General features: G+C 34.1%; 2 protein-coding genes and 2 long non-coding RNA genes across 6 annotated transcripts; 2 read left to right on the top strand and 2 right to left on the bottom strand.

The window, feature by feature from the left end:
• Positions 1-6,929: 6,929 nt before the first annotated feature.
• On the top strand, positions 6,930-13,737 carry LOC123534507 (zinc finger protein OZF-like). Its single transcript, XM_045316792.2, has 2 exons — positions 6,930-8,100; positions 12,240-13,737. Exons 1-2 carry the CDS (start codon positions 7,098-7,100, stop codon positions 12,866-12,868), a joined length of 1,632 nt encoding a protein of 543 aa, XP_045172727.2. The 5' UTR covers positions 6,930-7,097; the 3' UTR covers positions 12,869-13,737.
• An 11,554-nt stretch (positions 13,738-25,291) lies between these two features.
• On the bottom strand, positions 25,292-29,978 carry LOC123534908 (uncharacterized). The gene is made up of 2 exons (XR_008366525.1): positions 27,328-29,978; positions 25,292-26,843 (listed from the first exon to the last, which is right to left on the bottom strand). It is a non-coding gene; the product is annotated as an uncharacterized LOC123534908 (long non-coding RNA).
• A 3,263-nt stretch (positions 29,979-33,241) lies between these two features.
• Positions 33,242-37,013, bottom strand: LOC128547418 (uncharacterized). The gene is made up of 2 exons (XR_008366524.1): positions 36,767-37,013; positions 33,242-34,935 (listed from the first exon to the last, which is right to left on the bottom strand). It is a non-coding gene; the product is annotated as an uncharacterized LOC128547418 (long non-coding RNA).
• A 56-nt stretch (positions 37,014-37,069) lies between these two features.
• On the top strand, positions 37,070-45,812 carry LOC123534906 (core histone macro-H2A.1-like). Of its 3 annotated transcripts, none has more exons than XM_045317374.2 (13): positions 37,070-37,386; positions 37,924-38,437; positions 39,147-39,302; positions 39,709-39,891; positions 41,532-41,645; positions 41,764-41,877; positions 42,508-42,615; positions 43,000-43,059; positions 43,249-43,344; positions 43,523-43,613; positions 43,872-43,961; positions 44,429-44,603; positions 45,194-45,812. In XM_045317374.2, the coding sequence occupies exons 1-13, from the start codon at positions 37,373-37,375 to the stop codon at positions 45,354-45,356; spliced, it is 1,878 nt and encodes a 625-aa protein (XP_045173309.2). In that variant the 5' UTR covers positions 37,070-37,372; the 3' UTR covers positions 45,357-45,812. The 3 variants fall into 3 exon arrangements, with proteins under 3 accessions (XP_045173309.2, XP_045173312.2, XP_045173313.2); XM_045317377.2 differs by having other exon boundaries at positions 37,074-37,386; positions 38,372-38,437; positions 45,194-45,811; XM_045317378.2 differs by lacking the exon at positions 37,924-38,437 and having other exon boundaries at positions 37,074-37,386; positions 45,194-45,811.
• Positions 45,813-72,089: the final 26,277 nt, after the last annotated feature.

Genomic DNA, 72,089 nt, shown 5'->3' with positions numbered 1-72,089 from the left:
TTGCAACCTCTGACCATGATATAGTATTTCATGAGGTCAAAATAAACAGAGGGCGACCCATCCAGCCAAAGAGACTAATAAAACAATATCGGAAAACTAACTGGGAGGCGATCAGATCCGAGATGCGCTCATTTAGTAGTAGTTTTATTAGTAAGGCCCATACAAACCCTGATAAGGCTTGGAACTCATTTAAGGACAGCTTAAATGAATCTTGTATCAAGCATATCCCTACTAATATATCCAAATCCCGTGCCGACTTTCCTTGGTTAACTCCCAGAATTATCAGGCTTATCCACAAGCGTGATAAACTCTATCACAAACTCAACAAATCCCCAAATCAAGCTAAGAACCAGAAAATGAAGTCCCTAAAATCCTATATACAAAGGCAAATAAGAGCCTCATACTGGTCATACACGGAAAACGTCATCTTTAGCCATGATTCCCAACCTGGTAGAAATAAGAAATTCTATAGCTACATCAAACATAACAAAAAAGAAAATGTCGGCATAGCCCCTCTCAGATCAGATGGTTTCACCCATACTGATCCAGTCACTAAAGCAAACATCCTTAATAAGCAATTTGAATCAGTTTTCTCCCCACCTAAGCCCCTAAGCCTTAAACATTTGTGCTCCAAACTGTTAACATCCCCTTCCTCCCTAATGGACCAAATAAATGTAACTCCAGAGGGTGTTGACAAACTCCTTCTTGGCCTATCCCCACATAAAGCGTCGGGGCCAGATGAATTATCCCCCCGTGTTCTCAAGGAAATTCATCAAGAAATCGCCCCCGTCCTTTGCCACATATTCAATTTATCCCTAAATACAGGCATTGTCCCTCAAGACTGGAAAAAGGCAACAGTTGCACCAGTCTTTAAAAAAGGTCTCAAATCAAAACCCAGCAACTATCGACCAATTTCTCTGACCTGTATTGCGTCCAAACTCCTTGAGCACATCGTGGTTTCAAATCTTATGTCCTTCTTTGACAATCACAATATTATCAGCCAGTTCCAGCATGGTTTTAGGTCGGGTCATAGTTGCGGAACTCAGCTTATTAATTTTACCCAGGAACTTTATAGTAATTTAGAACAAGGCCAACAAACTGACGTCATCGTAATGGATTTTTCTAAGGCATTTGACAAAGTCGACCATTTGAGGCTAATTTACAAGTTACAATCCCTAGGTGTTAGTCCCCAAATAACTAATTGGGTCAAATCCTTCCTCTCTAATCGTACTCAGAAGGTCGCAGTTGAAGGTCACCTGTCCAGCGAACTTCCGGTCCTGTCTGGAGTTCCACAGGGGTCTGTCCTTGGGCCTTGCCTTTTTCTTGTATACATTAACGACCTGCCTGACTCAGTCAAATGTAAAACCCGTATGTTTGCAGATGACACCATCGTATACCTCACTGTCAAATCAAATAATTATAGCATTGCCCTTCAAGAAGATCTCCATAAATTAGAAACATGGGAAAGAGTCTGGCAAATGGAATTTAACCCCGACAAATGTGAAGTCCTTAGAGTAAGTAGGAAGAGAAATCCCTTTATATATCCCTACAGGTTACACAATACAGAGTTAAAGTCCACCTCATCAGCTAAATACCTAGGAATAACTATCTCCAATGATCTGAACTGGTCACAACACATAGAAAACATAACTTCTAAGGCAACCTCTTCCCTTCGATTTATTCAGAGAAATGTCAAGACAGATAACATAAAGGTCAAAGAAGCTGCATACACCACCTATATCCGCCCCAGCTAGAATACTGTTCAACTGTGTGGCATCCCTGGCAGAAAACCCTCATCCATAAACTTGAACGAGTCCAAAGGTCAGCAGTATGAATGATTACAACTATACAAGCAGTGTAACTGAAATGTTGAAATCCTTAGAATGGAAAACTCTCCAGTACCGTAGGTTAAACTGTTCATTACTTTTGTTTTACAAAGTAAGGACCCAGACCGTTGCTATTGACCAAGGTTACTTGACCCCCATTAGAAATCTGAACTACTTGATCCCTTATTCCAGCACTCAATACTTTGCTAACTCTTATTTCCCTAGAACCATCCGTCTCTGGAACTCCCTCCCCACATCAGTCAAAGCTAGCCCCAGCCTCAGTATCTTTACAGAGAGGCTGGCGGTGGTCACTATGTAATTCTTCCATTCTGTCCTATTTTAACTGTAGCATACTGTCCTTTTATCTTTTACTTTTAATACTGTAATATACTAAATTTCTTTAACAACTGTTTCTCTGACAGCGCCGACCAGTCATAATCGGAAATCGATTGTTGGTTGTACCGATGTAGATGTAGATGTAGATGTACTCTGAAATGCGCGCTGATGAAGATTAGCATTAGATCTAGTTTAAATAAGTAGCTTTACATAAATTAGACGTATGTGTCCGCCCGCACCAATGGCTGAATACCATAAAGAAATACAAAATTATCAGTTATTCTAACATATTGGCTCGATTTGATTGCCAGTTAAACAAAGAAGTAGTTCAAACTCTGTATATTCTACGATAAACAATCGTTGACGCGCGGACCGGTAAGAGAGCATTATGACGTCAATTATGACATCAAATTGCCGCATGACGTCTGGTTCATTACTTCTCGAATAAGAGAAGCCCGGCATAATTTTTACCAAAATATTTCAATGACCATCCAAGAATTAAAACAATCAATGCCTTCTTGTGGTTTGTGAGCTAATTTACCACATTAATATCCTTAGATGTTAAACCGCTTAGGCTAACGCTCTCGTGGTTCAATTCCGGCGCATCTGAACAGAATAACTGTACGATTTATACTCAAGAGAGATGACTGGAAAGTATTTGTGGTGTTTTCGTGTTAGTGGGACGAAGTCACGACAACACGACATGGCGCCAGCACGACATATTCATACCCGTCAACACGAAAACTCGACAGATAAAATTTGTCGTGCTGTAAACGTTGAGTTTTCGCGTAAATGTGCCGTGTTTTCACCCCGCCAACACGCCGCCACGAAATGGCAGAAATCAGCCACCATAGAGTGGATCTATATTTTATTAGAGGGCGAATATGCATATTTCATATATCTAGTCTAACTTCGGAGCAGAACGCTAGATCAAAGAGCTAGTATTTTATACTTCTTTGGCTCAAAGAGCTATAAAAATGTATTTTATACTTCTTTGTTTGGCTAGATCTAGATCTAATTACTTTACTGTAGTTTGAATAGACGTCTAGACTCCAAGCTCGTCATGTTCTATAAGATATACCATGGCCTTGTAGCTATCTCCCTCCCCAATTACTTAGAAGCCACTACCAGGTTAAATAGACCAAAGAGCTATAAAGATAAAATGTATTTTATACTTCTTTGACTAGACACATGCATCTAAACACATGCACCCCTTAAGTCTTCGTCAAGTCCATGTCAGTTCAGGTTACTTGAAATATTCCTTTTCCCCCATACCACAGTCTTGTGGAATAGGTTACCCCCAAATATTGCAACCCTGCCTGACCTTGAGTCCTTCAAGCAGGTGGCCCAGCTCAGTTACTAAGTAAACTGCAATTGTTTTTATCTTTTTACTCCATCCTTTTTAACATTTTAACAACATTCGTCACCTTCACATTCTTACTATTGCTGAAAGAACTGCCTTTCAGTTTTTATTCTTTTATTCTGTACTAATCACCGACGCGCACCCTGTCCATAATACTCTCGCGCGGCGTGAGGCAGTATAAAGAAGTAGATAGATAGATACTTTGATGACAAGTTACGGAGGATATTCTTTGTTACTTAGAACCCTTTGTTACTTAGAACGCCATATATATGATTAACGCATTACTGCATCGAGTGCTGAACCTTATAGCTAACTTCATAAACCAAAGTAGGTATACTTTCAATTCGACCATATTCAATTCGACGATATTTTTATTTTGTTTATTGTCGCGTCAAGATTCGTAAAAATTAAAATCATATATACGCATTTCTGACGAATTGCCATTTGGTAGCAACCACAGGGATCCGTCACGTGCTATGATAGAGGGGTAAAAATTCTTTTAAATGTTTTTAAATGAAATTCATCTACATCTACGGGGATACTCCCAACAATCAATTTCTGATCATAACTGGGAGGTCGGGGCAGTTATTAAAAACATGTTGCTATGTTACATGATACATGATATGCATGTGTTAAGAGAGTAAGAGCAGTAATATGTACAGCTTTGTTAAAAATAAAAACAGGATGATGACATTAGTACATATGCGAGTCTAGGTCAGATGTGAAGCACTGAAGGTTCACACTGTCCTTGATGTTATAAGGCAAGGCGTTCCAGTATCTGATCGTGCGGGGGAAAAAGGAGTTCATATGATATTGTGTTCTTGAAGATGGAATGATAAAGTTTAAATTTCTAGAGGCTGTCAGGTGGTTATGATCTACAGAGACGAGGTTGTTTATTTATTTTGTTTTGTTGGGTTTAATGTCGCACCGACACAATTTTAGGTCATATGGCGACTTTCCAGCTTTAATGGTGGAGGAAGACCCCAGGTGCCCCTCCGTGCACTATTTCATCACGAGCGGGCACCTGGGTAGAACCACCGACCTTCCGTAAGCCAGCTGGATGGCTTCCTCACGTGAAGAATTCTACGCCCCAAATGAGGTTTCGAACCCACATCGATGAGGGGCAAATGGTTTGAAGTCAACGACTCTAACCACTCGGCCACGGAGGCCCCCCAGAGACGAGGTTGTGTGATATTTTATACAACATAATTAAAGATGCATGTATTCTTCTCTGTTCTAATGTCTGCCATTTAAGAATTTCAAGCATTGATGTTACGCTGCTGTAATTCAAGAAAAAAAATACATATAAACCATATAAAGAAACAAGAGGGATAACATGGTGAATTTCAATTTTTTCCCTACGTTATTATATGCTGTCGCGCAACATTTTGTAATGGAAGTGTCTAGGGGTACGGATCCGTACCTCTAGAATCTGATTCTAGAGGTACGGATCCGTACCTCTAGACAAGCCTGTTAGGGGTTTTCTAGGGGTACGGACATCCTTTTTCTAGAGATTTAGGGTTATTTATATCTTAAATTTTGTTGAAAATGAAATAACAACTAATTCTTGCCTACCTAGCGGGGAAAGTATACATTTATCCGATCACGCGCCGGGGATAGATATTCCTGTCTTTCCCTAGGGAAAAACCTTGTCTAAAATAGCGTGCACCAAGTTGACGTCACATAGTATTGGTACCATTGTGACGTCATAAACTTTATAAACAATGTCAGGAAATACCAAAAACCTATTTGTCTCCACGATCTATTTTGAACATGATAGGCAAGAAAAATGATCTAACATGTCTGCCTGTGTAAGACAGCTGTTTTCCCTTCCCTCGGGACAGCATGATAAAAAACCTCGCTAACGCTCGGTTTTCCATTCCACACTGTCCCTCGAATAGGGAAAACCCCGTCTTACACAGACAGGCATGTAAGATCCTTATAGTCTTAACCAGTCTTCACTTAAAACTTGGATCTTATTGGTTTACAGATACCAGCGTTCATCCGATTGTTTACCTTCTCTTTCAAAACCTAAATAGCCGAGGAACTCCAAATGAATACACTGTTTTGTGCCGATAGGAATTAGTTTGTTGTCAAATAAACTGTTAACAGTTAGATTAATGAATGAATCTATCACTTAAATGGGTTCTATTTGAAATTCAGCAAATAAATTAGGCATAATAATATGCACCAATTTATTTTGTTATTTATCAAGGTACATTGTTGTATAATGATAATCGGCATGGAACTGATTGTTTAATAATCAATTAAGCGACATTAAGTAAAAGAAACTGTTTGTGAAAACGTCCCATGTATCTCGTAACGGCTACCAAATGTGTGAAAAACATAAATACACTAAGGGCTAATTATCAATTAAAATAGTTTTTTCCCCAACATACTTAAAATTATTTTGTTTAATCTTTATATCTTTTTTTCTGCCAGTTCGAAACTTCATGATTTAGTTGGTGTTCCTCGGTTATTCACGTTCCGAAAGAAAATGTAACAAATCGGATGAATGTTGTTATCTGTAAACCATTTAGATCCAAGATTAAGGTGAATTCCGATGAAATGTTTTTTGTTATTTCATTTTCAACAAAATATGAAATGTAAATGACCCTTAATCTCTAGAAAAATGGAGGTCCGTACCCCTAGAAAACCCCTAACAGGCTTGTCTAGAGGTATGGATCCGTACCCCTAGACACTTCCTTTTGTAATAGCCGACTCATAACTACTGAACTACATGAGCAAAGGATGATACTAACAGAAAATGTATACCTTTCCCATCGTAAAATGTGCCAGAAAGTCGTTAATCATAATTTTCTATATGCTGACACAGCCGTGTTTACAACTTGGACACGATCACGTAAAGCATTGACACGGTCATGTCCAGGTGTAAACCGCAATAAATAGCGGTAGAACTTGGTGGAACAAGTTATGATTCATAAGAATGTTAATGAATATACTAACTGCAAACATTTACACACCTCGGAAATTTCTGTCGGGGAAGAATACGTGTATTTTGTCTTTCTCGCTCTACGTTCATGGATTTCTCTCCATGTTGACAGCCGTCTGAGTGTTGATGAAACCTGTTTTCTGATTGGATGACCGATACAAATAATGATCATATGACTTTTCTTGCGTCATAACTAGAAAACAAGACAATGTTTGTCAGTTATGATAAAAATACGCGTATTCTTCCCCGACAGAAATTTCCTAGGTGTGAAAATGTTTGCAGTTAGTATATTCATTTTTTTTTTATTTCACCAGGCATATCATCTATAGGAAAAATGTATTTTACAACAAAGCTGCCTTATGGCTTTTTGATATTGAAAGTTAAATTGTATTTCAGAAAACTATACTAAAAATGTATATCAAAATGAAATTAATTGTTTTTTCAGAGAGGATTTCAGATATACAGACACTGTAGATCTGCAATGGAGTTCATTTATGAATGACGCCTTGTGCTCAGATTTGAAAAGAGAGAGAGAGAAATGAAATTGAACTAAATATTGAATAAAAGAAATATTCCTGTCACAGTTTAAAGCAAAAAGGGTTACATTAATAAAGGAGAAATGGAAATATCAACTGTAAAGTGCGGAAATTCTTGTGATAACAGCAGCCTTGACATTTCTCAGCAAGGAATAGCTTGCAATTACAGTGAGGAGCAGCATGGAAAGAATATGCTTATCAAACATAAACATGTTTCTAATGGTGTAAAACCAAAATACAACCAGTTTAGATACCGCTGCACATTATGTGGAAACTGTTATGGAATGATGTCTCTACTTGTCCGCCATACTTCTATGCAAGGACACAAGATCTTTCCTTGTCCCAAGTGTAATCAAAGATTTAGCAATCCTTCCTCTGTACATGTCCATTTGAGAAGTGTACACTCAGTGGAAGAATACAAGTGTGCAGATTGTGGTAAAATTTGTAATTCAAAACAACGATTGGAACAACATCTTGTTACGCATGCGCAGAAAGACTTTCCTTGCCCAGTGTGTGGAAAGAAATTTCAACATTTGTATAGAGTTAATACTCACTTAAAGCGACATTATATTGATAACAGATCTTATAAATGCAAAATGTGTGAAAAGCTGTTCAGGACCAAAGAGGATCTCTTTGGTCACCATAAAACACACAGCTTACAGAGAAACCATGAGTGTAGAACTTGCGGAAAGAAGTTCAAAACTGTCTTCCATTTAAGGGATCACGTGAAATACGTACATACAGGAAAAATAGCATTTAGATGTAGTGTTTGTGACAAAGGATTTAAGTACAAGGTCACTTACCAGAATCATGTGAGAACAGTCCACTCTGAAGAAAGACCTTATGCATGTAACACATGCAGTAAACGTTTCAAATGTAAGATGTCCCTTAAAAGTCATGTTGTAGTCCACCTTGATAGAGAGAGAAAATATGCATGTGACCAGTGTGAATCAGCATTTTTCACGAAAGTCAGGCTTGCATTGCATAAATCAATTCATACAGGGGAGCGTATTTGCACTTGTGTAATATGTGGGCGTTCATGTTCGACTCCAGGAAATCTGAAAAGGCATTTACGGATTCACACAGGTAATTTTACAGTTGCCTAATTTTTAGCTCACCTAAGCACGAAGTGCTCAATGTGAGCTATTGTGACCAGTCATTGTCCGGAGTCTGTTGGCGTGCATCATTCATCGTCCAGTGTCCTTCGTGCGTCGTCTGTCAACATTTTGCCTTGTGAACACTCTAGAGGCCGCAGTTATTACCCAATCTTTATGAAACTTGGTCAGAATGTTTGTCTTGATGAAATTAGGTTAAGTTTGAAACTGGGTCATGTGGTGTCAAAAACAAGGTCAGTAGGCTAGATCAAAGAAAAAGCTTGTGAACACTCTAGAGGCCACAATTTCTGACTCAATCTTTATGAAACATGGTCAGAATGTTTGTCTTGATGATTTCTAGGTCAAGGTTGAATCTGGGTTATGTAGGATCAAAAACTAGGTCACCCGGTCAAATCAAAGGAAAAGCTTGTGAACACTCTAGAGGTCACAGTTGTGACTTAATCTTTATGAAACTTGGTCAAAATGTTTGGTTTGATGATCTCTAGGTCAGGTTTGAAACTGGGTCATGTGGGTTCAAAAACTAATTTTACTAGGCCAGATCAAAGAAATATTTTGTTAACACTCTAGAGACCACAATTTAAGTTTAAAACTCACGAGAATAGAATATTTGTCTTAATGACCTCTAGGAGAAGTTCAGATCTTGGTCATATGCAGTCAAAAACTAGGTCACCCGGTCAAATCAAAGGAAAAGCTTGTTAACACTGTAAAGGCCACAGTTGTGACTCAATCTTTATGAAATTTGGTCAGAATGTTTGTTTTGATGATCTCTAGGTTAGGTTTGAAACTGGGTTATGTGGGGTCAAAAACTAGGTCACTAGGCCAGATCAAAGGAAAACCTTGTTAACACTCTAGATCTAGAGTCCACAGTTTAAGTTTGGAACTCATGAGAATTGTTCAAAATGTATATCTTGGTGACCTCAAGGTCAAATTTGAATCTGGGTCATGTGGGGTCAAAAACTGGGTCATCCAGTCAAATCAAAGGAAAAGCTTGATAACACCCCAAAGGCCACATTTATGACTCTATCTTTATGAAACTTGGTCAAAATGATTACTTTGAAGATCTTTAGCCCAGATTCGAATCTGGATCATCTGGGGTCAAATACGTCACCTGTTTAAATTAAAGAATAAGCTTGTTTACAATCTAGGGGGCACATTTTTGATTCTATCTTCATAAAACTTGGACAGAATGTTTATTATCATGAAGTCTTTGTCCAATCTTAATGAAAGTTGGTCAGAATATTTGTTTCCATGAAATGACTAGGTAAAACATGTTTACACTATTATGGTGTGTCACTCAGGTGAGCGACCTAAGACCATCTTGGCCCTCTTGCTTTATTCAGCATGCTTTTGATCAATTTAATAATGTTTTTGTATTGGGGAGTGAGTGGGGGAGGGCTTCAGCTAATGAGAGCCATGCGAATTTTTGAGAATCTGTAATGCATTGTTAGAATGTATAGAGCTCCCAACACATAAAACTCCACAAATAATTTTTAGAATGCATTGCACCAAAATTTTTATAGGGGCGATCTATGTGGCGAGAGTACATCACTTTTAAAATGGGTCTGACACATTTACGCGTATAGAGTTCCCATTTCGCTGATGTCAGTACCCAGAAGTTGTAATCAGTACAACCCTTAGGGAGAGTCATAGGACTGTTTTTACCTTTAATGGAATGAGAGGATATGAGCCGCACCATGAGAAAACCAACATAGTGCATTTGCGAACAGCATGGATCCAGACCAGCCTGCGCATCCGCGCAGTCTGGTCAGGATCCATGCTGTTCCGACGCGCAGGCTGGTCTGGATCCATGCTGTTCCCTAATGGTTTCTCTCATTGCAAAGGGCTTTGAAAGCAAACAGCATGGATCCTGACCAGACTGCGCAGATGCACAGGCTGGTCTGGATCCATGCTGGTCGCAAACACACTATGTTGGTTTTCCCATAGCGCGGCTCATATATGGCTTTGAATTTGTTAGAAATCAAGTCCATCCATCGCATAGACTACTTTCTGGCCAATATTTTGAATAATCATTGATCCTGGGTATTCACAGGATGGTTGACCAATACTAGTTAACCCCTCCGTTTTGGTGTTCACTGGATCAAAAGTCAAGGACCCCTTGGTCTCATGGCTGAAATCTGTGTCCGCTTTATAATATCACAGGAACCGTTCGACTTAGAAGCTTTGAAGTTTACAAAGATGTTTGGGTCTAGATGACTCTTTTGCTTCCAGTGTCACAAGGTCAAAGGTCAAGTTTACCGTGTCCTCTGCAGTGAAAACTGTTTCAATTCGGTGTATCAAGAACACATTCTTCCAACTTCGTAGAATGATTCGCCTCCTTTACTATAGATGAACAGTACATGTATTGCTTTTCAGACTGCTGAGTCTAAATTCAAAGAAATGAAGGGCGCCTACCCATTTCACAAATAATCTTGATTGTGTTCAGTACTCGATTCCTGGTACGCATTACTTGTTTAAATTAATGAACTACTTGTAATGAGTATTCTGGACACATTATTTTAATAGAAAACTTACCATTCCGTGTTATTCTTGGAAAGGTATATAATTAGTTTTCTTTTTAAACATATAATGACCTTCAACTTGTGATATGTGCTCTTTCCTTGTGTTCACAAAACATTTTCAGTCTTAGTTGAGTTTGATAATGAAACTTTATTTCTCATTTATATATCTAAGTTGCATGGTTAATACAATGTAGCTGTTTTCAAACAACTATTCATGCCAAAAATGGCCCTTGCTATACCAAAAATTGCTTATACATCATCACAAATGATGACTTCTTTGAAGAGAGGAAGACTTTAGTGTTACGGTTGCTTACGCATAGCCTTCACGTTTAAAGGCAATCTCTGACAAATGCGTCAGGGAGTTGATTCTGGCTCAGTGGTTAGAACATTTGACAAGCACCTGAGTGACCCAGGTTGGGATTGGGATTTTTCATCATATAAAATTTCTTTGCTCTTTGATTTAATACGGTTAAAAGTTATAAGTTGGGGGGTTGTCTGGGATACAGATTTCGCACTTTCGGATTCTTTGAAGAGGGAAAGTGTTATGTTTGCTTACACATAGCCTGCACGTTTGAAGCCAATATTTGACAACTGTGTCAGGTAGTCGACTCTGGCTCAGTGGTTAGAGCATTTGACTAGCATCCGAGTGACCCAGGTTCGATTCCCGCCACAGGCAGTTGTGATTTTTCGTCATAACATGCGATGCTCTTTGTTTTGTTACCTCTTAAAGTTGTAACAAAATATTTTTATCAAAGTTTCACTCTCAAACTTAGCTGAGACCAAAAAATGTTTTTGATCATGGGGCCTGGCCAATATCTTGAGTTAAAATGAATATGTCACGGGACTCAAGGTTACGTGGTATTTTCTCTCAGTACTCTGGTAAAATCATTGTGCTTGTAATTATTATTCTTACGGATAGTGTTGAAATACAGACATAAAGCTGAAACTGTGTTCCATAATGGTAAATAGATATTTCAAATCAAACTGCCCAATTTTTATTTGAAATTGACCATAATAAGCAAACTTGCACCCAACTGTATTCCAAATAACTTCAGTAACCAATCTAATTTTGACACTGTTTGCTCGTAGGGAAAGCGCAGATATATTGGACGTTGTGTCGTAAATTCCATCCTATGGCAAGGTGTCTATTCTCTTTGACGATTTGGTGTAAAGGAGTGTGTCTTAAATCATTTCACTTCTCCTCTAATCTTTTGTAGAGAAATTGACACTTATTTGTGAAGAACAAACCAGATCTGGTATAAATACAGGAACACTGATATTATATGTCTGACCTTAAATAAACGAAACACTGTTGGAAAAGGGTGCTAAATCTAGAACACATAAGCCTTAAGTATTATTATATACAAAAGTATTATTATATACAAATAGTTAGCCTGTCGCTCAACCATAAATTTATGTTCTAAATTTTACATTCCAACTCACTTTCTCATAAGAAGCTGGTAATACTTAATAAGGAGGAAGATTTAAAATTATTTTTTAGATTTCTTCTTAGTACAGTTAAAATGAATATTAAGTATAAAAGTTGAAGTATATGCTATATAAAATAGTATTTTTCTATTATTTTTTTCAGGCGAGGGAGCAGCTACATGTGAAATGTGTGACAAAAGTTTTACAGAAAAGTCCTCCCTACAAACGCATATCAACAAAATTCATATTTATAACTTCCAATATGCTTGTACAACATGTGAAGAAAGGTTTGTATGTCGCAGAGATCAAAAGCAGCATGCAAAACACTGTAAAGGTACATATAGGTGTCCAGTGTGCCATGAAGAATTCAAAAGTCGTTCTAAAATGAATGAACACAAGGATGCACACAGAAGTGGGCGTGGCTTCAAATGTGACATTTGTGGCATCATAATTAAAAAGCCAGATGGCCTGAGAAATCATATCAAAGTACAGCACGAGCAACAGCTTTTTACATGTGATCTATGCGGCCATCAGGTTAAATCCGAATTTAAATTAGAAGTGCATATACGAGCTCATTTCAGACGAGAGTTGTTGAAATGTAGTCATTGTGAGAATGTTTTTGTGTCAGAATATGCACTGAACAAACATAAAAAGTCTGCGGAATGTTTACAGGCGAAACCTAACTGCACTGTGTGTAATGTAGTTTTAGAAAGCGATCAAAGGTTAAACGACCATATGCTAAGTCACATTAAGCCATGTCATGTGAGTTTAGAACGAATGTTAACAAGATAAGAAGAATCCTTCATCTTAGCATGTCTTTGGAGATTAGAGGTAGTTGTTTTGTTGTTGTTGTGTTTTTAAATGATGCAGGTATCATATCTGATACGACTACACGAAATATATCTCGTTATGCTTAAAATCAGTTATTTTGACCACTTGTAAAGTTTAAACTTTATGTTTGGAAAGTTCTCATTCTCTTGGAACAAACTAGAATTTAGTCTGAATTACACAAATGAAAAAGGAGTTTCTGTATATCGTTTGTTTTTAGCTCATCTGTCCATAATGACAAGGTGAGCTTTTGTGATGGCATTTTGTCCGTCGGCCATCCATTCACAATTTCTTGTGAACAGGATAGAGGCCACATTTTGCAATCAGTTTTAATCAGACTTGTTTAACAGAGACCTGTCAGTTTAAAGTTTTTAGTTAGATAATTATACGGAAATATATATATATGTTATCGTAATATGGATACCGACAAATCTTATTCAGATACATTTAGTGAGACTTTATGCTTATTAAGAAAAATATATCAACAAAACAGTGATTTGTCCTTGAATAAAATGATCATTATTTAGAGCCCAGTTTGGAAGGAATTACATTTTTGTATATCAGGAGGGCACAGTACGACTGATTTAAAATAGTACGCATCTACAAGACAAACATGATTTTATTCAAGTGAAGATCACTGTTTGAGATGTATTATTGTGCCCCTCCCCCTCCCATGAGTGGTGCGGGCATATTTGGTCTTGTCCATGCATCCGTCTGTCTGTGTGTCCGTCCGAAATTTGAGACGCACCTAGCTCAAAAAGTATTTGATATAAATTGATGAAACTTTACTTTTATACATGTTTGATATGTTTCCATTACTTGAAGATGTTGAACTTGCATGCAGTATTTTTTTAGCTCTAATGTCACATAGTGACAAGGTGAGCTTTTGTGATCACGCAGCGTCCGTCGTCCGTCGTCCGTGCGTGCGTGCGTCCGTCCGTCCGTGCGTAAACTTTTCCTTGTGACATCTCTAGAGGTCACATTTTTTGTGGGATCTTTATGAAAGTTGGTCAGAATGTTCATCATGATGATCTAGGTCAATTTCGAAACTGGGTCACGTGCCATCAAAAACTAGGTCAGTAGGTCTAAAAATAGAAAAACCTTGTGACCTCTCTAGAGGCCATATATTTCACAAAATCTTCATGAAAATTGGTCAGAATGTTCACCTTGATGATATCTAGGTCAAGTTGGAAACTAGGTCATTAGGTCAAAAAATAGAAAAACCTTGTGACCTCTCTAGAGGCCATATTTTTCATGAGATCTTCATGAATTTTGGTCAGAATGTTTATCTTGATGATATCTAGATCAATTTGAAACTGGGTCACCTGGGGTCAAAAACTAGGTCATTAGTTCTAAAAATAGAAAAACCTTGTGACCTGTATAGAGGCCATATTTCTCAATGGATTTTCATGAAAATTGGTCAGAATGTTCATCTTGATGATATCTAGGTCAAGTTTGAAACTGGGTCACGTAGGGTTAAAAACTAGGTCAGTAGATCTAAAAATAGAAAAACCTTGTGACCTCTCTAGAGGCCATATTTTTCATGAGATCTTCATGAATATTGGTCAGAATGTTCACCTTGATGATATCTAGGTCATGTTCGAAACTGGGTCATGTGGGTTCAAAAACTAGATCAGTACGTCTAAAAATAGAAAAACCTTGTGACCTCTGTAGAGGCCATATTTCTCAATGGATCTTCATGAAAATTAGTCAGAATGTTCATCTTAAAGATATCTAAGTTAAGTTCGAAACTGGGTCATGTGCGGTCAAAAACTAGGTCAGTAGGTTTAAAAATAGAAAAACCTTCTGACCTCTATAGAGGCCATATTTTTCAATGGATCTTCATGAAAATTGGTCAGAATGTTTACCTTGATGATATGTAGGTCAGGTTTGAAACTGGGTCACGTGGGTTTAATAACTAGGTCAGTAGATCTAAAAATAGAAAAACCTTGTGACCTCTCTAGAGGCCATATTTTTCATGAGATCTTCATGAATATTGGTCAGAATCTTCACCTTGATGATATCTAGCTTAAATTCGAAACTGGGTCACGTGGGGTCAAAAACTAGGTCAGTAGGTCTAAAAATAGAAAAACCTTGTGACCTCTCTAGAGGCCATATTTCTCAATGGATCTTCATGAAAATTGGTGAGAATGTTCAGCTTGATGATATCTAGGTCAGATTTGTAACTGGGTCATTTTGTGATCAAAAAACTAGGTCAGTAGGTCGAAAATAGAAAAACCTTGTGACCTCTCTAGAAGGGCCATATTTTCACGAGATCTTCATGAAAATTGGTGAGAATGTTCACCTTGATGATATCTAGGTCAAGTTTAAAAGGGGTCACGTGCCTTCAAAAACTAGGTCATTAGGTCAAATAATAGAAAAACCTTGTGCCCTCTCTAGAGGCCATATTTTTCAATGGATCTTCATGAAAATTGGTCAGAATTTTTTATCTTGATGATATATAGGTCACATATGCTCAAAAACTAGGTCACTATGTCAAATAATAGAAATAACGACGCCATACTCAGTTAAACACTGGGTCATGTGGGGATAGGTGAGCGATCCAGGACCATCATGGTCCTCTTGTTTGAAAATTGTTCCTAGGTTGGGAACGTTGGTAACATATTCTTGTTATTTGATTGATTTGATTCAAACTTCTTGCAATTTAGTTTTTTTGCGCATCCTTCACCCAAACCTGTGGCTCAACCATGACTTTCTCATTAATGTTTCGCAGATCGTGCTCTCTCTTAACTTAGGAGTTCAGGTTGAAGCGCTGATGCTTTTTCACTTGAACTGTGTTATGGCTTTTTTTTGTTGGATTTAACGTCGCACCGACACATGATATGTCATATGGCGACTTTCCAGCTTTAATGGTGGAGGAAGACCCCAGGTGCCCCTCCATGCATTTTTATGTCCCCCAGTTGCCCAATAATAATGACTGAACCCAGGTTCATGATCGAAAAACTAGAATTAGTAATCGATAAAGTAGGTTTTTCGAATACTTACCCATATTTTCGAGTGAAACGTAAGATAACGGGCGTTGACCATAGTTTACACCAGTGAATCCACGTTTCGACTAGTTTTTTTTTTTCAACTGAACTACGAATTTTGGTCTTTAATCTAAGTTCTAAGTGTGAACATATAATGTTAACGATCGAGAACTTATGTTTACGACCTTGAAAATGGGTTGACGACCGTAAACATGAATATAGGATTACGACCAAAATTCACAGTTTTGTTCTAGAAACCAATTTTACTGAACGTAAAACTTAGGTTCACATTCGTAAACTATGGTCATCTCCTAAACCCAAGTTCATGGTCTTAAACATAGGTTCATGGTTCGTGGCAATCCAATAATTACATTCTTGTTCGAAAAGCTAGGATTATTGAATACTAACATATATTTTCGAGCGAAAACATAGGACAACGAGCGTAAACCATAGTTTACACTTTTGAACCCATGTTTACATTCGATGAACTAGGTTTCTGGATTGAACTTTAACTTGGGCTTACAAACGTGGACCTATGTTTACGAGTGTGAACTATGGTTTACGATGTTATCCTTTGTTTTCGCTCGAAAGAATAGGTTTACATGCTTTTAAGTTTGAAAAACCTAGTTTATCCATCTTTAATCCTAGATTTTCGACTGTGAACCTGGGTTCATGTAATTATTGGACGATTGCCTTACATGTCACGTCTGTAAACTATGGTTCAAGATCATAGACCTAGGCTCACGTTCTTATATAGGGGTTCGAGATTCGTAAACACAAGTTCACACCTGAAATTCATGGTTGATTTTTTAATCCTAAACCATGGTTTACATTTGATAAACTACGTTTCTCAAATAAACTATGAATTTCGTTCATCATCCTATGTGGTGTGATTGGATTACGTTCTCAGAACCTGACTTTTTTGTAAGATATTAATTTATGTGGTTTCAGATTCCCAAGTGAGCATTATGTGTCGTTTGTCTCACTAATTATGTTATCCCCAATGAAGCAAACACAATAATTTTTTTCACCATCTGTAGTCTGTAATATCCTTACACTACCTTCACAAGTTTATCAAATGGTTCATCACATCAATACCCTATGCTTGTTTTAGTTTGATATAGAAAACTTATATATAGGGGCCTCCGTGGCCGAGTGGTTAAGGTCGCTGACTTCAAATCACTTGCCCCTCATCGATGTGGGTTCGAGCCTCACTCGGGGCGTTGAATTCTTCATGTGAGGAAGCCATCCAGCTGGCTTACGGAAGGTCGGTGGTTCTACCCAGGTGCCCGCTCGTGATGAAATAATGCACGGAGGGGCACCTGGGGTCTTCCTCCACCATTAAAAACTGGAAAGTCGCCATATGACATATCATGTGTCGGTGCGACGTTAAATCCAAAAAAAAAAAAAATGGAAAACCTATAATATCTAAGATTTTGCAAACATCTTTCCTGCACAGATTTCATTCGTTGTTAGCTCACCTGAGCACGAAGTGCTCAAAGTTGAGCTTTTGTGATCGCCCTGTGTCAGTCGTCAGCCGTCCGTCGTCAACAATTTGACTGTTAACACTCTAGAGGTCACAACTTTGACCCAATCTTAATGAAACTTGGTCAGAATGTTACCCTCAATAAAATCTTGGACGAGATTGATGTAAGGTCATCTAGGGTCAAAAACTAGGTCACCAGGTCAAATCAAAGGGAAAGCTTGTTAACACTCTAGAGGTCACAATTTGGGCCCAATCTTATTGAAACTTGGTCAGAATGTTACTCCCAATAAAAATTTTGACGGGTTTGATATTGGGTCAACTGGGTCAAAAACTAGGTCACCAGGTCAAATCAAAGGAAAAGCTTGTTAACACTGTAGAGGCAAGATTTATGACTTTATCTTCATGAAACTTTATCAGAATGTTAATCTTGATGATTTTTAGGTCAGGTGGGGTCAAAAATTAGGTCACCAGGTCAAATCAAAGGAAAAGCTTGTTAACACTGTAGAGGCCACATTTATGACTGTATCTTCATGAAACTTTGTCAGAATGTTAATCTTGATAATCTTTAGGTCAAGTTCTAATCTGGGTCATGTGGGATCAAAAACTAGGTTACTAGTTCAAATCAAAGGAAAACATTGTTAACACTCTAGAGGCCACATTTATAACTGTATCTTTATGAAACTTGGTCAGAATGTTAATCTTAATGATTTCAAGGTCAAGTTTGAATCTGGGTCATGTAGAATCAAAACTAGGTCACCTGTTCAAATCAAAGGAAAAGCTAGTTTAGACTGTAGAGGCCACATTAATGACCATATCTTAGTGAAACTTGGTCAGAATGTTAATCTTGGTTATTTATAGGTTAAGTTCAAATTTGGAACATGTGGGATCAAAAACTAGGTCACTAGGTCAAATCAAAGGAAAAGCTTGTTAACACTCTAAAGGCCACATTAATGACTGTATCTTCATGAAACTTAGTCAGAATGTTAATCTTGGTGATCTTTAGGTCCAGTTCGAATCTGGGTCATGTAGGGTCAGAAACTAGGTCACCGGGTCAAATCAAAGGAAAAGCTATTCAACACTTTAGTGGCCACATTTATAACTATATCTTAATGAAACTTGGTCAGAATGTTAATCTTGATGATCTCTAGGTCAATAGGTCAGGTGAGCGATACAGGGCCTTCATGGCCCTCTTGTTTTTCGGTAGCCAGCCTTTCTGTACTTTCAGTACTTTGATTTATTAATGACACAAATGGTATATTGGCTTTTGTCTTCCAACTTTTTTAATGATTTTTTGTTATTTATCTGTTTGTGTATGTATGTATGTATGTATGTATTTATGTTCAGGTCAAATTGTGATATTTTAACAAGCAAATATTTACTATTATTGCACAACAATGTATGTAATATAAATAAAAAGACCGATTCTAATACCCGTACTCTACGGTTCTTTCCTCTCAGCGCCTATATTCAATTGATATAAACATGACGAGCACATGTACAATGCAGTTGTTTTAATTTAAAAGTATTTTAAGCGGTACAGTAGTGTAGAATGGGAAGAAGCACAGACATTTGGGGTTCGGACCCCCATCCACCCGCTCTCATCCGCCCCTGGTTAAATTTAGACAGTAATTTTTAGCATTTCACCATGTATTGAGCATAGGCGATAATCATAAAACGCATTTTATATCATTTCAGCGTGTTTTAAAAAAACGTATTTTTACCATCAATGCTCTCAATATCACAAGATTTGAAACATCGCACAAACAATGGGAACACTAGCTTGCGCTGGACCCTCGCTTTGTGTAGCGCATGTCATAAATCGGGTACCAAAATTAATACGCTTCGATAAAGATATCTGTAAAGGTGCAAACATACAGTTCCACTATGTAAACAAACCTCAAATAACACTTGCTGAAGCGATAATTCGGTAAAATGTAATCGTAACGGTATTAATTTTGGTACCCGGCAACGATATGCGCAGTACAAAGCAGGGATCAATTCGCAAGGAAGTGTTCCATAAAAATTTAGATTTACTGATTTATAATATTTATTGATTTACCGTCGGTATACAAATGGCAGTTGTCAAGACCTGTGTCATTTGACAAAATAGTAACAGACATGTCGATTGATACCAGTGATTTATTGGTAGGGGTTAATTTAAAAGTTTAATTGGCTATAGTTTCCCTACTGTCCGTGCGATGTTTCAAATCTTGTGATACTGAGAGCATTGATGGTAAAAAAAAATACATTTTCTTAAAACACGCTTAAATGTTACAAAATGCATTTTATGGTCGTCGCCTATGCTCAATACATAGTGAAATGCTAAAAATTATTGGCTAAACCATGGAGGTAATATAGAGATGCCATCTCTACATTACCTCCATGGCTAAACCTAACCAGGGGCGAAGGAGAGCGGGGCGCATGGGGGTCTGAACCCCAAGTGTCTGTGGGAAGAAGCACAGTTTCTACAAACACGTTTACTTTTCCCACAGTGTCCGTTTAGCTCCAGACCTAATACAAAATATACAGTTACTTTGCATATCATGTTGATGGTGTCGATCCAGTATCCTGAAACTGAAAAAAGGCAACTTTTCAGGAAATGACAATAACGTATTTACTTTAATTTGTTATAGCGACTCCTCTGCAACAAAAGTCATCTAAACTATTTCTAAATCATGTTTTATGTCCAACAGAGCGTCAGGTCATTAACTTGCAGGATAGGATTGTTTATCTTACTAAACTGAATGCAAGTCTTCTTCCAATATCGAACATAGCGATTTCGATTCACTTGTTTGTTAATGGTATTTAATAAGATGTGGCATTATGGTTGATTAACCTTTACCCTGCTAAATTTCTAAAATGAACCGGCCAATCATTCAATTTGGGCAGTACCTCTTATTATCCAAAGAGGTGTTCACTGAAAAAAAAAACTGCATATAGTGTTAGATGGACGTACGCAAAATTGCTAGACAACTCCTATAAAAGTACAAATTGGTTTGTAACAAAACTTTATAGAAAGGTTAAGTTAATTCGAAGGTAATTGGTTCGATCCCCAGGCACGTCATACCAAAGACGTGAAAGTTGGTACCAGTAGCTTCCTTGCTTGGCGCTCAGCATTAAAAGGGAAGCTGGCCTCTTATTTCATACCCACGTGGCGATGGATTTCATCAGGAATGAGGTGTCAAGGGTGATTGATACAAGCTGAAGAACTTCCTTCACAATACATTTAATATAAATTACGTATAAACTAAGGTAGTCAGGCCCGTTACTTTTGCCGGCCCCGACTGCAGGTCATTTATTTGCGACATGAGTTGTGCATACGGAAACGTAAAAATGCTACGTATCAGTGGCAACTTTAGCGCTAGAATGAAAATTTTGCTAGAATTTTATCTTTCTTAAGACTAAATATAAAATAATAAATATGATTAGATATATAAATAGATAAATATAATCTGAAAATGTTTGCACGTGAAATCATTGGAATTAGTAATAAAGTTACCTCAATTTGAGGTCCTTTTCACCATGAACAAATATCTCATTGTTTTGCAGATATTCAGGTTTTCTGTATTTTGTTCTTAGGTAAATAAGCCGTGTGTTCATATCTGAAAAACAATGTTAAGAAACAACAACATTAGTTTTAAAGATGAACACGCGGCGTATATACCTAGAACAAAATACCGAAAAACTGAATCTGAAAACAATGGTAAGAAACAAAAGCATTAGTTTTAACATGTGGGCGGCTTATAAACCCAAGAACAAAATACTGAAAAACTTAATATCTGAAAAACAATGTTATGAAACAACAGCATTAGATTTAAAGCTGATAATGATGAACACGCGGCTTATAAACCCAAGAACAAAATACTGAAAAACTGAATATCTGAAAAACAATGTTAAGAAACAACAGCATTAGTTTTAAAGATGAACACGATGAACACGTGGATTTTAAACCTAAGAACAAAATACTAGAAAACACAATATCTAAAAAAGAAACAATGTTAAGAAACAACAGCATTAGTTTTAAAGATGAACATGATGAACACGCGGCTTATACAACTAAGAACAAAATACTGAAAAACTGAATATCTGAAAAGCAATGGTAAGAAACAACAGCATTACTTTTAAAGATGAATACCATGAACACCCGGGCGGCTTATGATGAAGATCTGCGAAATATATTGAAATTAATAATTTTTAGTTATAAGGCCCTACACGGACTAAGATCAACCATTTGAACAAATTGGAGATGTCCATGCAATGACTCTACTGTAATTCTGACCAGCAGTTTCAGAGATGTTTGCATTGAGGCAGGCTGATGTATAACAGATGCAAGATCACAACTGTACTCAATGAATTTAATTGTGTGGTAATAATTATAGACTGAGATAACTTACCAATTTATCCAGTTAACAGCGTAAAAACATGTTTTACTTTTTTACATTACCAAGTTTATTCGCCCCAGCGACAAACTTGAATAAACAAGGAGCTGCGTTCAGTAAACGCCTGATGCCCCCCCCCCCCCCCCCCAGTGGCATCCTTGTCGATAGATTTTGCACCCGAGTCCAAAACGAGGTCGAGGTCAAGGTCAAACTGAGGTCAGGTGATGTTTGAAGATGAGGAATGGTCACAGTTTACATCTGTATAAGTATCAGTTCATTCTGATGCTAGACGAAACGGTCCCATTTGGTTAACCAAGAGATGGCCGATATAAAGCAACCTAAGTCCAAAATGAGGTCAAGGTCAAACTGAGGTCCGGTGATGTCTGAAGATGAAGAATGGCCACAGGTTACATCTGCATTAGTATCGACTCATTCTAGTAAGGGGTATTGATGCTAGACGAAACGGTCCCATTTGGTTACCCTCGTAAGGACGGACGGACAGACGAAGGAACGAACGGACGGACCGACAGGACAATAACTATATGCCTCCCGCATCAGTAGATGCTGGAGGCATAAAAAATAGAGATCTGGAAGATTTAAAGGTGCATATGTTTGTTGGTGATAGAAAAATGTTCAACATGCTGATTTTCTATGTCATATACTGATTATTTTTTTCTTTTTTAGGCACAATGCTAGATCAAATTATTCAAGTGCTAAAAGGCTACTGTTGTTACCAAGTAAATGCACAATCAAAACCAAAGCTGCACAACTTCACTTGCTGTTTTGCATTTCATGAAGTTTCAGGTCTCTATGGACTTATCAACTTGGTTTGAACAAAAACTGATAAATTCTTATGTCAGAGGTATCTTGGTGTGTAATGTCACCTTTGACCTATGACCGCTACAACAATTGAGATAATCAGTCATCATATAATATTTGACAACTGTAGACTAAAACCTTCTCCACTTATCGCCTGAAAACCGTTATTTGTCTGAAAGTCACTGTGACCTTGACCTTTTATTAATTCACGAAATCTGCTGAACATAGTCAATCACCGTTTAAAGTTTGGTTGTTGTAGACCAAAGCATTCTCTACAGTATACGTAGATGACATTGATCAGAAACCAAGTGGTCTATCAACAGACATACCAACCAAAACACCTTTCTATCAAGTTACGGGAATGGTGAATAAAATATTGATTCAAGGACCATAACATTTTTGTTAGTGGGTCAAATCATACACAAAACACCAGAAAAAAAAATCAGGTGCTGACACACTTGTCTCTTGGTCATATTCTAGTTAAGTAGGGTTTTATGGTTATATGCAAGTGTGGGCTTTCCAATGTCACCTCCATCATTTTGTTTTTGTAATCGACTAGATGGCATATTTCTGGGCTCCATCTTTATTCTGTCAGATATAATCTGGAAAATGGTGATTGGTTTTCAAGATTTCATTAAAGACTTAACATTCGCCTTCCAACTTTTATTCTGTAACTGACAGAAATCACATACATTTGAAGCACTTTTAAATCATCTTAAAACAACATTCTTAAGATTCTCAAGAAATTACAAGCATACTATGTGATCAGTCTCCTCGCAGTGCTCTCCCCTTTCAGAAAAGAGACCTCTTACCATCACAAACATTTAAGCAGAATTTTAATTTGTTTGTTTGTTTTAGCTTTTTCAACAGTATTTCAGTTATGTAACGTCGGGCAGTTAACCTAACCAGTGTTCCTGGATTCTGTACCAGTACAAACATGTTCTCGGCAAGTAACCGCCAACTTCCTCACATGCATCAGAGGTGGAGGTCAAGAATTTTTAAATCATAGTTTGATTTAAGATTTCAGTTACTGACATTCGTTCCAGATTTTTTTCCAAGAAAGTAATATTTACATAGGTGACAACATGAAAAATTACATTAAATAAAAAGATATTACTTATAGATTATAAGCTTTGTCTCGGGAAATATGCACGAGTTCTGCAGCGGAAATATTGCGTGACTTTAGGAGCGCAATATTCTTCCGCTAAAGAACGAGTGCATATTTCCTGTTGCAAAGATACACTTTTTATTACATACGTATCTAAATGTGTAAATATAATGTAAATATTATGAATTTGTTCAATAGCCTGAATAAGATTGACAATACTGAACTAAATAAAAGAGTTAATGCAAGACACACATTAGATTATGTCACGCACCCGATATGAAATTCAGGCATCAGTGTATGGAAAAATATTCATGTTTCTGGTACCAGTGTAACACAACTGGGAATAGAGATCGAAACGAGTATACGTAATAGCTGAATTTTATTGAAACAGTCATGTAATTTTCATCGCTGATATATTTGTAATGGCAGTGATTTATGTACTGCTAGGGGAGGTAATAACTGCAACAAGACTGACTATGTGATATGTACAGAAAAAGAAAATGAAAAAAAAAAAGGAATAACATCAATAGTGTATAACACGGGCACCCTGAAAATGTTTGATAGAATATTACGTCCAGAAAAGGGTGAACTCCAAAAACAGTTTGACATGAAAGTCCAAATAATATGTGCTCGTCTACGTCTTGCTGATGTTCGAATTGGATAGAAACTGTAGGAAGAGTCAAGTAATCGAGAAGTTAAAAAAAAAGAGGAGTAATCCCGCCCCCAAAAGAAGTTTGGACATGGAAGTCCTAACAATATCATGCTGATGATGTGTACAAAGTTTCATTTTAATAAATTGGCTGTGAAATGTAGGAGACGATTACAAACAATGTACAGATGTTTGTTTCTATTTATTTTGGTTTTTCATTGTTTTCTTTACTCAGTTTACACATAAATTCGTTGAATGATAAAATCGGCATTAGTTTAATCTACAAAGACTCAGCCGCACTAAGAAGTGCTGCTCATAATGTTGGTATAACTGGAAGCCCGAGCCGCTTGCTGTTTTCATTATATATTGTATATTACTGAATATGATTAAAATGAGCAGTCACTATTGCAAAAAAGTTCTAAGTTATCTAATATATAGTGTGAAGAAAACAGGACTGTAGTACTGATGCGTACGTTTTTTGTGTTGTTAGATAATTATGTAGAGAATTAATCCAGAATCAAAACTTTAACTTTTGGTCCTCAATTCGTATCCGATATTACAAATAAATAACGTGATATTGACTTTACACATTAATTAATAGATGAGATAACTATTGTCTATGGATGTCTTGCAGAAGAATTACACATACCATTAAATTATGCCGAAAGAGGACAAAAGAACTACTACTATTTGAAACAATTAACATGGCTCTGAGAATCACTTGCTCCATACATCCATTTGGTTTAGAAACTTGGGAAGTAAAATGTTTCCATATGACTAAGCAAACCTACTTGGTTAAGGAAGGCCGGCGGGTCTGCCAAAGCACACGTTCTTGCCAGTAAAATGTACGGAGCGGCACCGGACCTATTAAAAACCGGAAAGGTGTCTTTTAACCTAGATGCTTTGGGCGTATTTTAAATAAAGAGCTACATTTTAGGACAAACGTAGAAAAATACTGATGACTTCTATTTCATATTTTTGTTTTTCCTTGTTTCTACAAGGTATCATTGATATGCAAATATATTCATAGATATCAACATTAATATAAACAATGTATAACTAAATGCAAATGTTATCATCCCGCTATTGTGAAGATAATTATCATTAAAAAGTCAAGATCAGATTCAGTATAAAAAAGCAGATACGAATTACTATTTATCACATGTTTAACGTCGCTGTCGTGTAATAAAGCCATTACATAAAAATGATAATACACTAGTCTAAGAGTAATAAATCTTTGACGTCGACGTCGTTTATGCTATATTCTAACACGATCCGATTCATTTTCTATTTAACAAAGAAGGCAGAAAGCAGTGAATTATTATACAACAAATCACTGTTCTGACATCACAATTATTACGTCATGGCGTCAAACGGCATAGCGGCGCGCTGGAAAAGAAACCGATTGAAAACGGGCAAATATTCAATGAATGTCGTCAAGGATGTACTTAAAAATCCTTGGTAACGTGTTAGAATCGAAATAATATATCTCATTTAGTGATTTGCTCTTGAATAAATCATTGTTTGTCGTTCAGATGCGTATTATCATATAACTCGGGCTGCGCCCTCGTGATATAATTCCTTCGCATCTGAACTCCAAACAATGATTTATTCAACGACAAATCACTGGATGAGATATATTATTTCTTAAAGAGACATTGGTCGAATCAACTTGTTTATATAGTAAAAAAAAGAAGATTTTTTTGATGTTTCGACTGGAAAAGTTAACATGTGATAAAAAGAATATCATATTTGTGACTTTCCACATTGAATTTTTTTAACTGGTTGAATAAAATTGATAGAATGCTCGACAGAGCCTCGCATTTTATCATTTTATTTAACTCGTTTAATACATTCAATATGAAAACAAAACTCATGTATTATCCTTTTTTTATCTAACAATTTCTTTCCACATATAAAATAGTCTAAGTTAAATGGAATCATTTCCAATACCGCTGCTGTCAGTAAATTCACTGGTCAGGAGCAATTAATTAAGTATAAGTTTTAAGTTCATTCCTTTTTTATTTGCGTTTTAACAATTGATCGTCTTCCAGTCACGCAAAATAAACACAGACTCTGAGGAGCAATGACATAAAAACAGTAACAACAACCACTATGAATATTCCATCCACTTCGAGCTGAGAAATGTTATATCTAAGGGCACGCTGCCAGTCACCTACCTTTTCCTTAAGTGTTTCCATTTCATCACGGAGAACTGGAATCATTCGTATTCCTTTCTTCAGTTCAGTTAGTTCATTTGTCAATTTTTTTTGTTTCTGTTCTGCAGTTGTCCAGCACTGATTTATATCTCTCAATATATTTCACTTCATGTGCATGTTTCTTTATTTCCTGTATGTCTTCTACAGTCTGTTCAGCAAGCTCAAGTAATTCTTTCAGGGTGTCTGGGTCGTTCTCACATAAGCTCTTTTCAAAGTCATAATATATTGCCTTTCGTTTCAATTTTAAAGCATCATCAAACAAGGCCATTGTCATTTCGCCTCCCTGTAACTAAGGTATCAAGATATACTCATTTATATTTTATTACAAAATCCATAATACATCATTTGGGAACATAAAACACAAATTAAACAGTCAAGTATTGATGCTTCTATTTGTGAGAGATACTACTCACAACCAGAATCATATTGTTTTCCTTTTTTAACATTATAAGTGGCATGCTTTCAGATTATATAGAACAGATATAAGAAGTATAATCTCTTAAGAATTTTAGCACTGAACCAGGATTGCAGTTATTTGATTTAAGTTATCAATTATTAGTGCAGGGATTGTTGTACTATAATGTTCTCTGCTTCGATATCTTAATTTTGTTTTAAACAAACGGCTGAAATATCATTGAGAAGAATTCTTTTATCACCATTTTGTGAGCATTGCGTTATTTATGAATTTGTTCCTTTTGGTGAAATGATGAATATAACAATATTGGTAAATGAGTGCATTAGGCTACTTTTCGCTAAAAAAAAAAGTCAGTTACCTTTTCGAGTTTTTTAATATCCGCGACAATAGCATCTCTTATCGTCTGATCAACATCGTTGTCGTTTGATGCCTCTTCGAGAAGCCGTTTCATACGTTTGAAGTACTTCTGTACATCTTCGTCACTAACCGCGTTGTCAGAAGAATGGTAAAGGTTATTTCTGGCTGCCTTTAACTACAATTAAATACACTCATGTGAAGTAATTGTTTGTTGTAACTCAATTTTATTTTACATTTTTATTAACTAAGACGAGTTAAAGAAAAGAAGAATATCTTACGACTACCAGTCGGATCGTTTTTAAAAATAGCAAATTTTGTATTGTCTCTTGTAATTGTACTTTTAACTAACCCAAACATCCTAGTGTGAGATTTTAAAAGTTCAAAGTTCCTATATTCATCTTTATGTCGCATATTTGATGTTCTAACAATGGATTTTCACCGAATTTTGTTGAACATTGTTGTTTTCTTAATAAACTCTAAATAAAAGCATTTATCCACGATTTCTGATAAGGTTTCCCCGGGTTATAAAATAAAGGAACTCCGTTCACTGGGCATCTTACAAACATCACGTGACAGAGAGAGAAAATAACATCATAGTGCACAGTATCATAGCGTTTTGAAATGTAAACAAACAAAACAATAACATGAAACGAAGTCATTACATTACACAAGCGCACAAGTACAAATTGTATATGTATCTCACAGTATCATATCGTTTTGAAATGTAATTAAAAACAGCATAAATCAGCAACATGGAATTAAGTCAATACACTACGTTTACAATGCAGTCAGTGATTCCTCGTTGCCCGAGCGGTTACGGCATTAAATTACTCACTGCATCGTAAACGTAGTGTAATGACCTATTTCTTGTAATCTTTTTATTACATTTCAAGCAACATAGTACTTTGCAATACCTACCCTTGTGCGCTCTATTGATTATTAGTGAAGGGAGCAAAATATGCACATGCACAGTTTTTGTTTTCTGCCCACGTGATGATAATGTCGGAAAATTCTGTCGCGTCTCATCGTATATTTATCAATGTTTAACAAGACTCGGTAATAATGAATTAGACATAAACCGGACAAATTATATTCACACATTCCATTAAATGGTCATTTCCCATTGCAAATCTCAATCTAACAGAAAATGCCAAGAGTACTAGGGCTGTTAAAAATAACGTAGACTTTTGCTGTCAAGTGTTTCATATTGTGAAAATAATAATGTAAAATATGTCGTTGTAATTCGGAATCTTTCTGTAATTTGGTCATACATTTTTTGTAACATTTTTGCTGATAGGCGCAGCTCGTCGAACGTTTTTATTACCATAGCTACGCATAACCGGCGCAGTCGCTTTTTGATCTGTCGTGATTAGAATTCGATCGCTTATGTTCGCACTAATAGTAAACTTATTTGCCCAGAAATATGCCAAAGTGCAGCAACACGCCAGGTCGACATGCACCTAGAGTATGGAGTCATTCTGACGTGGGAGGCGGAAGAAAACAACGTTTAAACTAAGTGAGTGTTACTGTATATAATGCATGTTATGTCGTCACTGACTCGCATAGATAATAAGACAGGTGTTTAGTTATGGAGAAATGTTGGTGCACAACAACTGAAATTCATAAACTAATAAAGTAGACGCCACAAAAATGTCCATTCATCTATGTCTTTCTCTTCAAGTGGTACAATCGGTTCTCAAATAGTCAAGAATAGCTTAAAGACAGCTTAGATGGAGAGAGAAAAAGGAAAAACTGCGAATGGACGTTAACGCCAATATATGACGCCGTAGATAAAGACCAAGTACTCATGTTGAGTACCCTGTAAGAGATGCGTGTCATAAGTGTTCACACATTTTTAGTATTCTAATCAAACAACTTTTTATGACTTAATTATTGCTCATGAAAATTTATGAAATAAATTTACAAAAATGAATTAATGCAAACTTAATGAAAGCATCACAATGAAGGCACGACGTCGTTAACGTCGTTGAAATATATTGCCGTGCGCCGGGTCCATGTAAGTGACTGTTTTCGAGGAGGCGTAACCCCTGAATGCATGGTCATAATCAAGTCAAATTTGCAGTGCAGTTAGTAGAAAGATAGCAAATGAATATGATATATATCTTGTTTGGCTTCATTGAAGTATATAAAAGCTAGAGAAAAAGTCTACGTTATAATTGAAGAGCCCTCGTAAGCTTATCTTGTTTCTACTGTATCTATAAATCCGACAAAAGGTAGTTTGTATGTACCGGAATTCTATGAGGGCAATTCAGAGAAGCAATCAGGACAATATCTAAATTTGAGATTTGCAAAGACTATGCGCCTTCTAATGTAGGGATAATACACGTTTTTTTGTGTATTAACGTCTGCAGAAGCCCGCGGGATTGTTTGTGACCGAGACCGACAAGCTGTTTATATACATTTTTCGAGAAATTAGATAAAAACATACTAACTGATACTTACCAAAATCATAAATATGATACCTAAAAAACAAAGAATCGCACAGGTAAACACGTGATTCTTTAACATTCACGGTTGTCTACAAAATCTGAATTGACGCAGAGTTCTAAAAGGGGAGTAAACAAGGGAAGAAACGAGTACGAACAATGTTGGGGGCAGCGCATTCGGCGTTAGTTACTGATACAGTAAAACATTCTATGGTTTAGATTGCACCTTTATTGCTTCAAGAAGAGGTTTTTATGAAAGAAAAAAAGACGCAGATACCAGATGTCAATCTGCGCAGAATTACATATACGTCCCTGGGAAAGCATTTCAAAAATAAAAATTGGGTATTAACAGCACGTGAATTGCCTTGTTTGCACACGATTTTTCTCCAGTTCATACATGGGCGGATCCAGTGAAAAAAGTAGTTTTTATGCAAGAAAGTCATTTAACCCATAAAATGTTTTCAACAAAACTTGTGCGCTCTACTGATTATCAGTGACAGAAGCAAAATATACACATACACAGTTTTTGTTTGCTGCCTACGTGATGATAGTGTCGGAAAATGCTGTCGCGTCTCATTCTATATTTATCAATGTTTACAAAAGTAAATCGTTGCAACGGTTTATAAAGGTACATGAGAAAATCTGCAAAAAATGTTCACATATTTCTGGGAAAACTATTAAGTTTCATGTAAATACATCTTGCCATATTTGATACAATATCTCAAAAGTCACAAATCACAATAGGTTAGTTACTTTAAGAACAACTATAAACAGTCTGCTGTTTTATCTTTTACTATGCAAATTTTAAATACAGTCAAACCTGTGTTAAAGACCACCTCTGGACAAAGACCACCTGGCTCTAAAGACTACATGTTTTGCTTCCCATTTTGACTTTTATTGTGTATCTTTACCTGTGAATGAAGACCACTTCCCAATAAAGACCAGTTTTTGGCTCTCCTAAGGGTGGTTTTTATAGACAGGTTTGACTGAAGTTGAAACCTAATAAATATCTCAAGAAAGTTTTTGCCACTTTTGACGAGACGTAAAACTAAATATAGATTTCTTGTTAGCTTACCTGGGCACAAGCTCTTCAAGGTGAGCTATTTTAATCGTTCAATGACGTGCGTAGACAGTGGTCAAACACTGTAGAGATTACAATTTTTACCAGTAATAATGGAACACCTCTAGATGTTACCCGCAATAAACACGGACGTAATTTAACTAAAATATATGTGATGTAAAAATAGGCCACTACGTCGTCAATAAACCTTTTTTTACACTCTAGAGGCCACGTTTTCTACCTAATGTTTGAAACACGTTATCAGACTGTTTGACTCTATGAAACTAGGTCAGCTTTAAACGTGATAACCTGAGGTATTAATCTAGACTCTCATGTCAAGTAATAGAAAACAGTTTGTCAATGACAATGACAATGTCTTTCTTGATATTTAGAGCACCGGCCCAAAGCAACATAATGTTTTCACAAGTGTTATTATGCTAATGTACAGAGCAGTGTTACTGCTAAAAGAATGTTTAGAACAACACATTATCAGTGACATACAATTCCCATAGCTTAGACTTGAATTCTGACATGGGTTATGCCCCTTTTTAACTTAGAATTTTTTTTTTGTTAGGGTTTTATAAAGTTTTTATTGGCAGGGCTCTAATCCAAAATCAAACACTAACTAATAGTGTTTTTTAAACTGTCATAGAAACGTTTTAAGATTCTTTGATGTGATTTTATGGTATATCATTGGTTTTAATGATGAGCAGTAGGTCAAAGGTCAAGGTTACAGTGACCCGGAACATTTAGACCGTTTCCAGACAAGAACTTGAGAACAGTTGGGCCTAGGATCATGAAACTTGATAGGGAGGTTGGTCATGACCAGAAGATGACCCCTATAGATTTTGAGGTCAGTTAGCCAAAGGTTCAGGTCACATTGACCCGGAAAAGTTAAACACTTTCTTGATGATACATTGAGAATGCTTTGGCCTAGGATCACGAAACTTAAAAGGGAGGTTGATCATGACCAGCAGATGAACTCTGATGGTTTTGAGGTCAATTGATAATAGGTCAATGTCACATTGAAACAGAACAGTAGAACTTTTGTTTACAGTGAGCATATGATTTCTGTTCTTTGTGCAATTACTGAATGCATCAAGGGGGGCATTTCGTGTTCGACGAGCTCTTGTATTCAAATAATGGTGATCTCATGTACATGAGAAAATCATTTTCCCATTCTTTTTGTAAGCTTTTCCGTTATAATTATGATATTATAAGATATTGTTTGTCAACACAAAGAACACATTGAGTTTTTACCTATAATACGTGTACCTGAGTTTTATTATCATTATTTTTGATATTATTACTATATCTTTTATCATTAGCTCATCTGATTTTTTGAAAAAAAATGATGAGTTATTGTCATCACTTGAGCGGTTGTCGGCGTCGGCGTCGGCGTCGGCGTCGGTGTCGGCGTCTGCGTCGGCGTTGCCTGGTTAAGTTTTATGTTTAGGTCAGCTTTTCTCCTAAACTATCAAAGCTATTGCTTTGAAACTTGGAATACTTGTTCACCATCATAAGCTGACCCTCTATAGCAAGAAACATAACTCCATCTTGCTTTTTGCAAGATTTATGGCCCCTTTTGTACTTAGAAAATATCAGATTTCTTGGTTAAGTTTTATGTTTAGGTCAACTTTTCTCCTAAACTATCAAAGCTATTGCTTTGAAACTTGGAATACTTGTTCACCATCATAAGCAGACCCTGTACATCAAGAAACATAACTCCATCTTGCTTTTTGCAAGATTTATTGCCCCTTTTGGACTTAGAAAATCAGTTTTCTTGGTTAAGTTTTATGTTTAGGTCAGCTTTTATCCTAAACTATCAAAGCTATTGCTTTAAAACTTGCAACACTTGTTCACCATCATAAGTTGACCCTGTATAGCAAGAAACATAACTCCGTCCTGCTTTTTGCAAGATTTATGGCCCCTTTTGGACTTAGAAAATATCAGATTTCTTGGTTAAGTTTTATGTTTAGGTCAACTTTTTCTCTTAAACTATCAAAGCTATTGCTTTGAAACTTGCAACACTTGTTCACCATCATAAGCTGACCCTGTACAGCAAGCAACATAACTCCATCCTGCTTTTTGCAATAATTATTGCCCCTTTTGGACTTAGAAAATCATTTTCTTGGTTGAGTATTATGTTTAAGTCAACTTTTCTCATAAACTATCAAAGCTATTGCTTTAAAACTTGCAACAGTTTTTCACCATCATAAGTGGACACTGTACATCAAGAAACATAACTCTATCCTGCTTTTTGCAAGAATGATGGCCCTTTTTAGACTTAGAAAATCATGGGTAGGACAATATTTCTATTACACAAAAAAAATCAGATGAGCGTCAGCACCCGCAAGGCGGTGCTCTTGTTTTAATTTGTAATATTATAGAATAATAATAATCTCATATTAATAATTGCCTGTATAATAAAAATTATTGATAATAATAACAATTATAACAATAAATAATAATAATAATAATAATAATTATTATTATTATTATCATTTCACATTCACCAAGGAATATTAACTTCTTTCAACTCCATTGCACATTTAGTTTTCATCTTCGTGGTCTAGTTGGGACCCCTGCTGAGCTAATTACCCTCTAATCAGCTATTATTACATAATTGGCTGATAAGCAGAAGATAAGATTGGAGTTGTTTATTGGATTTGTGGGTGGGGGTACACTTACATAGCAGTGGATATAGGCCTTTAATTGGGAAACCCCACTAACCTTTAAACATGAAATATATTTTGAAAGATGATGAGCGGTTGCGGCCAATGAAATTCAGGTTATTTTGAGAACATATAATAAAAAAAGGATTTCAGACTGTTGACTCTATGAAATATATGTCAAGTTGACAATGTTGGTGGCTGAGGTCAAAACCTATGGCATTAGATTAAATAACAGGAACACCTTGTAAACACTGAAGAGGCCGTATTTTCTGCTTCGCTTGTATGATTCTTGCTAAGAATGTTTGTATGTTTAAAATGTAACTTGGTCATTTGAGTGAAAACATAAGGCCGCTAGGTCAAATCATTGAAACAATCTCGGTTAATTATCTGCCTGCTTTCCATAAAACACGGTCCCAATGTTTGTGTCTATGAAATTTACTTGAATGATATCCTCGAAATGTTACTTCGGTGAAAAGTCACTTTTTCATATACATGTATGTACATCGTGGATATTTTAAAAGATGCTCTTGTCAGAAAGCACTGATACAGTTCCAAAATAATTTCACTAATTTTTCCTATGCACGACAATGTACCAAAGTTATCTAAGCAATCTGTGGAGCTCAGGTGATCGATCTAAAGCTAACATGACATTCTATTTTTAAGTTTAAGAAATAAAAAAGAACAATAAAATTCCGGATATCTATCATGCATGATTATTTAAATTAGCAACTTTCAAAGTAGTTATGACCTCCGTTATTTATGCCGCTGCTGATAATACGAAATTCTGTTAATATATAAAGGAACAAAGTACAGTGATGTACGTATCTTGTAGAATTTAAATGTAAGAGCCAGACTTTGTGACTATGAGAAAATCTTTTTCAGTTTGGATGCTCTTATATGATTTCGGAAAAGTAGGCACATTTCCATGATATGGAACATGGCATAAGGATCGGTATCTTCTGGTCCGTCGTTGTTTTCGTTTCCCTGTGGCATAAACATTTTGGCGATTGCCCATTCTAGGGTTATGTTACTTGTATCATTGCTGTTAGCCCAGTGTAAGACCTGACCAGCCTGTTTGTTATGAAGTAATAACAACTTTTGAAATGATGTTTCACATTCAGTGCAATTGTCCGTCGTAGATTTCTTCCATTTGTATGTTTTTGAATTGTTGTCGTACCTAATACTTTTGGAAAGGTTTTGTCGGATAGAAGATCCTGCTCCGCTCGAAATATGGGAGATTTCCTTTTGTGTAAACAACACATTAGGGTTCAAGCCTTGCGCATTTCCATGGGTGTACAATCGGAACTTCTCTTTTACATATTCATAGACTGCTCTGTTCGTTTGCTCAAGGCCTAGGGTGCTCTTGACCCAGTTTCTGTAACGGTCTTTCTTTATTTTGTCTTTAACGTTTTCCATTTATAGTCAGACTGCAAGGAAAACAAGCAATAATGCACATCAATTATTTCTTAAGACCAATGAGTGAATCATTTTAGCTTAAAATACATTCCAAGCATGCTGTAATTCATATCAGGAAAATGCGCAACCTATATTGCGAAAGTGTACACAAAATATACAAATTAGAAAACAGCACCATTTTTTTGAAACCGATACATTTTTTTATTATTTTTTGAATCTGGTCAAAAATCCGGATTATTATTATAGTCTGATGTACGGAATCCTGTTGGGGCCATTTATAATGTCGTCGTCGCTTTTGTGGTGTCGACACACGACAACGCGAAGTGACATAGCGACATTAGGAAGTAACACCCGACAATCGCAAACGACGGCGACAATCCCAAACGACAATGTCGCGATATCCACTTTGAAATGTCGCCTTTCAAAAGCACGATATATCGCGATGTCAATTCGCGTTGCCGAGCGTCGTATCGCATTGTCGCTATGTCACTTGGTAATGTCGCGATGTCAGGATTCCGTATTTTAATTTCTTTTTTATATTCTTCCGTCTTACTGAAAATTCATTTAACTTGCTAGTATTGCAGACAGTTTCAAAACATTTGTAAATTCTGCCATAGCAACAGAGACATAACATGAAAAACTAACATTTTATGCTCTACAAAGTTTTCTGTAGTTGTTATATATACAATAATGGTTACTTTGACAATCTTTATTAACACATGGAAGTGTGTCCAATTCATGCCCCAAGCATTGCATCTCACATGGCAGTCAATCTGTATAGTCAGATTAAATTTTGACATGATATTGACACTGACGATGAGTGTTATTCAGTTTGTGGTTGTTTTATTATCTTATTATGTTACGTTAGTATATTTCAATGACATCATGTCATTGTAGAAGACGTTGTACATGTGAAATCGATACAGTATTTTAAACCGTTCGAAAAGCGTTAATAGGTGTATAAAGATATGTGTTTCAACTTACTTCAGTAAGCAACATATAAAATTCAAATACTTCTCGGTGGCGTATGAACTATTTCTTACTTTTTGGCAATTTTATTTTAAGGGAGTTTGATGAATGAATGGCTATTCAAAGAGTAATGTTATAATGATATTCAAAAGTTGTAGATGCAGATTGAAATATCAAGCTCGAGGATAACTGGTTTTGGAGGTAACGAGGCGTTGTCGAGAGCTGGATATTCCGAGCTGCGTTTGCAACATGTGGTGGATTTCTTTTGCATGCCGTATTTTATAGAATAATTAAGTTAAACCGAAGTATATTTTTCCCGAAACGGAAAATGGTAAAATGGTATTTTACAAAAACGAGAACGTAATTATTAGCTACAAAAGTTAAAATGGAAATTTGTTGGTATGCGTCTACGAAACCCATTTCCTCCCTTTCTGCTAAGTTCTCGCGACTTATTTAAAAATAATTATTTTGTTACTATAAGAAATAAGAGAACAATATGTCACAAGGAACAAAGATTTACTTCCGAAGAATATGACTTTACATCAATAATATATAATCAAAGCACGAGTCGAATATATAAATTATTATTTACATTAGTAAGTTTCCATTAACAACAGTCATCTAGCACAGGGCAACGCCACCTCACTGTTAGCTTGTCTGACATTTTTGACCTCAAAACAAACTTAAACATTAGATATATAGATTAATAAATTCAAGCAGTAGCTAGTCTCGTACTTAAAAATGTAAAGATATAACGTTGGCACAGTGCTTCTTACCTTTATGTTTCTTGTACAGTGTATGTTTTGATTAAAAATATTCATTTGATTATATACGAAAAAATAAAAATCAATTAAAATGTCAAATTATACTTACAATAGAACTTGATTAACCGTCAAGACATTTGTGTTATCACAGCCAAATAATCCAAGGTCATCCACTTATTTAAAAAGGACATGAAAAATTTTGGGAACCGTTCAGGTATTTTTCAATAATTTAAACTTCCGCAATATGGTTTAAAGTATTGAATTTCTACTTAAATCATACTCACTATCTGAATACTTAACTACGTTTTGAAAAATGTGTTTGTTTTTGTTACATTATCAGTGACATGCACGATCTCATTTCTTTACTGTTTTGTTAAGTTGTGCAGTTTGAGACAAGGTTGTATATGCTGTGTTGATATCTTATATGGGAAAAAAATAATACCGTGGGTCAGAATTAGTATTTGCGAACAACGTTTTTATCTTACATTGATTAAAACTTTGCTATTCAGTTTATAAAAATTAATATCAAATTGTGCGATACCTGTAAGCGAATGATTATCTTGGCGCTTCTTCAAATGATCTTAAAATAATTGGCAACTCATAATTTAAGTTGATAATTACTGTTTACATGTAAAACTGACATGTAATTGTGTGGCATTTTTGTTTAAACGCCGGTGTTTACATATGATGATAAAGCTGCAAATAGACAAACACTATGGCACTTAGCAGGTATGTCTTGTTATTATATTAATATGTGATGAATCATTTTAAAATTATAAAAATATAAATGCACATGTGTTTTTGTTTTGGTTTTTTTCATTTAAAGTTAAGTGCTTTAAATAACGCATATGTAAAGGGAGAAGGTTTTGGATATCCTTTTTATATAGCTTAGACAAGACTGTGTTTAATAGAATCATGTTAAATCTGTATGCTTTATACATGCATGTATTAATATATCTTGCCAGGAATTCGAAGAGGTTATTTTAAGGATATTAATTCAAATAAGGTAAAGTTTACTTTTGTTTTCGTTCCATATTTGGGGACATGAGTGAAAATTCTTTCTTCGTCCATTTAAACTGATCCTGGCGAAATGATTGTTTATGTTATTATACTTCCTTGATCACATACACATTAACTGTGGGACAATAATGTAATGGTCTATAAACATCTTGAAAAGGATTCCGTAAGTCTGTGGTCATCTTTAAAAGATACCATGATGTGTAACAAAAAAAAAAAAAATAGCACACACAATCTATATAATTTTAGGTTTTTCAGACACCCTGTTACGATTTCTTCTGAACAATTCGACGACGGGCAATTCCAGAACTATTGCAAGTGCATGTTGGCTTTAAACATGACAAAAAAGGCATTGTGCGCGGTTGTTGAAAGAAAATGGAAACTTTTCATTTCTAAACTGCCAGAAAATGAAAGAGACCATTTGGAAACATTCGTGCATTGTCTTGGTCCTGAAAAGAAGACACGAGTACTGGTGACAGGAATGCACATTCCGTGCTGCCATACACTTTGTGAAAACATGCGCCTGCGGCTTTTAGCTCTTCTGGACGATCCGTCGAGGCCCTATGACATTTCTCTTGACGAAGCGCTTTCGTCTGACAACTGTCTGCGCTACTTCTGGGATATTGCAAAGCTATTCATTTTCGAAGAAAATATTTTGATGCCGAAACGAAAATTGTTTGATCTTGATACATTGCAGTTGATTGCGATGATGCAAAATTGCAAATTGTTTGCATTCGACAGTTATGATCAAGTTTTGTCTCAGGTACATGTATATTTTTAAAAAAAATATCCAATGCTAATCTTACAATAAAATGTTTACATCCAACATAGAAAATCCTCATTTAATGTTATCAGCTTTACTAAATATATAGTGTGTACTTAACGTATATTAGCCCACATGAAGTGCTCAAGGGTGAGCTATTGAGGTTAGTGATTGTCCGGCGTCGTCCGTCGTACGCCGTCCGTTAGCATTTTCCTTTAAACAACATCTCCTAAACCACCAGATCAATTTCAATGAAACTGCACAGGTGTATTTCTTGGATAGTTTTCTTTAAAAACAAATCCAAAGAATTGAATTTCATTCAAAACTCTGGTTGACATGGAAGCCGAAAGGAAAGGAAAAACTTAAAAAGAATCTTCTTGTCCAAAACCACAGGTCCTCGGACTTTGATATTATGGTAGGTAGCCTTATCAAGTAGTCCTCCACCAAGATTGTTCAAATTGGGTGAAAATATCTCTACTTTAGATTATGATGCCCATGACAAAATATCAGCAAAGAAAACAATGTATATGATTTTTTTATTGTCAGCAAGTTCGATTGTGTCAGTGACCTTAAGGATGATTTTCTTTAAAATGCATTGTTTAAGTTGGTATTTTAAAGACTACTGATAATCGTAAATTAAATACATATCTTCCTGCATATACTGTTCAATATTGTGCATTTATGTTTAAACCTGCGTTTTTATATTTAGACATGCGATGACAGAAAGTACCTTATTCATGCAAGAAAAAACAAGATGACAGAGCAGGAAATGACCTACCTTTTCACTAGGATGAAACTACTGCTAGCCAAGTTTCATGGTGTTAAATTTAGCATATGCACTGATACTGTTGATGATTTACGACAGGTATGATATCAGCTTATGGTATTGTCTCAAACACATGGTTAACTGTATTTCTTGCACTTTACTGTACTTAATCACTGCGGCCGCTCTTCTGATCATGGTCATCCCCATGGAATCTGTTAGCTATGTAGCAACAGAGTTGAAATTATGTAGTGTGACCATTAATCGTCGGTACTTGTTAGAACAAACAATCTAAATTTCGAAAAATAATTTTAATGGTTTATTTGCAATTGATTTGTTTCATATAGTTTGTGTAATAAAAACATAAAGATATACGCCCACTCATTACTTTTAAAACATTCAACACTTCAGCAAACAAAAAGAACAATATAGTACGTTTTAAAGCAGCACATTGTTTATATAACGGGTGCAACGCTATTAATTTACTATATTCTTAAATCTTACACAGCTTCAACAAAAAGATCTTACAAATGAGTTCCAGCCAATAGAGTTCAAACTTCTTGTTAAGAAAATATTCGAAATAAAGAAGGAAGCACTAGAAGCAGACATGGTCGTTTCTGACGATGACATTGATAAGAGTAATTTGGAGGATCTGCTAAAAGAGACAAATCACGTACTGGAACAGATAGAAGTGAGTTTAATTATGTACGTTATTTCAAATGTAAATGATTTCTTTACAGTCTTCTCTTTATGTTGGAGAGAAAGGTGGCGTCCTGCATTTACATTTTTAACCATTAATAAACCAAATTCTGTACTGAGAAAACACGATGGCTATTCAATCAATTCTGTTTCTAATGTTTTTCATTAGAAACCATTTTTCATAACAATATGAGAATTTCATGTACTTAACAACATACGTTTACTAAACATACTGATACTTGTTATTATATAGAATTGATCCAGTTACAATAGACCAAATTATGCAGTGTTGAAATATACACGCTTATATACAGTAGTTATATTCCAGTGGTATAGTGTGAAGTAAATACAGACATCAGACTCGGGTTTCTTTGCGGGTTTCTTCAAATGAGATATTTTCTGAATTGTGTTTTATCCGTGATATTTCTGTAATGACGTTAAGAACAAAATTTCGTTGTGTTAAAATGTCTTCAAGACAGTTACAATCCATGCAGGCCTGTTATTGCAGGAATAAAGAAAACATTGTTGCCGTTAGGGGAATGGTAAAAGGAGATGGTTGAAAATGGTTCACACTGTAGGAATTTCAAAACGTATCTATATTACATTCTGATATACCGTTTGAAATTAAAAAAGGTTTCTGCTAAACGGATCCAAAATTTGTTGACACCAGAACAAGAATCCAAGCGTCTAAATAGCTGCTGAAAAATGATAAAGAAAATGTCTGGGTTTCTCTCTTATTTACAATTTGGAGACTCAGTGACGCATAAATAACAAATAATGTCTGCGGAAAAATTCTGTAAAAAGATCCTTTGGAAGCAAAGAAAGTTAACAAGCAAAATTATAGCAGGCTTGGATTGATTGAGTCTGTTCATGAGAGGAAATGGAAAGTGCAACGTCCCTCGCAACACCTAACATAGCTTTTTTTTCGTGTGTGTTTGTAGGTGTGTGTCTTTTGAGACCGGTCTTTGCCAAAACAACAAAAAGTGACAAGAAGTTTCAGAAGCCACTTTCTTCACTTCTGAAGGCCCCGTTGTACAAATTCCTTGCAAAGAGTGTAAACCTTTAAAAGCAAGTTCTCCAACATAAAGTGGTAACAGCTGTCAAATGTTTCTCTCAAAATTAACGACTAACTAAAGTTATGAAAGGCATACAGCTTATTCATGACAATATATCCACCCATAAAAGTCAAATTGTACAGTCTTTCTTTGAACAGGAAAAGGTTATTCAGGCTGGAAATCAGTTTTATTTATCCTGAATTTGACATTTTCGTTTTACCCTAACATAAGAAAATGCTCGCCTCGCATGTAAACACTTTGCTACAAAAAGTGCACTTATTATTGCAATTTTCCAGTGCGTGAACAGTAGACAAAGGGAAACAATTTTGCAGTTAACAAAAAACCAAACACCGCGTTTCTGTGCAACGATATGATTTCGAAGGAGTGAAGTAAAAAATATATTGAATTCATTGATATTTTAGGTAGACGAAGACCAAGGGCATAACATACTGAATTACCCTGGTTATATCAATTAAACTATACAACATGACATTTTAACATTATACTGTTTGAAACAACATGGTATGTATTGCTTTCTGTGACGGAATTTGAAATGCCTATTCATTGTTATTTACAGGAACTTTTGGATGAGCATGAGGTTGACGACGAGGATGAACTAATATTAGAAAACAAAAACCTGAAGGAACTAGTAGAACGTCTTAAAGGCGAAATTGATCAGTTGAAATCTGAGGTATGCCCATTAATTTGCACTACATGCCAATTTTACATTATACACTTCGAAACAAACATGATATATATTCATTTCCATGACAATTTTTATATAAATGTGTAATCTTTGTTATATACAGGAGCTGTTGGATAATAAAGAGGAAGACGACGTAGATGAACTAAGGTTGGAAAACCAAAACCTACATGAACTTGTGAAAAGTCTTAAAGACGAAATTAAACAGTTGAAATCTGAGGTATGAAGACCATAATAATAAATGTTAAACCAGAAACAAACGTTTAAATGCTATTGCAAAATTAATATACAAAACGTTTGAACAAAGTCAGTTTTAGGCCTATGAGTGAATGAAACATAAAATAAAAATACCAGAACCCCCTCTCTCTCTTTCTCTCTCTCGCTCTCTGTGTGTCTCTCTCGGTCTCTTTCTCGTTAAAACATGAACACTTGCCTGTTCTGTTGAGAAGAATAACTACAGGAAGTAATCGTCAATAAAAATTTGAATTGCAGGCGTGAAGTAGCAACCCTTTCTTAACGTTATTGTTTTGTAATCTGTTAAAACGGAGGTCAACAGTTCAGACATGATGTAATATTTCACCAACAAAGTTAATTGTTTTGGGTTCAGATTTTAATATAGGCCGTTTTGTTTGTTACTGTTATATATATGATCATGTCACATCGACATAATAGATATGTTGCGACTTTTCGACATTTTGAGGGTGGTGGGAGACACAAGTTGCTCCTCTGTAAATTGTTTCAGGGACGGACAGGCACTTGCAAAATTAATTTACAAAACTTTTGAACAAAGTCAGTTTTATCTTTACATTTGTTTGTTAATATATGTTAATGAAACTTTTGTACATTTCAGAACTTACCAGTAATGGAGGAAAGTAGTATGCTTGAACCAGAGGAAGTGACAGATGTCGGACAAGAAATGAATGATATGAAGAGGCAGTTGGAATGGTTTAAATCAGAAGTAGCTCTATATATCAAAACCTCCTTGAGTACTGTCTGTATCGTATAGTGCACTAAAGTTCGATAGATTTATACAGTATAACGATTATTATAATTGTCTATGTACAATTATTCATAGGTTTGATCAGTAATTCATAACAAAACGTTCATTGCTATTATAATAAATCTCCAAGCCATAATAAAGTTACACACATATTGATAAGAAAATGATAGGTATTCTACGGTTACTGAATGTTTTCTACTGATTTGAACAATGCGAAAGTGTTCACTTGAACACACGCCTTAAAAAGCGATGTAAACAGTTACGTTGTTTGCCCTTTCCTGAATATATAAGATATGCTTAAAACTTTGGATGCTATTTTGTTTCATTTTTGTTTAAATTTAGCTTATGAATTCAAGGGCAACCGTCAAACGCTTGGAAAAGGAAAGAAATCGTTACAGAAAGGTATGTCTACCGACACTCAATCATGATATTCTTACATGAGCTCAAAATGATAACATGCCATTCAAAGAACATCAGTCGTACATCAATCTAATGTTTAGTTGACAACCATGATTCTGTGAATAAATATAATCGAAAGCAACATCTCTAACTTCTGTTTAAGTAATGTCTATCTTACATATCAAATTCAAGGCTCTTGAAGACGCAGACGAATTAACATCTTCCATGGAAACAACTGCTGGCGGTTTTACAATTTTGAGCGAGAAAAGTATTTTGTACGGACAGAAGGTATATTTTATGCGGTAATTATTGAAACAGTACACTTGTAAAAACCATATGTAGATCACATTATAAACAATGCCTTAATGTTTCATTACCAGTTCAAAAGAATAAAACTATATAAATTCGTCCATTTTTAGTTTATTATTAGGAACACAAATTTAACTACCCTTCATACTTGTATCAGGTGACGGTATTGCAAGGAAATATTGTTCGAGTAACAGCAGACGCTATAGCGCACCCGACCGGTAAAAATTTCGAAACAAGAGGAGCAGTTGGTATGTGTAATACTTATAACTAAAACGTCAAATTAAGTCACACATTTCATTAGTAATAGATGCAAGATCTTATAAGGCGAATAAATACTTATGCCAATGCATCAATAGTCTTAGAACATGACTTTCAATATACTATATTTCCAGAATAGTGTATAAGCTATACAGATTTTATTAATATAAATGAGCATGATATATAAATATATATTATCAAACTGAAATCCTTGGTAGAAAGACATCATTTTACCATAAACATTACAGGATCGGAATTGAAAGAAGCTGGTGGCGAGGTGTTTCTCCATGAGGTAACAAGTCTTCGCAATACTCATGGACCTCTTGCAATATCTGAAGGTATTTCGTGAATTTCATGTCAATTAAGACAAGAAATACTTTACGATTTCATGTAAGGACTTCAATTGATATTTGACGAATTGTTATAAAATAAATCTTACGAACTAATATATTTCATTGTGGCCATACGTTAATCTGCAACTATATAAAGATTCATGAACAACTACCCAGTGTTACTCATTCTGTATGCGTGAATGTCATCAGAAGTGCTACTTTTCAAATGCAGAAAATTGCCAGGGGACTAATAGTTTCAAACTGTTCTAATTAGATATCAAACTAACAACCCAGTCTCTTTCGATAACTGAATTAGCTTCAAATACGACGATGCTTTGAAAAAATGTGGAAAACTGTAGAATAATAAATGTTTCAAACATGAGAGACTACCTTGATGCTAAACTAAATAGAAAATACAAACTGTATAAATGTTTAAACACTATAAAATTTCCATTTGGTTTCGATTATTTCAGCGGCTATATGTAAAGGAAATAACTTCCCAGCCGAGTACGTCATTCACGTACACAGTCCGGGATGGCGGCATGAAAATGCACAACAAATGCTCACAACAGCTACTGCAAATGTCCTTAAATTAGCTGATGAACACAATATGAAATCAATCGGCATACCATCAATAAGTAGTGGACAGTAAGTATATTAGTTACGCGTGAAAGATTGTAGTTTTTGTATAAATACAAAATGTATACTGAGGTTTACTTGTATCATTATCGAAACAAAATAAGTAAAAAAAAATTAGACGAGTGTGATACTGTATAGACGTTGTTCGTCACAGAAAGAGGTATACCAATAGAATAGATAGTAAAGATTATCTAAGTCGGCGATAGAAATTGAACAGCATCGACAAGGCAGCACAGCCTGACATAAAACAGACTGACCACTTTCTGAAACAGTCAAAACAATTATAGAAAACGTTGATATACATGATCTTGTTTGTCGGGGAGTAGATAAGAATTAGACAAGCTTTAACGACGGAGAGGTTTACATAGCCTCGTCATAACGTGTATGTGCAGTAAAGTTATTTGATCGACAGAGCTAAAAGCAGACGAGCATTATATACACTTTTTATATACCTGCACATGCATATGAAATAGCTGATGAACCAGAAGGGGTTAGACATTACCATTTGGGGGATATTATTTGCAGCTGTAGAAATATACTTTCTAGCATTGAATCGATAGTAGCTTTTCGTGCTAAATTATTATCTTATGTCATTTCAGTGCCGGGTTCCCAAAGCTTATTGCAGCCAAGACAATCTTAAGTGCCATCACGGACTATTTCTCGTCAAACAGGTTTAGTTCTATCAGACAAGTCTTCTTCGTTTTGTTTGATGCCGAAAGTGTCACGGCTTACATTACACAGTTGCAGCAACTAGATGTTTAACGTTATGATGTTCCAAGATGATTATTGGACCACAAATCCATGCAAGTCCATGCAAATCTATACGACGACTACAACAATCGTTAAGTAATCACTACGTTGGAGAAGTTTAGGAAATATACGCTCAATTTTAGTTTATCTTTTTTACAATAAAATGTAATTCAGAGTATGAATTTTTCTTTTCCACTGATAAATTGTCATGCTCAGTTTAATAAGTGAATGTAGTATTGCAATGTAACTGGAATGTGTCTATAATTACCTCAGCTGCAGCATGTAGTATACGATAATTATCTAATATATGTCAATGGTGTATATACAATATTGTGTTATATATACACTAATATTAAAGCACACAATGTTTGAAGTAAAGTTGCATATATAAATATTGTTTAAAACTTCTATCAATAAAATAGACTTTATTAAAACATATTCTTTTTTTAAATTGGTGGAACACTGAGAGAACATGTAATGAAATATTTCATGATATTAAATTGAAGTAATTCTAAAGAAAATACACCAGAATCTTTCTAAATGGGTTCATGACTCATTATAAGCCTGATATGTTGAATGTTTATACAAAATTAGTTAGATATTCATGCATGGATAAAAAGGCTGCAGACAAGGCAAGAAAAATACCTAAACTATTTTACAGACATGACAAGAAAAGATAAATGTTGACTTTTGGCCTCAAAATGAGACATTGACCTGATGGCTAGGGATCTGGATGTTAGAGATGACACATCATCTCATTATGGGAGCTATAGGAAAATAGTATTGATGGAGGACAAAATGATGGATCGACAGGAAAAAAACATATTGACCATAGACATTCAAATGTGACCTTTACTTAGAGCTAGAATCTTGGTGTTGCGCATGACATGTTGTCTCATTCAGGGGACATTATTTAACGACTCGGAGTAGTATCAAAATCACTTGATTGATGGAAAATTATGTACCGAAAATTAAACCCTTAATGACTTTTCATCTCAAAGTGTGACATTCACCTTTGTGCTAGGATTATTGGTATTAAGCAAGAGAAGTGTCTCATTATGGGGAAAATTTGTGACGAGTAATATTAAAATCACTTGATTGATGACGGAATCACTGTTACTGGATGATGCATCTACACTACTACATCTTTCTTTAAGGTGGATTACTCATAATGAGACGACTTGTCATGTTTAATACCTAAGCTCCTAGCTCGAAGGCCAAGGTCATACTTGGAGATGAAAGTTCAGTAGTATTTTTCCTGTCCGATTCGTAACGGATAAAATATTTTATACTTCAATGACAAATAGTCTGAGGAGTTTCTTTTCAAGTTCTTATACTACAGACAAAACAGTTTTTACACCAAGGACAGATAGCGCGCACAATTCAAAAATTAAAAAAGATTATCAAACCTTTCTATCATGTTTTTTTTTACAACAAAAACTCATGACTTCTTCTTAAATACAGTTGTTTTGATTATAACTGAATATCAGTACTGAAAGTAGAGATAAACATGAAAATTGTCAAAGTTAGAAATACATTAACTAAAGTCTAGATATAGATTACTTGTCCTTGAAATGATTTTACAAATGTGAAATTCATGATAGTTTTGTTAATATCAATAACAGAAGTTTTAATATTTTATTTAAAGAATGACAACTCTTGCCTTAGACCAGTACTTATAAGCAGGGCTTACTTTCCTTGTAATTGCACAATTGAGTGGAAAATGAACACGGTTTAAGACACAATAGCATTCCTTTTTGCACAACAAAAACATTTAGGAAGTATTCATGAATATGTGTTTCATTTATCTTTAAAACGTGCCTCATATAATTTTGTCAGATTACTACTGGTACTAAATTAACTTTTAACAAGCCGATAATAAAATGAAACACCAGTAAGTATTTTATAGGACAGATAATACAGATTTGCTAGTATCAAAATTGTCACTATAGAAGCACTTTTGTAATACAGAATAGGTAGGATTTGTAAAGGTGCAATCATATTGATCTCTATTTCCTACTGATAGTTTTCACATCATTATACCAAAGACACGAGTGTTACACTGCAGACAAGTAAAAATAACATAAGTTCCACAGTATACAATATAAGATATTTTGTTCATATGATTTTAATATGAAGTAAGTCCTTATTTATGTATTTTGCTGGGTTTAACGTTACACCAACACAATTGTAGGCGTATTCCCAGTACTTGATGGTGGAGGAAGACCGCAGGTACACCTCCCGGTATTATTTCTACACAGACGGGCACATGAGTAGAACCACCGACCTTCCGCAAGCCAGCTGGATTTTATTGTCACATGAACATTTCTGCACACCAAGGGAGCTACAAACCCAAATCTGATTCGAAGTCAACGACCTTAACCTCTCTGCCACAGAGGCACAGAAGCATACGTCTTCAGCAGACAGTTCATACTAACCTTCCAAAGACTACACTTGATAAGTTTAACTGCAAGTATTATTCAAAATGAAACAACTATATATTGATACTACGCCTCAGATGTTGTTATTCCATAAAACTGAATTTAGAAATAGTTCACTTTTACACGAAGGACGGTTATGGGGCATCACAGGAAGCATATGAAAGCAGAATGCAAAAATAAAATATCATTAAGAAACACCTATGAGAAAATATCTAGCATGGAAACTGTTAAATCTTCATCAAAACTAAAAAAGATTTTGTCAATTGTATTTCACTTAGAAAATCTGTGAAAACTGAACTAAGTAATCAATTCATTGATTCATGATTCGTTTTCTGTAACGTTATATTAATATCCGGATAAATTTAGATGTACATGTATATAAAATATGTAATTTTTCTATGGTGGGCGTTTAATTAAATTCTATGACAATCAATGAAAGGTCTGACACTCAGTGGGTAATTTAACTCTAACTTTTTGTCTTGCATTTAAAGTTGCGGCAACTATTAGTATTTTACACTTTTGATAGGTCGTTTAAAACCGGTAGCTGTCTGATTCATGACAGGGTTTGGACTTTATGCCTTGCATTATATTGACACCCCATGTATTCATTGTCTAATGCTATTTGGTTTCTAATATTTATCTGATGGATATCATAATAACAAAGTTTTTTCCCCATTTATTCTGAAAAAGAAAGACATATAGCAGCTGCCTAGCCGAGTTAATATAAGCTATCATTTCAAGTAAATTGTTTCAAAGCACTTAGTAACTAAACAAAATAGAGTACGGCTCATTTAGCAGTATTGATCTTCCATGAGATGCTTTTAAAAAGCAAGTACTTTTATAATACAGAACATAATGCTAAACAGAATTAGTACATTTAATTTTAGTAATTTGAAAATGCAAAGGCGTATATATACTCCGTGTATGTTTATTCATACCTTTACCCCTTTTACACGCAGACGTTTGGAATTTGCCACCTATTTTTATAATTGCAGCTTTTCGGTCGTTTTGAGGCGCAATTTCTGGATGTCCCATTGAAAATCTGCGATGCTACTTCCAAACTAGTATACGCAAAATATTCTGATGCCTGTCAACCTGTTGCAACCTTTTCAAGAATGGAGGGGTTATTCCATATTCCACATAAAATCTGACGTCTTTCCGATGAGATATTGTGATCACCCTGTGTCCGGCGTCGTGCGTCGTCCGTCATCAACAATTTGACTATAAGGGTCATAAGTTTAGCCCAATTCTCAATGAAACTTAGAATAGTACCCTCAGTAAAACCTCGGACGAGTTCATTACTGGGTTATCTGGAGTCAAAAACTATGTCTCTACGTCAATTTATAGGAAAGCATTTTTAACAATCTAGAGGCCACATTTCCTACCTCATCTTCATAAAACTTTGTCAGAATGTTTGTCGCAATAAAATTTATGTTAAACTTACTATACTCTAGTATTCTTTACCGAACTGTACGTTGTAGGTGAGAAATGCGCAACTGAGTACATTTTTTCAGTTCGAGACCATGATTCTTGTTGTCTACCTGGGGTGAGATGATCATAAAATAAATGGAACTATTTTATGTATGAAAAATGATGAGCTGAATTTAACCTCAATGTAAACAGTTTCAAATAATTTGACCAGAAAATAGCACGCCATATATAATTATGTGCATGTATTTGGTATATAAAATCTTACCTGTGCTTGATCGCACAGTCAAAGAACTATCACTTCCTCAGGGATTTGCAAGTTTATTTCGAAAATATAGTTTGGATGGAAATTATTCAAGATTTTGTACAGAAAACATGAAACAAGTCGCTGATCAAAATACTGCATTTATAGTGAATATAATGCATGATTAAAATCGAAATATTCAGATAATAAAATTGTGCGTCAAGCTTATTTAAGTAAAATGTATCAATGTATGTATATTTGAATACATTATGCCCCTCCCCACCCACATACTCATACACCTTGATACAGCAATAGTCTAGATGTGGATGCATGTAAAATTTGTAAAACAAGTTTCTATACCCATAGAAGTTTTTAACAGGACAATATACGCATGTGGAATGTAAACAGTGACCTTCTTATCAATTCACGCTTTGTAAGTATCAAATATTTACCTTCTTCTTCATAAAGATTACCAAGGTATACTACCTTCAAACGACACAAAGCACTTCTTACCTCTCGTACAAGTGTTTAACCTGCCATTAACTCGCAAAAGTAGTATAACATTAGAGGTCATTAGGCAAATAATAACAGCAGAAAGAATCACATTACATTTGTACTCTTTATTTAAAGCTTACAAAAACATACTAACATAATATTATAATGTAAACAAACCGATACAATATTTTACTACGGATATTTTTCCACTATAAATGCACTCAATGTAGTTGATGATTGTCAAATCTTCTTATATTATTAAATTATATTATTAAATTACATTCCCCGAAAGAATATCTGCGTTCAAGTTTTGTAAACAGTTTAAGTTGTAAATGGTTTTGAATTTGTTAAGTTACCCCCTTACGTTGCTGAAGACATCTAACATAGTATTTAATGTATCGGATCCTCGATAACAATCTCCAAATTACGTTTTATTCGTATTTATTTCGGCATTTTTTTTCAGAAAACAATGAGTGCATTGAACTATAGTTACGTCTGAATATTGCCAAATAGCTGACAAAGATACATTTTCATACGGAAACTACAGAGTGCCATTACGGTTTTACTACCTTCAAATGCTTAAATTACATTCCTTTTGTTACACCCTTTGCAGCAACGTTCTCATGAACAGTCAGAGAAATGCTTTAAAATGAGTAAAGCCTCCGAAACACTTTCAAAATTATTAAATGAAATGATGGCTACAAGAACATTTAATGTAGGTTGTTACAAATATGTGATACCATGACTTCTCATGTTTTGTCTGCCTGATAAATTGTTGGAAAAAGTTTCGATCACTTTCGACCATTATTTTAATGTTGGCTTCAGTTTATAAGTGAAATCAAAGTTGTTCCCGTTAGATCTACTTGGGTTGGCGCAATCTCTACAGGAACACGTGAATTCGATATCTAAGCTTCCCGTGTGTAAACTAGACAAACAGAACATAAGCAGCGTATAAGTACATAATAGATATATCGCTTGAAAGTGTACCAAAATACCATTTCATAACAAAAGTTAAAAGGTAACGGTAGATTTCCTGGAAGCGCAGGACACCCAAAACACAGACAGAGAGCCATCGATCACATAAAGAAACTACATGTATAGTGGAAAATATAGCAGACGGGGTGCTTAAAAGTCAAACAAAAAGTATATCTTGAACAGTATTTCAGTCATGTAACGGCGGGCAGTTAACCTAACCGGTGTTCCTGGATTCTGTACCAGTACAAACCTGTTCTCCGCAAGGAACTGCCAACTTCCCCACAATAATCAGAGGTGGAGGACGAATCATTTCAGACACAATATGTATGCAAGATACAAAAATGGATAAGGAGTATAGAGCGCATTAGCTCAATGACTGCAGAAGGAAGATCAGATGAACAAGATAAACATTTTTAAGGTCATGAAGAAAATTATTTACAAGGACAAATTTAGTTTTACACAACTGTCTCAGAAATAGATGTAAATCTAGAAATAAGCATGTTATATATTTACGAGGGGCGGTCAGAAAATATCCGGACCTTTCGCTCATTCTTAAAAACCGCCCAACATTTTAACAGTTCTTTTTATTCCTTTTCAAAGTATTACCCACCTACGTCTATACATTTTTGCAATCTTTGTGGGAGCTTTTGTATTCCCTCTGCAAATCATTAAGTAGACCTACTGCTGAGGTACCGATTTAAAGCTGAAATTCATGCCGCCCATATCTCATATTTGTTTTCAGCGATCCTTTTTCCACTTTCAGAGAGGGCAAGGTCTGTGCTGTATTGCGGTGAAGGAGTTGATAAAATATACTGTAAATGTGGCAGTATGAGAGGGGCATTGTCTTGCGAAAGAATGAGATTTTTCTTGATGTTCAGTTTTTCTTCTGTTTCTTTTTCAGAATTAGATTGTATCTACTTCTGAAAAGTATCTAGCAGTCACAATTGGACACTTTGACATGCCATGAGCCAGTATAATTTCACGTTAATCACCAAAAGCAAGCAGCATAACATAAAACATCGCAAACTTCTTAGGAGGTGGGGAACCAGCTCGTTTCCACAGCATTGACAGAGCTTTTAATTCGGTTCAGGGTAATGAACAAACATGTAATCCCCAGTGATATTACAAGTCAAAAACTTTTTTCATTTATTATGATCTCCCTGGATGACGTTTAATCTTCTTTCAGCCGTTTTGGCACCAACCTAGCAAACTAATTTTGTGTGTAATATGGTTATTGACACGCTTTATCGATCCTAAATTGATAAGCTTTCCTCGCAATATATCTCTGCGAGTTTTGTTGAAAAAAAAAACAACCCAACAAACAAACAAACACTATACACTCGCCGCCAGTGTAGGGGTAACTGCCTCAGTGGGCCTCCCTGGCCTAGACACTCACGCTGGCTCTCACCTCCTCCCTAATCTGTGAAATCCAGCTATAAAATGTTGAATAGGTTGAACGGAATAAGCAGGCTTTAGAAACTCTTTTTCTTCATTATTTGAAAAATATGGCAACGTTTTTTCACATTCTAAAAGTAAGAAAACAGTATCTGTTCCTCAAACTGAAGAGACATCTACCTTGTTTAAATGCTCAAAACTGTGTATACACACTTTTCATTGCAAATAAATAACCGAGTTTTAGGCGACGAAATGTAGATTTCGCTCATGTATAATATGTGCAGGTAGCTACACGTGGAAAACAGAAACACGAAAAGTTTATATATTTTACGACGGCCTCTTGTATATCATCATAGACAATTTTTTAAAGAACAAAAACACCGAGATACCTTAAGGTATAGGTGTGTGTGTGTGTGTGTGTGTGTGTGTGTGTGTGTGTGTGTGTGTGGGTTTAACGTCTTTTTCAACAATTTTTCAGTCATATAAACGACGGTGTCTACTTGTAGCAGTGAGCACAATGCCCAACTTTATAGTGCTGCCTCACTGGAATATCATGCCGTAGACACGTGACATGATACTCTTCCCGGTCACATTATACTGACACCGGGCTGACCAGTCCTAGCTACTAGTACCATTTTTTACGTTTTTTTACGTCTTTGGTATGACGTGGCCGGGGATCGAACCCACGACCTCCCGCACTCGAAGCGGACGCTCTACCACTAGGCTACAGAGGCGGTTTTAAGCTATAGGTATGACAATACTGTTTATAATTACAACAGACAACGAGACTGCCTTCGTGTTAAAGTGTAAATAGTAGGAAAAATATTTTACAAGTACTAATTAGATTAGTTATAACGCTCGATGGGTTTGATTCTTTTTCTCGATATACCACTGTCCAATGTACGTGTTTGCCATTTTTGGCTTTAACCTTTGACCCTTATCTCCGCTAATTCTATCAAATTGTTATGGTACGAATCAGTCATCCAAGATTAAAAAAAAACAAAACGTTTTGCGTTTTGTATTTCACTTAAGATTTCTCAAACTAAAAAAGAGTACCAAAATATATTTGCTGCTACGAACGTTTACCTAGCTCGTTTTGTGTGTGAATCCTTTGTCACTTTGTTTCAGGAAAGTATATATTCCTAATATCTACATGTTTCAATTTTTAAAGCAAGGTACAAAACATGTTGCCTTTCGAAATCTGTAATTGAAGCATACCGCTCGAATAGATTAAGCAACTCAGTTTTTTCCTTTGATTTGATTCCAAATTCAAATCTGGAGTATTGTTCCTCATTTACACAGGTTACGTACTGTTTCTCTTCAGAAACAAAGAAAACTGTATGTTCCATCCCTTTAAAAATCAGCTGATTTCACGATCAGAAATGTCTTATATCCCGTTTTCTGATAAATCCTACACCTTTCACGTACGTACGTAAGATGATCCTATAACAAACTGCTGATGAGTATCAAATATTCGACAACGAGAAAGAACAACTTCCTCCCTGCGAACAGATCTGCTCCCTCTGTGCCAGTTTAATATCATGAAGTTTATTGAACGAAGCATTGTTCCATGACGATTGGCATTTAGATAAAATGTAATTGTTTATATTTCGCCTAAAATCAGTATCAGTATATGGTCTTGCCAAATTTGATTGTGGTAGTGAAAGGGATTTCTTTGCTGCAGTGTCAGCATCCTCATTTCCGTAAATACAAACACGACTAAGAATCCAATAAAATATTATATACTTTTTAAACGATAGCGCATGATCCCTGTGGAGAATATTTTGAATGAAAGATTTTCCATATTTCGGTTGTTAATTGATTGTAAAATAGAAAGTGATTTGGAAAAGATAATAAACTTTTCTTCAATATATTTTGATGTAAAATGTAGGGCTAAATCAATAGCGTTTGCCTCGGCTGAAACAATTGTGGCGTTATTTGGCAAAATAAATTTGTGTATTTATACCTCGGACTGAATATATTTCGTAAGTCTTACTGCATACAACAGGGTGCTTATTCAGTAATTTGCACATTTACTTCCTGAAAATATCTGGGGTAAAGGTCATTTAGCAGCTGAACAATTCCACAGATTTTCGAACTGAATAGATAATATTTTCTTAAGAGATGCGCAGGTGTTCTGAGCTGTATTGTTAGACAGTATAATCCATTGCAAGACTCCCCTCGGTAATGAAACTGCTGAATAGTTCGACTACAAACCTGCCAACTCTATCACTCTGATACGGAGTGATCTCCCGTAAACGATTTGCAGTCAACTCGTCCCCTAGTCCACAGTCCCCATTTTGGTCATTTCGTATCCCTTGACGATTTCAAAATTGGTCATTTCGTGCCCCACTTTTCGGCCCCTCCTTTTTAGTCTTTTTTCACAGTTTCCTAGATTATAATTAATATAATTATGATGTAAAATATGTGCTGTGTAAAAGTATACTTTAAAAACTACATTTTGTTTTGCTTTATAAATATCCAATCTTCATGCACGTTTCCTTGCTTAAAATGTGAATTGACTAATGTAGCCGTGTATCATTTTTAAAAATACGTCTTGTTAAAGCTTGGCTCGTTTGATTTCTGAATGTAAGAATAAAATAATAAGAAATGATCTAATCCACAGTGTCGTGTCCAACAATTGATAGATAGTTCTTCGGCAAAAATTAAAAAAATATTGAGCGAGGAGCCAGCGAAGTTTCTATTTTAAATTTTTTCCTCCAGTTTTGTCTTTTTGAGAGATATATTTTTATCGAATGGGAGGAACAGTTTTCTTCTTTTTTATTCTTTTTTTTTAAACATTTTTAAAGACACGGTTCTAAATAAAACAACTGAGTACTAGAAACATGTCTATGAAAGCATTATATTTATACTAAGGCTTGTGCAGTAAGTATATTGACAGGTGATATTATAGTCATCATCATTGACTAAAAGTCACAAGTCTTTTTATGGGACTACATTCTGTGCTTTATTGAAGGTTTCATGTTCACCACCGTATACATACAGCTGTGGATGTCTTAATATTTTTTTGTACTTGTAACATGTGCGTGGTTGAGTTCTGCTTTTAATATGCGTATCACTCGTGAAGTTTATTTGAAAGAGGAAGGACTTACATTTGGTAAGCTCGCCTTTATTTTTCTATAAATCTAAGAACAGTAAAATGTTAACGTCTATTATTTTCGTATTTTCAAATAAAGATAAGAAATCGCATGTAAATCAGATTATTAGAACAGTGAACCTGTTTTTAACACTTGCCTTAAAAATAGATGAACGGGAGACATTTGTCTTGTTAAAGTTGCGTATAAACTTATTTCACTTTTATATAATTATAGATATTAGCTTTTTTAAGTGTTACTACGTCAACATGACTGTAACATTTGAATGTGAAACCAATATAAGGACAACATACGAAAAGGTTGCTTTAGTATAAAGGTTTAAATGGTATTTGATTGCGTGGCGACATAGCGGCTGTAAAACGTCAGCGTTGTTATATTTTCTGGTCATTTGGGATAATGTAGAACATTCATTAGCCGGTGCTTGGGGTGTGAAGGGTGTTTCTCATTTAATTACTTCTCATAAACAGACATAATCACAACGAGTCTGATTTAACTTTGCGTTTTACTTCCAAAGGATCTTTCCACAGATTTTATATAAATATAACAACAACAGTCTTTTAATGTGATGTAGCGACTGTAAAAATGCTGCACGTACTTCGAATTAGTGCTGTATATTTTCTGGTCCTTTAAAGATTATCAAAATATATACACTTTTGCTATAATAGAATTCCACTTAAGCTAGGGGCGTAAGAGGTGCTTTAAATTTCATTAATTCTCGTTAACAGACTCAATAAAACTGCCATTACGTTTCCTGGTTGAATTCTATGCTTTTGATGGATCTTTTCACAAATCTTATTAACAACTGCTAAGAAGATTCCATTTTCTAACACTGCACAATGTATATTGACCCAATGAGTTGCCATTAACGACGCTCGCTACAGTTTCGCATTTTTTTTCTCAATAATAGATTTTGATGAAATGTTTTGTATTAAAAGATCGTGTTAAGATGTATTGAAAAATGAAATAAAAATACTAGGTCACCAGCTTTTTTCAATTTAATTTGCCCCTAGATATGGTGCTATTTTAAACATTTTTCAAAATTTCTGTAATCCTAAAATATCTTTCAGTAAAGTACAATAATCAGCATAAATTTGATTATCTAAGCATTTTTATAACGGAAAACAATATATCTATTTGAAACATGCTCAGAGAAATCGAAAGAACATGATTTTGTAAAGAAAGGAATACTTGTTCAGCAGACCCAAGGGCTATTTTTGCATATTTTTGTCAGTTTTAAGTTGGTACTTCTGCTATTTTATCGAGTTTCACACAATAGAATTTAATCAAACTCTGCACAAACCTTTGGTTATGTCTACCTAATCTAAAACAAAAAGAAAATTGATAGGTCACCATATTAGATTTCGCTTAAATCAAATTACAACGAGGTGGGGTGTGGCGGGCATTTATACAACGCAGGTTGATACAAAATACTCTTTCAGTGTTTGAGCAAATAACTTAGAAATATATATATAAAATTATCAAACGGCAGATTTCTTAATAAGCGGATTTTAAGGTGTTTCTGAAGCATTTTGATGGCATAGAACGATGAAAGTTTCCGCCCTTTTTTAACAAAATCTGTAGTTTACGAATGTACGGTACGGGTACGGTACAGGATTAGAAACAGCTGTGACTATAGGTCAGAGACCACCAATTCAAAAAAGTACAGGGAACTTACTGGGAATGAGGTAAGTGTATACCTGGGAATAAGGTAACGTCTGTGCGTTCTGATTGTTCAGTCATGTAAACAAACCCAGGAAGTGATTATTTTTTCAAAATTGATATTTTTTCACTGCATTTACAGTATTTTATTATACATTTTGACAAAATTTGCTACATTTTATGTGTATTGAAAAAAAGTTTTATCAAACGAATTTCTCCCGCCATGTCAATGATGTAAACAGGGGGTCATCTCATTCACACGAAAATTACTTAAATAAAGTATCACTATTCATATGTTTTTCGTCCGATATTTTGGTAGAACTAGGATAGTTCTTGAAAAACTTGTAATTAGATATACATGTTTCGATGTATGGAAGGCCGTACACGCCATAATGTTACAATGTAAGTCTATGGGAAAACAATTGGTGATCTCTAACCTCAATGCAGAGTTTGAACGCTGGTAATAAATAACAGACTCCAGTATATGTCGGATTGAAGCAATTTGAACTAAAAGTACTTTAAATGTATATATTTTGTAACCATGGTGATACTTACATTAAAACCTTTAGTCAGTATATTAAACATATTGTACATTAAATGCATGCGAACATACAATAATTTGCCGTACGCGACATTAGATAATCACGTCCGGGCATGCGCAGAAGACCGCACCAAGTCTGCAGTGAGCTACAGGCTGAACACCACTAAATCCAGCTCTTCTTTTTTTCGGAGGCTTACATTCTATTTGGTAGTGATCAGAAACCAAATTGGCACGGTGTTGGGGTAAATATCGACCCGTCTAGAAAAACTGTAGCGAGTGCCTTTAAGTATGTCTGTGCTACTTCTTATAATTTGTTACTACAAATATCGGTCATGCGAGAAAACACTGTTGATCCCTATGCTCAAATGTTTTCTTAACTTATTCTAGTTCATTTAGTGTTAGGCTTGAGATGATAGTTTCGAGTCTTTACTTCAAAACAAAGATATATGTCTTCGAATCTAGCGTTTTCTATTAGTTCTTTCTAATAATTTTGCAAATGGACTTTATAAAGTACGTTTAAATCATGGAATTCGTAACTTTAGCCAACAAAATTAATTTTAGCAAATCACTTTATAATATTAAACGATTTTTTTTCTTTGATTAAGGAGACTTTTTGTTGAATTAAACATCGCACCAACACAATTATAGGTCATATGGCGACTTTCCAGCTTTGGTTATGGAGGAAGACACCAGGTGCCCATCCGTGCATTATTTCATCACGGTCGGGCACCTGGGTAGAACCGCCGACCTTCCGGGTGGCTTCTCTACATGAAGAATTCAACGCCCCAAGTGAGGCTCGAACCCACATCGGTAAATGGCAAGTGATTTGAAGTCAGTGACCTTAACCATTCGGCCACGGAGGTCCCGATTTAGTAGTAAATTTCAGTGTTTGAAGCCCTGTAGCATCCGACATATAAATAAATATTCGTTCTCTGCCTGAGATGAGGTGGTTAGTAATACACCTTTAATTGTTTTTTAGAAAATTCAGAAGTGGATTACATAAAATGAATTTTATAATGTTTATTTATACATACATACCTCTACTGACATGCACAGAAAAACAAGCAATTATACTTGTCTATAAATCCATATCATATACATACACGCGGACACATTCACAGATTCCCACATGTATTTACGTATGCACACACAAATGTAAATTCTGACACCTATCCAAATCTATCGACATGTTTTCATAAAAATACCTTGATTAATTTCATGGGTTTTACATCAGAAATAGCATTCGAATGATGTAGGATGTAACTTTGGTCGATATCTAAAATAAATTCATTGCTGTAGGTAAGTTTATTTTTGATTTCGTCGGCAAACAGCAGACCAAGCCGCTTTGTTCAATAAAAACAATGAAATGAAAAACTCGTGTTTTTCAGACACGAAACAAACATTTGCTGTGATAATATTATTTTAAAATATCTATTTCATATGAAAAAAGTACTATAAGTATTATGTAATGTTAATCCAGTTAAATCAATGAATGATATATATTAGGCATTGAGACGGCACTTTCAGACATTCCACTAAATCTGACCCATAATAGTGAATGTCACTCCTTTGTATCTGGGTACAGCTTGAATATTTTATTCAAGATTTCAAGCAAGCACGCGACAAGTTTTGAGAATGTTAGCATTATGTGGTTATTTTTCATTGATATATAAAAAGAAAATCGCTTACGGTTTTGTAAAAGGGTTGAGTTGGCAAACTATTCTTGACAATAAGCGACTGTGGTATGATAGTCATTGAAAAAAGTAATTATGATGTTTCACCATTTAGAAAGTGGACATTAAAATGTGTTTAATTTATTTTTAGCAATAACTTCTGAAGTCTGAAATGGCGACAAGATTTTCATCGAGTTCTGACTTGTAAGTTCGTTTCTATTGTTTATTTGTTCTTTAAAATAATGTTTTTCAATATCTGGGAATGAAATGCTGTAAAGACAACGGATAGCTTATACAAGGTTTGAATAATTTGATCTTGAAAGTGAAGTCTGAAAAATGATAGTCACAAGGATTTCAATGATTTTGTAATTCACACTATGTGAAGGGACAATGATTACTTATACTTTGTACTATTTTTGTAAAAAAATTGTTCAGGAGAATTCTGCTTGAAAAATCAGTGGATCAAGACTAACAATTTGTACACTTTAGTAGTAACCCAAAGTCAAAACAGAATAAGAGTTGAAAGTGTGTCCTTTTCTAAATCAAATACTGGTATGTGGTTCAGTATTGTTAACATTTTTATTAAAAATACAACTTGATTTTGGTTTTTTAAGACTACCCAATATGTAATCAGCTCAAAATATCAGAACGTATGAGCCATATCCCCTAGCAAGGTCAGAGCTTTACCATAATTTCATAAACATGCATGTAGAACTTAAAGCCAAAACGTAGAGTCCTAATACAAAGTTTAGTTTACTATTTTTTTTTTGGTTGGATTTAACGCCGCACCGACACATGATAGGTCATATGGCGACTTTCCAGCTTTTAATGGTGGAGGAAGACCCCAGGTGCCCCTCCGTGCATTATTTCATCACGAGCGGGCACCTGGGTAGAACCACCGACCTTCCGTAAGCCAGCTGGATGGCTTCCTCACATAAAGAATTCAACGCCCCGAGTGCGGCTCGAACCCACATCGACGAGGGGCAAGTGATTTGAAGTCAGCGACCTTAACCACTCGGCCATGGAGTTTACTACTAATTCTATTGACTTGGTTCAACAAAACAAGATTGTTTTGAAAATCATTTTATTTAACACAGTCCCCAGTAATGCAACAATAGGCAACTGTGATAGTAATTTAAGTAATTAAACAAATATTATGCCCCTACCCCCTTCGAAGAAGGAGGGTATATTGTTTTGCAAATGTCGGTCGGTCGGTCTGTCGGTCCATAGACCAATATGTTTCCGAAAAATAACTCAAGAATACTTAGGCCTAGGGTCATGAAAGTTAATACGGAGGTTGGACATGACCAGCACATGACCCTTATTGATTTTTAGATTAGTAGGTCAAATGTCAAGATCACATTAACCCGAACAGTAAAACAGTTTCCGGACGATAACTTAAGAACGCCTATGATTAGGATCACGAAACTTGACCAGCAGATGACCTCTATTGATTTTGAGATCAGTAGGTCAAATGTCACAGGTCACAGTGTCCTAGAGTAGTTGAAAGGTTTCCGGACGGTAACTTGAGAACGCTTGGGCCTAGGGTCACAAAACTTAATAAGGGGTTGAAGTTGATCATGACAAGGAGATGACCCTTACTGATGTTGAGATCAGTTAGTCAAAGGTCACGGTAACAGTGACTCGGAACAGTTAAACCTGGAACAGTTGAAAGGTTTTCAGGCAATAACTTGAGGACGCTTGGGCCTAGGATCACGAAACTTGATAGGGAGGCTGATCATGACCAGCAGATGAACCCGGTTGATTTTGAAATCAGAAGGTTAAAGGTCAAGGTCACATTGACCCAGATCAGTATAACTTTTTTGCCAAATGGACTAGATAATGATTTGGTCTTAGATAACATTTGATAGGGAGGTCACTTATGGCTGGTAAATGACCCATAATTATTGATTTAAGGTCAGTACGTCAAACGTTCAGTGCACAGTGACCAAATAATTTCTGCTTCTTGTGCAGTTACTAAATGCACCAAGGGGTTCTACGAGCTCTTGTTTCTGTTATAATTTGGCAAACACACGCATTCTTTAATCTTCAAGGGCATGAAAATAATAAATTCTAACGATTGTTTTGATTAATGAACTGCTACGTCCTGGACCAATACCAGTCATTGTTGAAACAATTTACTGGCCCACTACACAGGCAGGTTTTCTAGAACACTTTGGAGTGCTTTTTTAACTGAAAATTGTAAAGACAAATCACATGGACATTTATGGAAACCAAATAGTGTTTTCAAATATTTTGAGAAAGTTTAACCTTGATCAGATTATATATCAAGTAACAGTAGTTACAGAGTACGTGTAAAATGTAATTTGTTAGACAATGCGGCATTACTGAAAATGTCATTAAACCTTGAAAAATGATTTTATCAGGTTTTTCATGCAAATAAGCTACTGTTACTAAATAAATGAAACTAGCAATGTTACAGAAAGGCACATTTGCTTCTATGGTAAATAGTACTGAATATGTATTTTTATTATTACTTTTACTGTTATTCTTTTCTTGTAATTCCTTAGCAATTAAATTACCAACTGCCGGAGCAGGTTTCTTTTTAAATTTTTCAACAATTTTATTAGCAGCTAAATTTCCAACTTCTGTTCCCACCTTTTTTGTTCCACTTTCAAGTGCTGCTTTTCCTGCTGTTTCCAAAGCTTTTTTTCCAGCTGTGCTAATTGAAGATGCAACTCCGCTTGAAAACAATTTCGTTAAAGTGTCAAAGATACCTGTTCCGTGTATAATTTCTTTTCCTGTGTGAGCATCAACATAAATAAATATTCCTTTATTTTTGTCATAAACTTTCTTGTACATTATATAAAACAAAAATTTAAAATTTCATAATTAATTAAAGTTTTAAAACTTTAGTTTTAATTAATTTCTTTTAAAACTTTAGTTTTAATTAATTTCTTTTAAAATTAGTGTAAAACTTGTTTCAACCTCATTAAAATTAATTATTCTACCAAATACATCTGTAATATATATTCTAATTGAATTTATGATATATTTATTAATTTCAGAATATCCAACTCTTTGTGGTTCTTTTGTAAATGGATAAGCTCTTGTTAAATCTGCAGTACTTAAAGCATAGATAATATCACTGAAATTACCATCAACAAGTGAATTATCAATAAGATCACAATGAATGTAAATTGTATCCACAGAGTTAGTTATATTTGGTGTTGTAGTTCCCCATTCAGTTTTGTTTACAAATTTTTTCTCAAATCCAAGCAATGTATGAAAATTTGACATTCTTAAATCCAACATAAAATTATCTTTAATTGAAATCAAAATCTTAAAACTACTTAAATCAAATTCCAAACTTATTGGAGCAATGTCTGATTTATCAAATTCATAATCACCATTACTTATTAATGTTTCCCTAATATAATTATTAATATCTGTGTAACTGTAAGAACCATTTGTAAATATAATATCTTTCCAATCTTTACCATTATTATAACGAATTCTTTTATTGTCATATTCATCACTAATATTATGCCAAGAATAGGTCATAGTGTTAATACTATCCAAACCAACAACATAAGTTTTATTTTTATCTAAAATTAAAGAACGACTAAATCTGATTGTAAAATCACTCGGAGTATTTTTGTTATTATCTTTAACTGTTTCAGAACTTAATACTATTTTTTGTTCCATTTATATATAATTAAAATCTAAATTCAAGAAAAATAATTTTTATATAACATTTCATGTTCTTTTGGTAAGAGTGAATTCATTTTTAATAGTTCATCAATTATTCTAATACCTTCATTTTTTAGTTCTTCATTATTATTTCCAGCATCAATTGAACCACAAATTAACTCCAACTCATTAACCAATTCTTTTGGATTACATGGACAAACGTCATAACCTTGTCCTCTAATTACTTTTTTAAATTTCATAGATCTTTTATTGATAGGTAATCCTGACTTTTCTGTTAATTCTTTAAATATTTTTCTAGAATGAATTGAATGTTTTTTATTATTGTTATATCTTTTATTAATCAAATCAATCAAATCATTATCTACTTCAGTATTAATTACTTCTTTTCCGGTTCTTTGATCCTTAGCAATTAATTTGTTTTGACCATAAAGTTTATTTAATTAAATAATTAAATTACCATATTGTCCATTTGGTGAAACTTTATATGGGTTATGATATCTTATTCCTTTTTCCATCTACTTTTTTCCTTGTTTTAAAATATCAATGATTACGTCTCTATATTTTTTATAATTTTCCGACTTAGCTATAATTGCTTCCTTTTGCTTCAGATCGAAATTTGTTTTGTTTTTCTTTCTAGTTATTGCACCAGATTCATTACCCAATTTTTTTATTTTCTTTGATACCTTTTCTATGATATCCTCTACTTCTTCCCTAGTCATTTTTTCATCAGGATTTTCAGATTCAGTGTGAAAAAAATCAAACACTTCTTGTGGCGTATAATATTGTTTTTCATCTAAAAGATCTAAATCAATATCTTTATTAAAATTAACTGTAAATTCTTTTGGTCTTGCTCCCAATTCTTCTTCTGATTCTTCAGTTGTATCTTTAGTTGTATCATCAGTTGTTTCAGTTATTCCCATCTTTTTTCTTCCATAATCTTCTAATCTCTTAAGTTCATCTTGAGGAACCCATCCAGCAGGTTCATCTCCCCAATCTATCGATGAAGTCGATTTTAAAGCTTGTTCTTTTCTTATCTTCTTTTCATAATCTGCCAATATTTTTTCAAGATTTTTAACACGTTCAGAGGAGTCCGGTAATGGTGGTAGCGGTTCTTGGAATAGCTGTGGTAAACCTTGATATGTTTGTATGTCTTTCATTTCATCACCTAATAACGCTAATTGTTGTTTTATTCCAGGTAATGCTTTTAACTGACTCGATAATTTTTCTTTTTGACTTTCTATTCCTTCAGTAATTGGCTTATAAATTTCAGTGTACATATCCCGATTTGTAGCTTTCTTAATTTTTTCTCTCATTATTTCTTCTCTAAGAGCTCTCATCTTTTGCCCGACTAAGTTTTTTCTTATTCTTATTTCATTAAGTTTTGATTGCATTTATATAATAACGTAAGATAATGTAAGATAATGTAAAATAATGTAAAATAATGTAAGATAATGTAAGATAATGTATTATTATATATAAATGGAAATTCCAAATTATGATACAAAAAGTGATAAATCTAATAACTTTAAATTTTTTATCCTTTTATGCCAGATTCATGTTTTAGAATGTTAATATGTGGATCTTCTGGATCTGGAAAAACAAATACATTAATGCATATACTTCGAAAACCTCTTATTTATTATGATAAGTTATACTTATATGCTAAAAACCTAGAACAATCTAAATATCAAGATTTAATTAAACTTTTAAATGGAATTGCAGAAAAAAATAAAATAAATCCAAATGAAATACTTGAATATTCAGCTGATCCTAACCAAATTGAACCATGCGATAGCCTTGAATCAGAAAAACAAAAAGTAGTAATATTTGATGATTTTGTATGTGAAGATAAAAAGGTTCAGAATGAAATAACAAAATACTTTATTCAAGGACGTCACAAAAACTGTTGTGTTATTTATTTAAGTCAGTCTTACTATAAAACACCAAAAGATATCCGAATTAACTGTTCACATTATATTTTATTTGAAAGTCCAGGTAAACGAGAAAATGATATGATTTGTAATGAACAAAATATTAACCCTAACTCTTTTGCTAATGCAACAAATCAAAAATATGATTTCTTATATATTGACAAACCAAGGAAGTTTTTTAGAAAAAACTTTACTGGTAATATATAATGGGAGTTTTTAATAATATAGAACAAATAAGTGAACCTGACAGTATAAGTAAAGTTAAATTTGATATTGATTTAAGTGATTATGACACTAAAAAACAATTCAAAAAACTTAAAAAGGAAACGGAATCGTATCTTCATAAAAATAAGGAACTTGATAATGCAATGAACAGAGCATTAGATATGGGAGGTAATAACCTTATAAACCTAGGAGATCCAGATAAACCCAACGATGCAGTTTCAAGACGATTTATGTTAAAAAAGTTCAAAGTGTAATAGATGACTATAATCTTGAAGATATTAAAAGTATAAAACAGACACTAGAAGCACAAGTAAAGAATATTGAAGAATTAATAAAAGATTTTAAAAAGAATAACGAAGTAATAATTTCACTCCAAGAAAAAATTGAAAAAGAAATGGAAACTTTAGATAAAACATTAAAAGAACTTAGAGAGAAATCTGACTCAACAGATGAGCAAATAATAGAAGTATTTAAGCAAAACATTGCTATAGTTCATGGTCAAATAAAAGAGCTAAAGGGCAGTATGATTAAACATGAAGAACTAAAAGAAAAGATTATTGAAGCTGAGAAAAAGTTACAACATATGTATCAGTTAGAAATCAAAACAGAAGTAAATAAACTAAATACTGAAATGACAAAAGGGAATCAAGATTTACTCGATACATTTTCAAATAAATTTGCAGAATATAAATCTGAACTGGAAAAGGCAGCTTCACAAAGAGGTGATGACCATTACACAGCATTAGATAACCTTAAAAAAGAGTTCAATTCTAAAATAGATGACTTTAAAAAACAAATTCGAGTTTGGATTAGTACTGTTGACAACCGTCATAATTTAAAGTATGCAGACTTAAGTAATATTATAAAAAAATTACAAGAAGATATTAATGAATTTAATGCTAAAGTTGAAAAACATAAAAATGAACTGGACTTTGTAGTTGAAAAATCAGTTAAACAATGAGAATCAATCACTGCTAATGCTAAAGCAATTAACACAATTAATGATCAGCTAGAAAATTTTAAGAAACAACTTCAGAACTTGATTAGTACTGTTGACACACGCCATAATTTAAAGTACGCGGAATTAAGTACACTTACAGAAATGTTAGAAAAAGATATCAGCGAATTTAATAATAAAATTAAAAAAATAATAAATGATCTGGACTCTGTAGTTGAAATATCAACTAAACAAGGAGAATCAATTACTGCTAATACTCAAGAAATTTCTACTAATACCCAAGAAATTACAAAAGTAAAAAATGCTTTTCTAAAACAAGAAACATAATTAGCTAGAACAAAGGGTGTTGTTGATAGTTTATCTGCTTTTGAAGATGCTACAACAAAACGACTTGATGATTTAGCTGAAATAATTCTTAAACTTAAAAAGAAAGATAAAAAAATAAAAGAAGAATTGAAAAAAGAAATAGAAAAAGTAAAACATGAAGTGTTTCTTTTTGAATATAACAGTTTTTATGAAACAGATCCAAGGTTTAAATACAGTCCTCATGAATACATAAAAATGAAAAAGTATTTTGACCGTCTGGGTGCCTGGATACATTCAACATATGAAAATATGACCGGTCTGAACTATTTCAATGCATTTCAGTTAGGATCTGGAAATATCGTAGATTATAAAGATTTTATACGCATAAACCAAAAACATAAAATAGCTGTACCAGATATACTTTTAAAAGGTGTGTTTATAGTCGAAAAAGCCGGAATTTATATAATAGATATTAAGATTTTATTATCGGGGGTCGGGTTTAAAGGTGAACTGAGTAAAAGCCCGATATCACATTTTATATTTAGATGGTGGAATGCTGGTTTTGATTCATTTCTTAGTATATTTACCTATAATACAAATATAGTAGCCGAGGACTTTGACATTGGATCGGACAAAACAATATCTATGTATAAGAAAAAAATTGAAATTTATCTAAAACAAGGGACCATGTTTGACATTCATCCTTATGACGATTCAACATCTACAGAAGTAACATTTTCGCTGTTGACGGATAGTTACATCAGATTCTACATATCGGATGAATATGCATTTTATGATGAAAACAAACTTTTGAGTTAATCTTTAGTTTTTATTAAAGTTAAAACTTTAGTTTTTATTAATAACTGTGTTTTTATTTAACTGGAATAATTAATATAATGGGAATATTTAAAAATATAAATGAAAAAGTAAATAAAATAGAAAAACAAATAGAAAGACAATTTATAAGAAAACCTCCATTGTTTCTAACATGTTATACTCAAGATACCGGTAGTGGATTATTTCAATGGAAAACTGTAAATGCTAGTCCAGGTTTAGTTCAAAATGGTAATAATGTAAGAATTAATTTTAATTGCATTTTAATTATTCTTGTTGATGCAATTAAATTAGATAAAGGAGAAGCTAAATTACAACTAAAAAATAAAGAAAACGTAATTCTTCAAAGTTATAATGTAAAAAATAACAGAAAAAATGAATCTATTTCTATTAATTATGCTAATAAATTTAAAATAAATGATGTTATTTATATTAATTCTTTAAACTTTATTAATATTCAGTTAACAATTTATGGTTCTATAATTTAAGAGTTATTTAAGAATTAATTTAAGAGTTAATTTAAGAATTAATCTAAGAATAAGCTAATGTATCAATACCATTATCAAGAATATATCTTTTTATCGTCATAACATGATAAAGATGTTTTATTTATAACATAACTGGAAAGATTGTGTTTATCAGAACGAATAACTTTAAAGGTGTGATTAGTTTGGGTTGAATTAAACAAAGTATCTTTGTAATTTTTATGAACTATTGTTTTCTTAACAACAAGTTTTTTAATTCCTTTACATTTTTTAACATTTACTTCGTTTTCTAATAAATATGAATACATTTTACTTCTTAATCCAACAAATTCAACAATGGGAATGCCGGCAGCTTCATCTTTAAATTTTCCAATTACTTTTTTATTATTGTCGAAATAAAATTTTGAGTTGTTATCGTAATCACTATTATCAAATAAATCTTTGTCCTTATAAAAATCCTCATATGCATCTTTGGTTTTTATTTCATAACATAATGAATCAGTGTCAGTGAATAGTAATTTACAATTGTCCTCGTACTTTTCCTTAATATAATTATAATGAAAATCATACATTAAATATTTTGATAAATCTAGAATGCACATTCCAACATAACAAAGTCTGTTTAATAACAAACTTTCTTTTATTCTATGAATACCAAACAAATTCTTGTTAAACATCGTTGAACTAACAAATGAAGGTTTTGTTATATATAGTTTAATAAAAGGTTTTCATCATGAGTTAATTTAATATTAACCCTCTTGCGTAAATTCTCCATCGTCTTACCGAATACAGAGTTGTTCATCAACTTAAAAAAGTCCTTTTCAAATGAATTGTTTGCTTTAGATCTTTTTTGAGTATTAAAATCAATATATTTTTTTAACCAAGGACTTTCGTCAAAAGTTAATATTTTGTGTATTTTTGTTACTTTTAACCCTAATTGTGTATATAGTTCCAGATTTTTATAATGAACTACATAATTTTGTTTTTTCATTAAAGTTGGAACTAATTTTTTTACATTGCTTTTTCCTATTTCAAATTTTGTTTTAATAGTTTTACTATAATTGGAAAGCCATTCATCTGGTATTTTAATTTTTTCAGGAGCTAAAGGATAAATGTTGTGGGTTTTATGTAATTCTTTTGGATATTCAAGATCACATTCAACTACAAAGTTAGTTTTACCTTTTGCAATTAATTTCTTGAATTGTTTTTCAGATATAAATTTAAAGTTTCCAGAGGGCAAAGGTTGACACATGGCCCAACCGTAAAGGTTGTTGGCGTCGAGGTACATAATGTATTTACTTTTTTCTTTTGGATCATAATCTTTCATATATTTATTGTTTGCTTTACTGTATCTGTTTGAAATATAACTTATTCCTCCTCTCAGTCCCTTTTCAATAAAAAGATACATATCAATATCAGTTATTAAATCTAACTTAATTCCAGTCATTTTTAACATTGCATCCCAAGCTAAACCAGGGCTACTAAAATAATGACAAGGATCTAATTTGTAGTACTCTAAACATAATTTTCTAAAATTTTCGGATACATCAGCTAAAAGTATTACGTCAGTTTTTAAATATAGATCATGATATTCTCCCATTGTTTTAATTTTAAATTTATTCCAAACGTTTTTACATGTTCATATTCGTTGTCAGATATGTGTGTTTCATTTAAAATTGAATAAAAATCTTCTTTAGGGGGTAATTTTGTTTCTTTGAATTTTTTAAATGAATCCATGTAATCATATGGATAAACATCTTTTGTCTTTAATAATTCAGCACTTTCACAATTAAATTCAGTTGATGTGTATTTAAATTCTGGAATATTTTTTACTAAGTTATCCAATGATTGAGACATAAATTGGAATGAATCAATAAAGACCAAGTCGGAAATCATAAATGCCATATATCTTTCCATATTGTTAGGAATAACATTAATTTCTTTTTTGAATTTTCCTATTTGTTGCATAATAAAATGACCGTCATAACCTCTTAAATTATGAAAAATAACAGGAATTTTATATGTTAGTCTAAAATTAATATTACATTCTGAGTGAGCACTTCCTCTGAATTTTCCTGTGATATGACAATGATCACGTACTGGCACTTCACCTTCTATATATTCTTTTTCACAGATATGACAAAACTTTTGTTTTTTAAATTCACTTTCATTTTTTTAGAACATTCTTAGTTCTTTGTTAAAATGTTCTTTAAATATTTCTTTACAATATTCCTCTTCCTCAAGCATTTTTTCAATAAACTTATAAACTGCATTAGGGCCTCTATAAATCTGGGTTGGTTTAGTATAACTGTTATCATAACAACAAACAACTTTATAACCGTAACCACAATCTATATGATTTTGATATGGTTCAGTAAATGAAGATTCAGTTGATGGTAAAGCAGTTAAAACTTTTTTAGTTATTGATTCAAAATCAGCATAAATTACAAAAGGTACTGCTAAACCTTTATGATAATTTTTAAATTGTACTTTACTTCCCTCTTTTGGCATTTTTACGCCTTGGGTACCATTAATAGCTAAACAATTTGGAATATGTTCATTTAATATTCTTTCTTGGGTAAAGTGTTGTAAGCAACTTTTACAAAAATGTTTCTTGTTTGTATTTTTTGTTTTGTTATTCATTAATCTATTAAAGTCTTTTGTCCAAACATAATGTTGGACTACAGTGGCTTTAACCCTCTTACAGTCATCATCAGTTATCTTATCATTAGTAATTAGCAACATGTCACAGTGTTCTTCGTATTGATATTTTGATATGTACAATGGATAAATTCCCGTAGGTTCTTCATAACCAAATATATTAAATGAAATATCATTTAAAACTTCTATTTTAGGTATTTGATTTAATGTAACAGGAAACTTTATTCCAGTATAATCAAGATCGTTTTTATGTTTTTTATAATTTGAAACTCTTTCAGAATGTTTTGTTACAGGAAATTTATAAGCTAAATGACACCATCTAAAACATTCATTATCATCGTTCTTTATATTTATTAATCCTTTCATTGAATTTTGTAATGGTTTTGGTAATTCTAAATAACTTGAAGCAGCCAATGGACTATACTTATATCTATTTATATAATGAGCATCAACTGACTCTATTCTCCAGCCACTTCCTTCTGAAATCCAATTACCAATTCTATTTATTATTTCATCAAAGGCTTGATGTAAAGTGTTTTTTATTTCGTTTGTATTAATTATGTCTAAAGCCTTTGATTGAAAATAGGCTGATTTATATATTGTATCAGTTTTATCCATTTTTGCAAAAGTTATTTTTAAAACAACGTTTATTTTTATACCTTTTAAAGTTTTAAGTTCAGATTTAAGTATTTCATAAGAGTCGTTTATAGTTAAATATAATTGATTCTTTGGATCTTGTCTATATGTAATTTTAATTTCAAATTTCTTATAATATCGTTTTGTAGATCTCTCAATTTCCATCTATATATTATATTTAGAAAAAAATCACTAAGGAAAAAAGGATTAAAAAAATAATAGAATAAATAAAGTTTAAGATGAATTAAAATATTTAAATTTATATCTTTTTCCGCTGGTTTTTGATATTCCACTTTTAACTTGGTTTTTTCCTTTGCAGCACATTGTTATTAACCCTGAATTAATATTAAGGTCTTTGGATGCTGCATAAGTGCTTTTATATGTTTTTTCTTCATTAGTGTCACAATCGGTTGCAATAACATTTTTAGGATTGTTTCGAATATTATTTGGTCTGGGACAATCACATAATCTTTCAGCATTTTCTTCTTCAGTTAATAGACAACCACAGTCCCATTCAAATAAATTATTTTTTAAAAGATAAGGATCTATAACATTTTGTAATTTATCAATGACATGATTTTTATATTCATCGCTAACTATTTGATTAAGTTTTGATTTAATAACATTTCTTCTTTTAAGAACTTTTTTATATGAATTTTTGTCTGGATTCATTATTTCTCCTAAAGTGCTAGATAATTTTGGCATAATCATTCTATCTATCTTTCTATTAACCATCTATATATAATATACTTATAGAAAAAAATCTTTAAAAACGCACCTAATGAAATTATATTGATTTGAGAAATTTGTTTATATTATCTATATCTTTTGAATAAGATTTTAAAGTCATTTTTTCTAAATTGTTATCAACTGTTAAAATTTTAATACCTTCTTGAGACATTCTGTTTAACCATTCTTCGTGTAATTTGTGTAGTTTTTCTAAATAATCTAAACCAACTTTGTTTTCTTCCGTTCTGTTTCTTTTTTGAAGTCTTTTAAAACATATTTCTGGGTTGGTTTTAACATAAACAAATCCATTAATTGGGTTTTTTCCGTATGGTTTTATA

The sequence above is a fragment of the Mercenaria mercenaria genome, chromosome 12 (assembly GCF_021730395.1).
Source record: "Mercenaria mercenaria strain notata chromosome 12, MADL_Memer_1, whole genome shotgun sequence".
Lineage (NCBI taxonomy): Eukaryota > Metazoa > Mollusca > Bivalvia > Venerida > Veneridae > Mercenaria > Mercenaria mercenaria.
This window is presented reverse-complemented; position numbering and strand designations above follow the sequence as displayed.

Excerpts from the sequence above, each read along its gene's own strand:
- LOC123534507 (XM_045316792.2), top strand. The coding sequence starts at position 7,098 with ATGGAAATATCAACTGTAAAGTGCGGAAATTCTTGTGATAACAGCAGC. Across the intron at positions 8,101-12,239 it reads GCATTTACGGATTCACACAG|GCGAGGGAGCAGCTACATGT; the intron begins GTAATTTTACAG and ends TATTTTTTTCAG.
- LOC123534906 (XM_045317374.2), top strand. Across the intron at positions 42,616-42,999 it reads TGGAATGGTTTAAATCAGAA|CTTATGAATTCAAGGGCAAC; the intron begins GTAGCTCTATAT and ends GTTTAAATTTAG. Across the intron at positions 43,962-44,428 it reads ACCTCTTGCAATATCTGAAG|CGGCTATATGTAAAGGAAAT; the intron begins GTATTTCGTGAA and ends CGATTATTTCAG.